At 39.9% G+C, this 72,089-nt stretch overlaps 1 protein-coding gene across 8 annotated transcripts; it reads right to left on the bottom strand.

Annotated features, from left to right (window-relative positions):
• Positions 1–11,964: 11,964 nt before the first annotated feature.
• Positions 11,965–53,275, bottom strand: LOC120538937 (2-hydroxyacylsphingosine 1-beta-galactosyltransferase-like). 8 transcript variants are annotated; one of them, XM_039768597.1, is made up of 7 exons: positions 43,617–44,292; positions 43,343–43,421; positions 25,603–26,426; positions 23,265–23,404; positions 22,908–22,984; positions 21,701–21,920; positions 11,965–13,074 (listed from the first exon to the last, which is right to left on the bottom strand). In XM_039768597.1, exons 3-7 carry the CDS (start codon positions 26,422–26,424, stop codon positions 12,735–12,737), a joined length of 1,599 nt encoding a protein of 532 aa, XP_039624531.1. In that variant the 5' UTR covers positions 26,425–26,426; positions 43,343–43,421; positions 43,617–44,292; the 3' UTR covers positions 11,965–12,734. The 8 variants fall into 8 exon arrangements, with proteins under 8 accessions (XP_039624531.1, XP_039624498.1, XP_039624538.1 ...); XM_039768564.1 differs by lacking the exons at positions 43,343–43,421; positions 43,617–44,292 and adding an exon at positions 52,998–53,275; XM_039768604.1 differs by lacking the exons at positions 43,343–43,421; positions 43,617–44,292 and adding an exon at positions 53,047–53,274.
• Between the last annotated feature and the right edge of the window lie 18,814 nt (positions 53,276–72,089).

Genomic DNA, 72,089 nt, shown 5'->3' with positions numbered 1-72,089 from the left:
GCCTCCTGGCAGTGACCACGGGCCCCTACAAGGTGGAGCTTCCATGCCCTGAACCTGTGGCCCCCAAAGCAACCAGGAAGGCAGCCCCCACGTGATCCCAGATGGGCGCACGCCCACTTCCGGTCTTCCAAGGCGTCCCGGCCGGGTCATCGCCCCTGGCATCCATGACACTGCCCCACAGCCAGCGAAGACCACTCGGGAGGAGCGGCCCGTCCCGCAAAGGCAGCACACCCCCGAAGCAGGTCCTACTCCTGGGTCGCCAAGGTCCGGCCCTGTTCTCCCGACAGGGATAGGGGCGGAGACGCCACCTGGACACCACCAATTGATGTCCCCCTGTGCCTCGCACAGGTTGCACTCCTCCGCGCTCCTTTGGTAGGAGCCACTCGCACCCCTGTGGCCTCCGACAACCATGGCGGCAACCCCTCGCCAGCGGAGAGTCCTTCCTGCAGATGGCCCGTCTCCTGAGGGCAGGTTCCCGATGAAGTGGGTCCTACTGCCAGTCCGGGGTCCGGTCCTACAACAGATTGGAAACAAGGGGCAGAACCGCTGCCTAGACACCCTTTCCGGGCGTCCCCAAGTGCCACGCACTGGTAGCATTCTCCCCTCCATCCGACACCCCGGCACTTGCCTGTTCGGCACACTCTCCGTGGGTTCCGTGTCCCTCCTCTTGCTGGATCCACAGACGGGACCGCCTTCAGTCCGTTCATCCCCGCTGACTTCAGGGTTTCCCTCTGCCCCTGCAGAGGGCGGCCAGCTCTCTGACGGGTGCACCCAGCACCACGTCCCTTCCTATCGGAGGAATCGGCACCCAGCCTCTCATTCCTCCTTTCACTCTGGGACGCCATGACGGTTTGAGACTCCTTATTAAAGAGAAAGAGCCTCTTTCCCATCTGCATCCCTACAGAGCAACGCGAGACCGCGGCCAACTCAGGGCGGAGGGCGCCAGGACCTGGGGCACTTAGCAGCCCTTGTCCATTCAGCGTCCTCCAAACTCCCCCCTCGCCATGCGTACAGCCCGCAGCGCCGCACCTACTGTCGGAGGGCTGCTTACTCGAAGTTGATCTTTGGCATCACAGCCATGTTCAGCAGACCCTCCTGCATGCTGTACGGAGTCGGCTGTACTCACCGTCTCCGCCGTACCGCTCCGGCTGCAGATTCCAGCATCGCGCTGTCTCGTTGTCGTCCCAAACGCCTTTAGCGCCGCGAGCACCTTCCTCTCCAGTACCTGCACGTCAGCCCGGAGGGCACGTAGCATCTGTAATAAACACAGCTCCGCAGGCTGAAGGCACACCTTCGGCTCCGCCACAGCAGCCGGCAAGGACAGACAGTCACCCGGCACGAAGCCTACCTGTTTGTCAATCTCCGACACCGGCAACCTGTGGGCCTCCTTCTCTGGCCCAATCGGGACTCCCCCCTTCCTGTGATGGACGTTCTTTGGGCCTGCCTCTGCACAGTCATTGGCGGGCACACAAGACACACCGTCCAATCGCGTGCCTGTCAGGGAAGGGGCTTCTGGTCCGCGGCCATCTTGCGTCCATTTCTGCGGCTGGGACGTGCTTGTCAGCAGCCGTGTTGTTGCCAGCGCCTCTCGAGCTGCAGCGTCTCCTCCTCCGCAGCCCTTGCGGCTGCCGCCGTGCTGCCGGAGCCCCGCAGACCGGCATGCGCCCGCCACTGACGTGGGTCCAGGAAGTCCCTGCCTGCAAAAGAAAACACACGCCCGGCCCCCATGGGCCGGCTGCCACTAGGCATGAAACTCACCTCCCCGGACTCGTCAAACCAAGGACACCTCCTCTGGGTGGCCTTTCTCGACGCCATGCTGTCCCGGGCGCCTCCAGCAACGGCGCGGTCTTCGGAGCCTGCTGCACTCCTGGTAGGCACGCCGCCCACCCGCATCAGGAAAATATGGCCTTCCTGCGGACTCCTGGCGGTCCGTGGGGTTCCTTTACCCCGCGGGGCTGTGTGCACACAGAACCCGCAGAACGTGGGTGGGATCACCTGCTGCGCTGGGCCATCCACAACAAAGTTCCAGTTTCCAGGTCTCCGCCTTGCACCAGGCGGAGCATCCTGCCGACTACGCCAGATGTGGACTTGACCCGGACACAGACAGGCGGACATATTGTTAATCCTCACCACACGTTTATTTACAATATTTACAATATTAATAATGGTCACTCAGACCCAGTCAGTGCACAAAACCCCAAATACTCAGTCCTGGCCACACAAATGCCTCTCTTCGGGCCGCCTCCACACCTCTCCTGTGCTTTGTCCTTCGGCCTTCCAACTCCAGCCCTGAATGAATGGAGACGGCCCCTTTTATCCAGTTCCTGGATGAGCACCAGGTGTTCCCGGCATTCCTCCCTTGGCCACACCCCAGCGTGGCGGAAGTGCCGGCTGTCCTCCCGGCAGCTCTCCGGGTGTCGTCCTAAATCTTTCCAAGGCATTGGGGCGCCTCCTGACGGTGACCACGGGCCCCTAAAGGGTGGAGCTTCCATGCCCTGAACCCGTGGCCCCCAAAGCAACCAGGAAGGCAGCCCCCACGTGATCCCAGATGGGCGCACGCCCACTTCCGGTCTTCCAAGGCGTCCCGGCCGGGTCATCGCCCCTGGCATCCACGACAATATGTATATATATATGTATATATATGTATATATATGTATATATGTATATATATGTGGATGTATGTGTATATATGTATATATATATGTATGTATATATGTGTGTGTGTATATATATATATGTGTATATGTGTATATGTATATATGTGTATATGTATATATGTATGGATATGTATATATATATATATATATATGAGAGCAACACTCATCACTCACAACAGTGACAAAACAATTACATTGACAATCATGTTACGTTATTTTCAAAATGTTTTCTTTTCTTTTTCATTACTTCTTTAACACACTACTTCTCCGCTGCGAAGCACGGGTATTTTGCTAGTACTTAGATATGGAGATGAATGATTGAGGAGTTAACTGCAAGTCGATGATTATATTTTTATATTATGCACATTAAAGAACCATCAACAACAAATCAAATCAAATGAATAATATATTGAACAATTATTATAAAAGTAAAGAGGAATAACACAGAGTCTGAAGCTGCATGAATAAAAAAGTACCACTTCCGGTTATTGGAAATAACTCAAAAGTTTATAGAAATCTACGTTTTGTACCTAATACTTGTATGCAAAATTTGGTTGACCTAACTGAAAGCGTACTCAAGTTATTATGTTTGCATACACACGCACACACACACACACACACACAGATATACAGTAATTCCAAATCAAATTTTTGGACGATTACAATACTTTCCCCACAAGAAAGTAAATTAGGACTCAGGGAGATCTAATATGTTGAGATTCATCAAAACCTCAAAATCAAATTTTTGGACAATTACAGTACTTTCCTTATGAGAAAGTAAATCGGACTCGGGGAGGTTTAAAACGTCGAGATTCATTAAAATCTCAAGGTAAAATTTTTGGACGATTACGATATTTTCCCTATACTTTGTATACAAGAAAGTAAAAAGAAAACACACAGAATCAATAGCACTGCTTTGATGTTGGGTGCCACCCATTTACAAAACCAAGCAGAAATGTGCGTACTTACAGTCTGAGGCTGTTGTAAAACTGTGCGTAGCATTTTGCCAAGTTTAGTTTTTGCACATCTCGAAGTAAGCATGGAAGCAGGCATATGCAACATTTTTGTGCACACACACCATTTATACATGAGGCCCCATGACATTAAAATAATTGTTTTTAAGCCACTTCCGTGTAGCTTTAATGTTAATGTCTTGCTGGAAAACAAATCTTCTCCCAAGCTGCAGATTTCTGGCAGACTGCATCAGGTTTTCTCTGTATTCTTTTCATTTTGCCCTCTACCCTCATAAGCCTTCCAGGGCCTTCTGTAGTGGAATGTTCCAACAGCATGATGCTGCCACCACAATACTTCATGGTGGGGATGGTGTGTTTTTCATGGTATTTAGTCTGATAGCTAAAAGGCTCAATTTTAATTTTAATCAGACCATAGAACCTTCTTCTAGTTGATTTCAGAGCTTCCATGTGCTTTACGGCAAACTCTAACATGTGTGTTTTCCTATAAAGCTGAACTGAAGCGCCCAGTTCTTGTAGGCACTATCTCCCAAATCTTACCCATTGTAGCTTGCAACTCCTTGAGAGTTATTGTAGTTCACTAGTCAGTCTTCTTCTTACATAATCACTCAGTTTTTGTAGACAGACTGCTCTACACTGATTTACAGATGTGTCATTCTCTTTCCATTTGTTAATGACTGATTGAACTGGACTCCAAGAGATATTCAGTGACTTCAATATTTTCTTGTCTCCATGTCTGACTTGGGCTTTTCAATTACCTTTTCACAGAGTTGCTTGAAATGTTGTTTTGTCTTCATTGTGTCGGTTAGACCACAATTCTGACTCTCCATAAGTTGGGCCTTACAGATAAGCTGCATTTATACTACTTTCAATTGAAACCTCTTGAGTACAGGTAGGTGACCTCCATTGAACTGATTATGTGTGACCACCATTAAGAGTCTGTTTCTGTTGATTGGATTCAAAAAAAGACATATTAAATCCATTGTGATTCAATGTTGCGTAACAATAAAAGTTGAAAACCTCCAAGGGGTGAATATTTTTATAGTCATAGCATGTCACCAATTACATCTAATTGACATGAGTGGAAAGCAAAAGGTATAAAGAGTCTTCAAAAAAATAAACACACACACATATACCTGAACATTGGCAGAACATGCACACTCCACACGGTCCATGGTAGTGCAGAGAATTTAAGTTGTTTGCCTGGATCTCGGAGCCGTGAGCCCTAACTACTAATACTTAGTGTCCAATAATAACATATGGTTATTTCTACTGCTGTATGATTATGATTATTACTAATGTTTTGGTATGATTATTAGTGCACCTATCCAGCTTGATAAATAATAATACAATTTGAAAGTTTAGGCAGTGTTTTCATATTCAGGCATGGTTGCAATCAGATTTCAACACACCCAAAACTGCCCTTCTCTTTGGAAAAGCATTCAGGAATGTGACCAGACCAGAAAGTCGGCTTGAGATGTTACTGTGAGAAAGCAGCTCTTCCCGTCCTTGATTTGGCAAGTGTTGTGAGATGAAGGGCTTCCAACAACCGGTAACTGAAAGAATGGCTATTGTTAGACATGTAATGATTAGGTCTGCTATGCATGTGTGTGTGGGTGTGGGAGTCTGTTTATAATGTCTGAATGAAGCCTTTATCAGTAATCCTATTGAATTGCTGAACTTTCTGCAAGATTCACCTACTTAAACCATTCAGAGCGAGTACATTGCAGAAGCGCAGCCCTAGAGGTGTCACACAGCGGTCAATCTCTGACAGTAAGAACCCATATTATAAAATAATAAAAATTATTTTTGAGAAATAGCTTTGACTTTTCAGTGTGTCCAAGCAAGTCTTGTATCACAAAGACAGGAAGACATCTTTCTTTTAATGTTTTTTATAAGATAACACCTTTGGGCCTGCGGTGGGCTGGCGCCCAGCCTGGAGATTTATTCCTGCCTTGTGCCCTGTGTTGGCTGGGATTGGTGCCAGCAGACCCCCCGTGAACCTGTATTAGGATATAGCAGGTTGGATAATGGATGGATGGAACAGCTTTGGACACTGCAGCATCTATAGACTGGAAGTCTGACATTTTTGTTTTGGTTTCTTTTTACATATTTAAAAGTTTTCTCCAGCAAGGCTGTTGCTTTCAAAACTGCTAATTAACCAGAGCCATCTGCTGGTGTTTTAAAAATAATTTTCACATCTGCTTTTTATTCCTCAGTCAATCTGCCATGCTTAGTTTAGATATTTAACCTATGATATACCTCTCTTGGTCCCTTAATGAAAAACAAATGAAGGCTTTCTGCCAATCATGCTGGGGAATTAAAGTTTTTAGCACCTTTTTAAGAGCTCATTCAGAAATATCAGGCAAGGCAGCAGATACTATGAACTACTTTTCCCATTTATAGCAGTGTGTTTGAGCTTAGCATATCTCAGGTAGCCCTGTGTCTACAGTAGTGTCCCTGCCTTGTGCCTTATGCTTGCAGGGATTGGCTCCTGCACCCTCCATCACCCTGTTCAGGATTAAGCAGGTCAGAGAATGACTGACTGACTTTCCAGGTAAATATGGTCATTTCTTTAGAAACACTTCCACAGATCAAACACAGTATACTATGAAATAAAATGTGTCCAATTTTTAATTGTAAAAAAAAGAAGAAAACAGCTTGATCGAACAATACCATTCAACTCTGAGAAGTAAGTACCGTGCTGGGTATACTCCACATTTGAATGGACATATTTAGATTAATACAACCTCATCTAGCCATTTTTACACCACCTTCTAACCTTGTAGGCATGGCTTTAAGAGAAAAAAAAACAAAGAAAAAACCCACATAAATACCACATGAACATACCAACTCCACACAGACAACCATCAGGCACAGGATTCACTCCCGTTATGCTAGAGCTATGAAGCAGCAGCGTTTACTACTAAGCTCTCCTAAACAAATATTAGAGGCTAGATAGATAGATAGATAGATAGATAGATAGATAGATAGATAGATAGATAGATAGATAGATAATGTACTACAATAGATAATGTAAGCCACCCTAACCCAGGCACACACAGGCAGGACCCAAGTTCAACAAGACACCCGGTTTATTTACAGCATTCACACTGTGCACAAGTCACCAACACAACGGTCCCTTCTTGCCGTCAGTCCTTCTCCCTCCACTCCTCCTCAGGCTTTGTCCTTTTCTCCCGACTCTGGCTAACTCATGGAGTGAGGCAGCTCCTTTTTATGGGGCACTTGGACGGACTCCAGGTGCCTACCGAGCTTCTTCTGGTCACACCTCTGGTTGTGGAGGAAGCGTGACCAAATAAGGTCCTGGAAAAGTCCATGCACTCCCTGGCGGTGGCCACGGGTTCCAACAGGGTTGATCTCCCATGCTCATAACTTGTGGCCCCACTGGAAACCAAGGGGGCTGCCCTCTATCGGCCCGGGGGAGAAATTGTCTTGATAATACTCTCTCATCACAAATATTAACACTCCTTTTATGAATCCAATACCAAATGACATCTAACAGAGACATATGTATTGCATGGTTCACTGCAAACATTAATTATGAGGTCTTTGTGGATTGCTTAGATTTCAATTCATCTTTGACAGGTAGCACAACTAGTATCTCACATAAAATAACACATTACTCCACAGCATATATCTTTACACTTTGTCAAGAATGTGATCATAGCACTATCATTAATGGAAAAAGTTTACAGGAAGTGGTCAATCCTCACAAAGAAAGGATAATTTGATTTGCTGCTCTGTACGAACCTTAAATAAGATAAAGCTTGAATTGACTCTACCTGGAAGAGCAACATTAAATGGAGTCTTCATTGACTACAATCCATCTGATGACCAAGTGGACAGTATGGAGAGACTCCATTAGAGAGAAAGACGTGAAGAAATGACAGAAAAAAAAGAAAGAAGGAGACAGAAAGGTGTATTCATGCAACAACAGACAAGGGACCCTGAGGTGGCTGCTGGCAGTCTACTGAGCACTTATTTGGGCACCTTTACATTTAATATATAGTGTACCATATCTTTCCAGTTATCTCAGTAAAACATTTTTTTAAATAGATTCTTAATGCAACTAAATGTCAAAAATTAAACAGAGAAATACGACTACATTAAGCTAAGGTCGACTAGCAAAGACAAAATGATAAACAAATTTTTATGCTACACAGATTTCAGGAACACATTTCGGATGGGGGTTGAATTTTGGTTTGTTTGTTTAGTTTGACTTGATTGTATGGAATGTTATTTGCTTTTCATTAAAATCAATAAATTAAAAAAAAAAGATTTCAGGAACACACAAATTTTCAACGTACAGAGTGATAAACCGTTTACTGCGCAACCACCATCAAAAAATTATAAGTGTCAGTTTGTCTGTCTGTGTGTCAATCAGGTTGCTATGTCTCCATTGTTCCAAAAACAGACCATTGCAAGTATTTTAAGAATAAAATGCATTGCATTTTGTGTTCAACAGATTACATAACACAAACATTAACATTGCTTTTACAAATCGCATAATGAATTGCATATAACAGACATATGCCTTGCATTTGTCATTCCAACAGATGGTGCAGCAACTGTTTTTACAAATCCCACACCAAATGGCATTGAACAGAGACATATGCATTGCATAGTGAACTGCCAAAGTTAACACTGGGTCTAAATTGATTGTTTAGATTTCAACCAGTCTTAGACAGATAGCACAGTTAGCCTGACAATAATTTCTCATCTCAAGGATGGTAGAGCAGTGGTACCAAGTGGCACATCAACATACTGCAAAAAGGCAGAGCTCTTAAATTTTTGCACAATTGACTAACAAGGATGCAGTATGCACATGCAGCTAATTAGTAGTTATAGTCAGGGTACTCAATAAGGTGTTAATTGGCATCACGTCCACTTCTGAACCAAGCACCTACAGGAAAATCTGAAGAGAAAACATAAGAAACTTCCACAGATCAAAAATATAACATCAAAAAATGGGCAAAGAAGATATAGATGCTATGTGATGGGAAATCCATGTTAAAAACGCAAAGTATAAGTCTTCTCAACTTTGTTTATTGGAGGAGGAGGAGATTGAATGAATACAGCTGTAAGCAGTGATCTTTTTGCCAGTACAGTGCAGTGATGTTAACATCTCATACTAATGGGTGGAACAACAACAACAACATTTATTTACAGTGGTGTGAAAAACTATTTGCCCCCTTCCTGATTTCTTATTCTTTTGCATGTTTGTCACACAAAATGTTTCTGATCATCAAACACATTTAACCATTAGTCAAATATAACGCAAGTGAACACAAAATGCAGTTTTTAAATGATGGTTTTTATTATTTAGGGAGAAAAAAAAATCCAAACCTACATGGCCCTGTGTGAAAAAGTAATTGCCCCCTGAACCTAATATCTGGTTGGGCCACCCTTAGCAGCAATAACTGCAATCAAGCGTTTGCGATAACTTGCAGTGAGTCTTTTACAGCGCTCTGGAGGAATTCTGGCCCACTCATCTTTGCAGAATTGTTGTAATTCAACTTTATTTGAGGGTTTTCTAGCATGAACCGCCTTTTTAAGGTCATGCCATAGCATCTCAATTGGATTCAGATCAGGACTTTGACTAGGCCACTCCAAAGTCTTCATTTTGTTTTTCTTCAGCCATTCAGAGGTGGATTTGCTGGTGTGTTTTGGGTCATTGTCCTGTTGCAGCACCCAAGATCGCTTCAGCTTGAGTTGACGAACAGATGGCCGGACATTCTCCTTCAGGATTTTTGGTAGACAGTAGAATTCATGGTTCCATCTATCACAGCAAGCCTTCCAGGTCCTGAAGCAGCAAAACAACCCCAGACCATCACACTACCACCACCATATTTTACTGTTGGTATGATGTTCTTTTTCTGAAATGCTGTGTTCCTTTTACGCCAGATGTAACGGGACATTTGCCTTCCAAAAAGTTCAACTTTTGTCTCATCAGTCCACAAGGTATTTTCCCAAAAGTCTTGGCAATCATTGAGATGTTTCTTAGCAAAATTGAGACGAGCCCTAATGTTCTTTTGCTTAACAGTGGTTTGCGTCTTGGAAATCTGCCATGCAGGCCGTTTTTGCCCAGTCTCTTTCTTATGGTGGAGTCGTGAACACTGACCTTAATTGAGGCAAGTGAGGCCTGCAGTTCTTTAGATGTTGTCCTGGGGTCTTTTGTGACCTCTCGGATGAGTCGTCTCTGCGCTCTTGGGGTAATTTTGGTCGGCCTGCCACTCCTGGGAAGGTTCACCACTGTTCCATGTTTTTGCCATTTGTGGATAATGGCTCTCACTGTGGTTCGCTGGAGTCCCAAAGCTTTAGAAATGGCTTTATAACCTTTACCAGACTGATAGATCTCAATTACTTCTGTTCTCATTTGTTCCTGAATTTCTTTGGATCTTGGCATGATGTCTAGCTTTTGAGGTGCTTTTGGTCTACTTCTCTGTGTCAGGCAGCTCCTATTTAAGTGATTTCTTGATTGAAACAGGTGTGGCAGTAATCAGGCCTGGGGGTGGCTACGGAAATTGAACTCAGGTGTGATACACCACAGTTAGGTTATTTTTTAACAAGGGGGCAATTAATTTTTCACACAGGGCCATTTTTTTCTCCCTAAATAATAAAAACCATCATTTAAAAACTGCATTTTGTGTTTACTTGTGGTATATTTGACTAATGGTTAAATGTGTTTGATGATCAGAAACATTTTGTGTGACAAACATGCAAAAGAATAAGAAATCAGGAAGGGGGCAAATAGTTTTTCACACCACTGTATATAGCACATTTTCATACAAAAAATGTAGCTCAAAGTGCTTTATATAATGAAGAATAGAAAAATAAAACACACAGTAAGAAAAATAGGTCAACATTAATTAACGAATAAGAGTAAGGTCCAATGGCCAGGGTGGACAGAAAAAACAAAAAAAAAAAAAAACTCCGAACAGCAGGAGAAAAAAATAAAATCTGCAGGGATTCCAGACCATGAGACCGCCCAGTCCCCTCTGGGCATTCTACCTAACATAAATGAAGCAGTCCTCTTTGGATTTAGGGTTCTCACTGAAGGACTTGATGATGATGGTCATGTAGACTTCTGGCTTTTAGTCCATCAATGTAGGAACATCACGATGCTATGAGTAGGTGGTGGTGGCACAGGCCACCACCACAAAGAAACCGGAAAAAGAAACAGAAGAGAGAACTGTGTCTTACTGAATGAAACCATTCATTGGCTGCTGCAATCTCACATGCTTTTTTTTCCTGCAACTTGGCAGCTCGGCACAGATCAGAAGATTCAAATCTGTGGTGGAGATGGCCTATAGTGGCCTTGTACATTTCTTCTACTAGGTGTGTAATAAAGCTTTAGATCTAGTCCACACAAACCGATACATTTGAAAATACATCATTGTTTATTCATTTTAGTCTTCCATCCACACTGCATTGTCAGTCACTAAAAACAAATCATTATAAAAATGCTCTCTAAAGTATATACATTTGAAAGTGAATGATGAAAATTGAACTTTTTGAAAACACCGATGTGTGATTGTCCTGTGATCTGGCAACCATCTTAAGTTTTGTTCCCTGTGATCTCATCTCCACCACTGGGCTAGTCCTTTCCTAACTTATCTGCATCAGCTGACTGGTACTGCCCCTTGAAACCTTCAAATATTTCACTCTATTTATTTTGGCAGGAGTCTCAAACCATGTTTTTCAAGGGTTTGGCAATTGTATATACATTTGTAACCTTTAAAAGAGGCTGTATTTTATCGTCTGCCCACACAACAAAGTCAGTTGGTTTTTCCTCATTCTTTCTGGCATTTCAACGTCTATCAGGATTGTGATAAATAATACTTTTACCCAATAAACCATGTGCATGCAGTAAAAAGATCTGCACATTTTTCATGTTTTAAAGTGGATGATAAATTTCCTGAAAACTATAATGTACATGGGAATGCTATAAAACAAAAACTGTATGATTGAGGGTGCATGAGTGAGCCCATGATGGACTAATGTCTTGTCACTTGATATTACTAGACCCAAAAAACAAATTAAAACTAGTTCAGTAAATGGGAAGATTTTTGATGATAAGGCTCTGCTAGTGGAAAATTTGAGGCCAAAACTAAATAAAAGGCAAACAGAAATTCAAAGGCCCGATTTATTAGTATAGAATGTTCACAGCAAATATTGTCAGCCAATCAAATATCATATGTCACTAAGGCTGGTTCTCAAAGGCACCATCAAATTTGGAACAATGGGGTGCCTATTACCAAACCACATGCCTTTTTTGAAATAGCCTGCTACAGTCAGCAGGTCTTGAAATTGGGGTTTTTACACATTTAATGTTACATACATGAAGAGTAAACAAAAAAGGATGGACTAAGACCCAACAATCAAGTAAGTCTCTAAATCCAATCACATATACATACTTGAAAAGGAAATTCAAGATAAAGTAATCAAAAAAGCTAATTAAACCAGTAACCGAGAGTGAATGCTGAAGCGACACTCAAACTAAGTTGCATGTCTAGGGAGGTGTCTGCAAGCAACCAATGTGGAGGCTGGGATTGGTGATCTTCTTTCGGTCTCTTCACCTTCAGATGGGTATTTATTATCTTCAGCATCCATCCAAGTTGTAGAAGCACAAAGTCACTAGAAAACTTCACGTCATTCCAAGCTCAGTCTACAGTGCTTGACGATTTCATTAGATAAGATTGGTCATTGACCTAAACGTTTATTTACCTAAGATGCTGTATATAAAATGCAGTGTAACAATAAAATAAAGAACAAAAGCATTGTTTAATATTAAGACATTGCTGGCTCTTTCTGTGCCACAGTAGTGCTTTGTCTCTGGTCTAACAATACATGAGGTAGTCTTTGCATGAAAACACATCTTTAGATCTTATACAGTAACACGCCAAACAGTAGGAGAAGCTCTTACAAAAATTAGTTTCCAGCCCCAGGTTACTCTGATGTTGGCCTAGCTCAATTCCAAGAGCACTGCTGCCTGGCTGGACAGCTTTCCGAGAAAACTTCACCCTTGGAAGGTTCAAGTGTTACACTAAATTATACGGCAACATCATATGGAGGGTGGTAAAAGCTATTTTTCCTTCTTGTTCATCATAATATGGCCATTCTTCTGGTGGCCAAAATGCTCGTTTCCGGCATTTGGGCATTCCTGGTACTTGTGATGTCTCTTCCGAGAGATCCTAACTATACATCTCTTCAAGAGGAAGACAAGTAACAGAGTCAAAAGAGCAGTGACACTCAGGACATCAAAGAGATAATATTGATAGTCATAAAGGCTGTAGGCCACAGGGCGCAAGTGTGGCGCATCCCCGTGCCTCAGGAGGTATTCAATCCAGTAGACAGTCTCATTCAAGGGATGCAGAGGACGATCTTGAAGAATCAGTGACATACGCATCGCTGTCTTCTTATAGCTGTTAAAACACAATTAACATATTAAAATACAGATTATGGTGTGTATCATTTTTAACTCTAGATTATATAAATAGTATTTTCCGAAACTGACTAGATTGATTCCATCATTAAGGTTTTGACTAAGTTTTACAGCCAGATGCCCTTCCCGACACACACCTCTTTATTTATCTGAGCTTGGGACCGGCACCAAGTTGGGCTGGTTTGCCATCCTGGTGGCTTGGGATAAAAGACCACTCTCCCCTGGTGCCTGCTTTTTGCTGATGACATTATATTGTCTAGCATCAGAAAAGAAGATCTGCAGAGAGAGTTGAAAGAAAAGCTTTGGATGATAGAGGGTTGAAGACAGAATATATGGAGGTTTAAGGATAATCAAGATTCAGAAGAAAGCTGTTGAAAAGAGTGGACGTAGGGAGAGATATTGAAAACAGTGGATGCATTTAAATATCTAGGATCAGAGGTAGGCAGAGATAACCCAGAGTGCAGTATGGATAGAGCAAAACAGGTGTCAGAAGTATTGTGTGATTGAAGAATTAAGGTGAAGGTTAAAGGTAAGGTTTTTATAAGACAACGGTAAGACCAGCAATGATGTATGGAACTGAGACATGGACAGTAAAGGAAGTGCAGGAGGAGAGGTGGCAAAAATTAGAATGTAGAGATGGATGTGTGGATTTACAAAAAAGGACAGAACAAGAAATGAGACAATCAGAGGTACAACAAAAGTGGGAGAGAGATCTAAGAAAGTACAGGAAAGCAGGTTCAAGTGGTATGGACATGTGATGAGGAAGGACAATGAATATGTAGGCAAAAGAGTGATGGGAATGGAAGTACAGTGGGAAGAGAAATGGATGGATAAAGTAAAAGAAGATCTGAAGGAAATGGGCTTGACTGGGGAGGGGGTGCGAGACCAAGCTGTTTAGAGAAGGTTGATCACTCACCTCAACCCCACACAGAAGTGAAAAAAAGAGGAGGAGGAGGAAGAAAAAAAAAGACAATTATGTAAACAGTATTGTTCCCTGAAGGAAACTTCACTGGCTCCAGCATCCACAAAGAACACAAAAATGGTATAAAGCAAAATTGTTACACTAAGTGTAAAATACAGAACTATATACATTAAGAAATACTGTTTCTGTATTTCTTTTTATTAAGTATAGGCAAGAATATGGTAAGGAATCAAGCAGGATAGAAACATTGGAGGGAGTGTAGTAGAATATCCTGTGGCAAAAGGATAGCTTTCAAGATAGCAGTAATAATATTCAAGACTAGCAAAATACCAAAACAAAATAATTGTTTTGTCACTGTTGTGAGTGATGAGTGTTGCTGTCATATATATATATATATATATATATATATATGTATATATATACACACATATACACACATACACACATATATATACATATACACACATATATATACACACACACACACACATATATATCTACATATATACACATACATACATACAAATACATATATATATATATATATATATATACACACATACATACACACACATATATAAACATATATATATATACATACATATCTACATATATACACACACAGCTATTTCAGATCAGTGCAATACGCTGCTTGTTAAAACGGATAACTCCGCTCTTACGTGCAAGTCTGCGTGGATATTATGAACTATCATATTTGTTCAAGTTCTATTTAAATTTTAAATAGAAGGAATTTTTATTTAGTCGACAGAAATATCTTTGGTAGGAATGGTAAAACAGACAGGAATATTATTCCTGAATAAATCAACTCAAACCTTAAACAACTTATAATATTTTGCTCTCCATAAAAATATATCCTGTCTAAATTATACAAGTTAGAAATAAAGTAAACGTTAAAAGAACAAACATTCAAATTTCTTTACTCTTATGTAATTTTATATAAAAAATAAACTTAGATTTTAAATATCCCAAAAGATTTTGCTCTCCATAAAAATATATCCTGTCAAAATTATACAAATTCAAATATGAACATGCTGCATAACAAAACCTGGAAATATAAATAAAATGTGTTCCTTTCAGCAATAACAAATCAAATCATTCAGTTGTCTTTGCTCATATGTCATTTTAGAGCTGGACGCCTGGCATCTTTTTTTGGCCACAGGTTCGTTTCTGTTTGGTGTGAGGTTCTGTGTTGTGGAGATTCTCAGGATGGATTGCAGGTGCTCATCAGTGAGGCGACTCCTGTGTGCTGTTTTGTTAGTCTTTATCACTGAGAAGAGCTTCTCACACAGATATGTGCTACCAAACATGCACAAGGTTCGAGCCGCATGTAGACGGACTTTTTTTGTTCTTCAAAGTCACCAAAGCGCCGTGCAAACTCAGTGCGCTCAGTTTATCAGCAAAGTGCGTATTTGGGAACACCGTAGTGACGACTTGGTTTAACATTACTTGGCAACAGGGAAAGTGGGGCAAGTTGCATTTGTGTCTCCCATAAAAGCAGCTTCACTTGAAATCACTTTGTGATTGTGCACGGGTAAAACGTCCGCTGAAGTGTCAGATTCTTATTTAATTATTCTGCTTTCTGTATCTTCTGCATTGCATTCAGGTTACCCTGATGTTTTGTCTCATAGTGCCGTCTTAGATTAAATTCTGTAATTACAGCCACATTAGCTCCACAAATGAGACACACGGGTTCAGTAAACATATACTCAGCCTCCCATCGGTTTTAAAGGCTCTATTTTCAGAATCAACTTTTCTCTTCAGCATCGTGTGAGCTAGCTTCGCAATAACTTGCAGCATCATAAGCTAGACTTGATTAACGCGTAAGTGTTGGCAAGGCAGCTGAAGCGCTGCATTATGGGATCTGTAGTTTATTGTGTTACCAGCGCTTCATATACCGGGCCATTAATAACAATAATACAGTATATAAAATGATCTCGGGCGGATATAATTACACGCCGGGCGGATGTGGCCCGAGTTTGACACATATGGACTAAATAGAACTTGAAAAGATATATTTTTCAAATGTGATCGCGCAATTCAGATAGAGTTGACGCACTACAGCCTGCATGCCTCAATAAGTCATCCTCCCTCGCTCTTACTTTTTACCGTTCATCTAATGAATACACTGAGTATGGCTTTACCAAAACAATCATTGATGGCGAATAAAGTATCCATTATTCGAGTATGTAGATCGGGATATATATATACATATATATATACCAGCGTATCGCAGCGGAGAGTAGTGTGTTAAAAAGCTAGAAAAGAAAAGGGAACATTTTAAAAATAACGTAACATGACTGTCAATATACAGTATTTGTTTTGTGAGTGTTACTGAGTGTTGCTGTCATCAAGGATTTGATTATCATTATTTCTTTCAATCAGGTTCGTATTTGTAGGATGTGTTGTGTTCAAGTTACATTCCGTGTTTGTCAATCGTTGTAAAGATGACAGGTTTCATTCATCGATTCGTTTCTTACTGCATCAATAAACAGCTCGTCTTCTTCTTTATCTGAGACCTGACACACTGCATGCACGGGTTTTTTACACTGTCTTCCTTTAGCGGGACATTGACTTTTCCACCGTGTGCTTTGTTTCCACAGTAGCTGGATTTATGAATATGCTTATCAGGCGCTTCATATTTTTGCTGCCTTTTCAATTGTGTAATTCGGTTTTGTTCAGCCTTTTGGAACTGTTGCTTTTATCTGTGCACTGCGTCAGTTCACGTGAGCCGCTCGGTGTACATGCATCGAAGGTTCCCAGCTGTGCTGGTGCCATCTCGTGCTATGTCCATGGCTGTATTTAATGTTACCTTAGTCCTGGCACTTAAAACTTTCTCTCGCAGTTTCGCTGAGTTTGTGTCAAACACCACCCTGACCATCTCATCTTCCTCTCCATAAGCACAGTCCTTCACCCGTGAATATTTAGTGGGAGTTTGCTATTGGATTGCCGCTGACGGACGGCCTTATATGGGCAGGCACTAAATTACAAACGCCAGCGACAGCCTGTCTATGAACTTAATTTAAAGTGTAGGTTTACATCGTGCTTTGTTTCCGAAGTAGCAGAACTCATGAATATGGTTGTATATGTCACTTTCTCGCTTCTTATTGTTTCGCTGCCTTCTCAATTATATAATGCATGTTTTCTTCAGAGCTTTTTTGAGGTCTTCCTGGTTTTCTATGTACTGCGTGATTACGTGGGAGGCATGATGATGTCACACGAAACTCCGCCCCCACGGCGTTCAAGCTCATCTCCATTACAGTAAATGGAGAAAAACTGCTTCCATTTTTGACCATTACACATAGAATTTCGAAATGAAACCTGCCCAACTTTTGTAAGGAAGCTGTAAGGAATGAACCTGCCAAATTTCAGCCTTCCACCCACACGGGAAGTTGGAGAGAGAGAGAGAGAGTGTGTGAGTGTGAGTGTGAGTGTGAGTGAGTGCTTTGCCTTTTATTAGTATAGATGATAGTTAGACCAGCATTGCCATATAGTCCAGAAACCTGAGGAACTAAAAGGGAGACTGAAACAAGGAACATTCAAGACACAAAACTGCTTCAGTTGATGCCTGGGGTGAGCAAAAACAGATTGAACAGTACATTAGGAGAAGCAGAAGAAATTCCAAGGGATATGGTGGGAGATGACAGAGAGAAGGCTAACAGTGGGCTGGACATGTATGGAAACAAGAGGAAAACAGTATGCTAAGGAGAATATTGAATATGGAGTTGCCAGGAGAAAGAAGGAGAGGCAGATGTGGTAAAGAACAATATCAGCAGATTTGGTGTTTGATGGAGATAGGCCAACATAGAAAGCAATGTAAGGAGAGATACAAAATACTTCCATTGTGGAGACCCTGGATAAGGAAAAGTCAGAAAGAAAGAAGAAAATAAAGAAATATTGGTGCTGTGTGTTTATTATAACTGGCTAAGGTGAAAATGGACATAATATGAGTAGACATTAAATATTTTGTTGGCCGAAAAAAAAACTATAGCACCTCTTAGCACATTATGATGGTGGCTGAAGGCGCTCAAGGACAACATCTTATGTCCAGGAAAAGAAAAAAAAAATGCCATGTTGTGATTGCAGACCTTTTGGAAGGTCACAAGGACTGCTTTTTGCTGCAAGTTTGGCTCACATGGGTAATTAAACTCTGGAACTTTCCTCATACTGTAGATGTTTCATACATAACAGCACCATGAGACTTTGTTTTATGTTTATACTTCTATGCATTTGTCCAAGTCTATACACATTTGCTTTTCACTTTTCTCAGTGTATAACTCACAATATTCATGACTCAGGCACATTGGGTAATGTATTTATTTTGAATCTGTTCAATGGAATATTTTTGTTTGTTTGTTTAAGCTTTTCATTAATGGTTACTTCCCAAAAGGTTTTTTGAAACACTGAATCTGATTATTGCACGAGTTTCATCACAGAATTTGTCAACAGCTAGTAATGGCGCACTGCATGAATACACTTGACTTGAGCATTCATAGTTTTCATACTCTCTCTGTACGTTTAGCATTCGTTTGCTCAGAGGTTGATGCACTACCTGTTTCCTGAGCAGCTCTTCTTTTCTCCACCCTAGTGGGCCGTTTCTTCCCAACTTTTGTCGGGATCTATTCACATTAAAACTGATTAGGTCAGTGTTTTTGTTGTCTTCAATCTGCCTCAAGAATGATTTAAGATATAAAGAGGCAGGGGAAGTTACAGCAAAGGTGGTAGGGATGAGAACCCGTACACATGCGAAAGTTGATTTTATAATAAAATAAAATAAAAATTAAAAAAAAAAAGGAATAACCTTGCAGGTCAATCATCACCCCGAAAGTGGATAGTGGATGTCACATAGTATATGTGTACCAAATTTCAAGTCAATAGGTGAAACGGTTTGTGAGCTACAGGTGATTTAAAATCCTGGACAGACAAACAGCCAGCCGCTTTTTCTTACCATTTTTTTTTCGTTGACACTGCCTTGTTGCGTCATCATCGTCATTATGGTTGGCATGGTATGTGGTCTTGGAAGTTACATGGTTCACATCATCAACACTTCTACAATAACCAGTGTGTCAGATATGTCACTCTCAGATTTTTTGGATATCAACAAAAAACCTACCTTTGTGCTTGTGTTACTTATGCCTTTAGGATTTCCTGCTTCTGACTTTTACTTTGATTTCTCTAAGATAATTGGATTTAGATTTGGGTTACATTTGATAGGACCAATCTTTGATTTCAGTTTTCTCTTCATTTACATTTTCTCTCTTGGACCCCTTGAAACATGGCAGCCTTTCATACACTAGACTCACATTATTTATCGCAAAGTAACTGGACACAGTACAGGTAAACAGTCTTGACACGATAAGATTCTTATATGTATCTTTGTGATTAAAGCTTTTGGGACAAGCTGTCCATTAGAGAATTTAGCCTGTTGATAGTAAGCCTGCATAATTGAGGTAAATACAGGATACCTGGTATGGGTAGGTTACTACTTCTTTACCATAAGTTTAGTGGTTGAGGAATGATGCCTCCAATAGTGAGCCGCGTGGTATGAAGGAGCACACTGTTGGGAAGTGACAATATCTAAGGTGTGTCATCCTTCATTGTCTACGGGATACCAAGAAAGATCCATTTGATCTGTTCAAGAAAAAGGTAGGTCCTTAGGAGTGATAGCATGTGCAGGCATCTCTTATAATAAAATGTTTAGTTGTGAGTATGATTGGGAGGGTTCCTGGAAAAAAATCTATGTGGTTAATGGGAAAACAAGCATACTTCAAACTTAGAGCAACCAGCCAGGATCTGAACCCAAGGAGTTGGGTTGATGGAGCAGTAGTTCTAATTACTCCTCCACCCACTAACTAATGTGCTATGCTAACATATCTGTGTACAAAATGGACACACTTTTTTTTGATACACATTGTCACATATGCACACGAGAGGGTCACCTTCTGGGCTCACCTAAGGTATGTGGTACCACCCTAGAACAAGAGGGGGCACGGTCGCTAACAGTTTCAACTCCTTTTTCGCTTCACAGCACTAGGGAGCCACCCCTTGAAGGCAACGGTGTCAGGGAAGCCCCTCCCCTTCCAGTTCAGAAGGTTGCATCTCATTTGGACAGGAGTGTCCAACTGATAGGAACTCCTCCAAGCCTGACCTACCCAGAAATGCCAGTAGATGGCAATAAGAAGCAACTGCCTACTTTTGTTAACGCCATGATGCGCTTGTTACTTTTTTTTTTTTTTGTGTAGATTAAAAGGGGGATTGACCAGCTGGAACTCCAACTATATTGGGACTCGCTCTACCTATAGTAGGCTGCATAAATATACAGATTAGTCGAAATGTTCTGATTATGACTGTATAATCAGCTTTATTCGTGACTAAGTATAGACAATACTCGCCTTGATTTCATTATTGTGTTCTTTCAATTATTTTTTATTTTTCTTCCTTTAGCCATTATAGCTACATCTTTTCCAGGTTCCCAAAGTTCCCAAAATCGATCAGCTACCGAGCTACTGAGTTGGCAAAGTAGGATCCAGCAGGATTAAAACTCGTAATAAAAGAAAATTTCTCAGTCCAAAAAGTTTGTTTTAAAAGTCTTGTGAAAATGTAAAAAGGAACAAATAATGGATATTCAGAAAAAAAGTTATTACACAGGCAGAATAAAAGTCAAAAAGGGAAAAAAGGTTTAATCTCTGTTTTGTTAACTTTCTTAGCTTTCTCCTGTTAAACGTCAATTACTTTCTAAACTTCAAGGTTGTTACTTTTCTATGGTAATCCTACATAGGCTTCACCTTAGTACCTCAGTATGTTCAATGCATTCTGTACAGTTTGAAACTGTGTGCCCTCCATGCCTTACCAACTGCAAGCAAAATGACAAGAAATAATTAGAATATTTCATATTAAATTTAGCTTGGGAGGGTTATAGAAGGACCTCCCATTGACTATGCACTAATATATAAGCAAATATCCATCCATTATCCAACCCGCTATATCCTAACTACAGGGTCACGAGGGTCTGCTGGAGCCAATCCCAGCCAGCACAGGGCACAAGGCAGGAAACAAACCCCGGGCAGGGTGCCAGCCCACCACAGAAACATTTTAACATAACAAAGAAAATTCTTCTATCAATCTAACATAACCTAACAAATGGCTTTTATAGCCATAGTTCCAAAAAAACTGAAAGAACACTTAAGTCTGAAATTTGATAGAACACTAAAATAGTCTGAGGTTATCTACCTATCGTTACATGCCTGTCTATGTTAGGATGCAAGGTTCTGGACATGATTACTCAAACATGAAGCACTCAATCAAAATAAAAGCTGGCATGTCTTTGGGGGAAAAAAAAAAAAAGATGACAATTTTGATTTTTGCACACATTTGTGTTCCAACTGCAACAAAACTGGGGAAACTTTAACAAGATTCCATTTAACTCCACACGAAGAGAGCAATACTATCGGGATTCCTTTTTTATTCCTCTACCAAGGTTAGAAGACCTGCTTTTTAATTTTGTAAAACACCATTGAACAAATAAAGTGCTGTCCATCACTTAAATTACCATATTTTTATGTTAATACAGTGTTATAAATGTAAATAATGCTAATAGTTTAAATAATCATTCCCACCCAAAATATGAAGGTGTCTTATACTGACAGTCAGTCTTAATTTGTTTTACCTGGGATCCTCAATGACTGTACGAATAGCTTGGTAGAAGCTGTTTGCTGTCAGTGTTCTCCAGTCCACCTTAACTCCCATACCCTTGGCTTGGACCCGTGTAACAATGTCATACTGATCGCCATAGAAGGGGATGCCAACAACTGGAACCCCTTGGAAGATAGCCTCATAGACTCCATTTAAGCCACAGTGGCTTACAAATGCTCGTACATTGGGATGTCCTGTGAAGGAGAAAAACAAAATTGGCTGCAAGAGTTTTTAAGATGATATTTCATGTGTATCCTGAACTAAGAATGCTTTATCTCAAACATAAACCTGTCTTCCAAAGAGAGAAAAAAATATGTAGAAAAAGGCTTTTGGCAATGTACCTTATTGTGACACAATGGTTAACACTTCTGTCCCACAGCTCTGAAACCCAGACTGATCAATACCGATATGGTGATTTCATTTCCCCCTCATGTTTGCATCGGCCTTATTTCTAGGATTTACAGGTTAGGTAAATGAGTGACTCTAAACTGGCCCAATATGAGCGTCGGTAGATTTGTCCATGATTATACCCTATGATAGATTGTCACTTCACCCACAACAGATTCTTGTTTTATGCCTGATGCTGCCGAGAAAGGTTTTTGAATCTCTACAGCATTGAACTTGATAAAACAAGTTAGTGTTTTTTTTTTTGAAGCAGAGAAAAGGATATTATACTTTACAAAAACGTACTTCTTGAAATTGTACATTTTTATGGTGGCAGCCCATACATCAATTAGGCTGATTAAACTGTGCAGGTTGTGGAAAATGAAAATAAGCAAATAATATAAATTTGGCACCTTTTGACTTGCTAAATATCATATTTCAAACTACTTTGCACATTCTGTCATATGAAAAAAGAAATCTTTACTAGACCAGGTTCTTATCAGCTCGCTATGCCTTTAAATACCCTAATTTCCCAGTTACCAAACCTGCTAAATCCAGTTCAGAATCCGAGCCGATCCCACGAGGTGGCAGTCAGATTTACACAGTATGAGGTTTGTTAAGAGATGGCTCTGCTGCAGCAGGATATTTAGACCTCCTTTCATTTGCTAGAATAGCTCAGCAAGGAACCACTCGCCTGAACATTTTGAAACGCTGCAGCAGAGCAGGTGCTACAAACATTTACAACACTTGAAAGCCAGGCTATTGTGGCTATTGAAAGGCGATAGAAATGCACTTACCTAGGAGGTCATTCTGAGGCAGCCAGCCCATGATGCGGGTGTTACTGCCCAGACTGTTAGGTATGTCTCCAGAATACCTGCAAGAAAACAGGGGGATGCAATATAAAGACATGCAGTCTACAACCATTACATAGACAGACCTCTCTATGATGTTTATCCAAGGTGTAGCACTAAATGTTTGGCAGAACAGGACCTTCACTACACAGCACTGGGTACAGGAAATAATTTAAAAGCACTGGCAATGAACCTTTAAAGTAAACTTAAAAAAAATCATTACGAAAGACCTTTAATGTGGAATGCATTTATAGTTTTGGCAACTTTTAATGTGTAGACCTGATCAGAAAATGCAGTGCTTACCTCCAGATGACTCTCTGTGGGAGTCGAGAGAAGGCAGCCGCCATAATTTCTGCCAAATTCTTTGGAAGTGTCTGTATGCCAATGCCAAAGGACACCACAACAACACCATCCTTGGCAGCTTCTACCCAGGAGTGGAGCTCCTAGAAGAAAAAGGTAGAGAACTTTTGAAGCCAACACACACACAGCATTCACAACCTCTTCCACACACCATGCTGGGGTAGTGTGGGCAGTTCCTCACACACCTAACATTCAGGAGCACCACATTTTCTTAACATGTCAGAATTGTATTAACTGACCAATCTAACGCTTTTGGAGTTGTCTGTAAAACAGATACCTGTATGAATTCCCCTCAGCTTACATATATAACTGTCCCATTGGCCTCACCATTTCTAAAGAGGGTGTAGAGCCATTATTGTGTCCAGGATTTTTTCCACCAGATCTGCTGGTGTGGCTTTCTATGCAATCAGACTCATTTGTATTATTGTCATTAATATGTTATATGTTATTATACGGAGGCTACCATCCACTTTTATCTTTTCACTCACATAACAGAGTACAGGATACCCACAATGCAATTTCGACCTTCAGCCAAATGTCTTCTCAATGTAATGGAATTCAGAATCACAGCAAGGGGGACACAGCGCTTTATTACTTCCACATCGCACACTTCATAAGACCTCATTGTGTCTTGAACACAATTATGTGGTGAAATGGCTTAACTGCATATTGCAAGATTATCAGAGGGAATCAAGCCAAGGTTTGCCAGATACCCTACTTTGCATTGTACATAAAATGAACAGGAAAAGGAGTTCTCCTCCCTAGACTGCGACCCTGATGTGGTGGAGGAGCTTGCCGAATTCAATGATTCTTTGAAATACATTTTTTTGGAGCTGTGTGCTATCTAAAGTGTTATTCATGACTAGCTTGGAGCCAAAAACCTGCATAAAATTAAATTCAAAGCAAAACTTAAGAATTTCTCTTCTCAAAAATATGGTGTCTCGGCAAACTTTGTGCCATTGCTACCGGAAGAAACGTGTTTAAATTTATATAGAAAATACCTTTTTTATATCACCATGAACCTTCACCTCATCAGCAACATGGACTGGGATTTTTTTTTGGGTTGGTGTTACATACATGATTGGATTAGCAAGGCCCCCAAATTTTTACTGTGCATGTTATCAACCAATTATGCAAACATGGGGCTCTCTCGTTTCATTTGTTTTTTACCCCTGTCACCCCTATACATGTCTGACCCACCTAACACACAAACCAAAACAAAACTGTCTGACAGTGACAGCAAAATTTTCACAAGCGCTATCACCTTTCCAAAAAACAGTCCCCATTCCCCCTCCATTTTAATCTGGACTCTCTTTCTTAGAAATGTACAGGTTGCAATGGATTGCTGGGTATTGCCAAATCCTAAGAAAGCAACACCCCTTGCTTTCCACTTCAAAAAAAACTTTAAAAACCCAGAAAGAAATATTTTTTTCATAGAGTTTTGCTATTGTAAAATTCCACATACAACAAATTTTAAATTCATCTTCAGAGAAAAATAAATAAATGCAAAACTATGGGCATTCAACAAATAAGACTCTTTGGATGATTTGAATTATATATAAGTGTATATACTGAGACCCATAAGTGACTCAAGCCAATAAGGTGATGCAGAGGTGCAGATAGTGAGTCTATATTACAAGGGGAAGAGGGGGTGGGGGTTTGGGGGTCATTTGCAATGCTATTGGAGTATCAGGCATGAGAAAGACACATCTAGACATACTAGACGCTCATCAGAGAATTGCTGCTTCAAGTAATCAAGGGGAGCCAGTAGAGGCAATTTGAAAATAAAATTAGTCACAAGAGATGCATGGGGTGTGGCAGGTATTTCATCTCTCAGGTGGCTTGGAAACCCTGAAAGTTACCTTGAAGGAGCAGACAGGATAGTCTAGATAGATCAATTCAACATATTTCACCAGGAAGAGCGGACAGAAAATGAATGAGTTATAGCTCACAAAACATACTCAAGTGCTATGCTAAAACCATTAAAAAAGTCAAGCACTTCATGAATAATGGAAGACATCTACCATAATTGCATTACTGAGGCCATATGTATTTTAATACAATTGTGCTTATCATCATGCCAGAGACTGGCAACATGTTGCAAGTTGTTTGGACATACAACTAAATACTTCACTGTATTCTGTACATATGACAATACTGCACTATTACTACACCACTATTATTACTGCTTTAGTATTTTCTGGTATATACGGACAGTTTCAGAACTTGTCCTCCTCAAGTCAAAATATACCAACAATGCCCACTGCTTCCAAACACTCACCTCAGGAAGGGGTTTTGCAGGCTCAGTAAGGATACCCCCCACAAACTTGACATTTGGAAGAGAAGGTCGAGAGAAATCCAAGGAATGATCCAAGGTAAGAAGAAAGAGCCCTGTCTGACGAATCAGGTCCATCATGCTCTTTTGAGAGGTGCCGTTCACATCATGCTTCCTCATCACTGCCTCATAGTCAGGAAAGATAAACCAGTGGGTGGCAATTCGGCTCACTACATACACTAGCACGTTCCAGATCCGATCTGTTAAACACATACGATCCGAGTTCTGAGAGTTAAATTCGGGCACGTATGCCAGTGGGGATGGAGCACCAATCTCAGCTGGGAACCAGTGACCTGTAGAAAGGAGCATGTAAGGAACATGAAGAAAATTTGCAACAATATAACCACACATTTCATTGGGGTCCAACACCAGAAGATCAAAGGACTCTGCATTTAGTCGAGAAAGAAGGTCTTGGTTGGCAGCTATCATGCCACAGTTTTCAATGTATCGCTCCAGGATTGTAAACAGTTCTAGAGAGGTCATGTGACCAGCAAAAATATGTTTGAGCTTCTCCTGAAGGAAATCAGACCATTCAGGTCCAGATAAAATGCCATTGTACTTTTGGGTCTTGAATGACATGGAGATCGAGGTCTTGCGTCCCTCATGGAGTAAGAAGACAACTTCATGTTCTCTTGTCGTTAGTGTCTCTGCAATTCGACCAAAAATAAGAAGATGACTTTCAAACAGTGGAGGAGGAATCACCAATATTTTGGCAGGTGAGCAGAAGTTTATTGTGAAGACCAAAACAAACAAGATTTGAACTTTCATGTCTGAAATAGAAAAAAACAAAACAGTGTAGTCAGTTATGAACCAATTTGCTTTTTGAATCAAAAGGATTTCACCCACAAGGTGATCATGTGTAATAAACACTATAATATTCGTTTTAAATCTTAAAAGAAGTTAAATGGAACAAGTGAGTGTATAGCAATGTGTTATTTGGGGGCAAGATTAAAAAAAACAGACTGCTTCATTCTTCAGTGAATGAAGTTGAAATTATGATTAATCATGACCTGGATGTTTATTACCTTTTCTGAATCTGACCAACTGTACGGTGTTCCTGGCATCATATATTATATATTTCATACCAAGCAAGCATTGTTAACTCCTAGAAACGTATATTTACAATTGAAGTACACTGTTTAATTCAAGAGAAAAAATATATACAGACTACAGTCTTTCATGACTCAGTATTAATAAGTCTGGTTTAGCATGGGTTAAAACATTCCACCTAAGTAGCTTTCTCTGGATAGGAACATCAACTCTAACATACTTTCAAAAATTCACTTCTTCCATTATTGGGTCACAGGCACTCAGAATCTAGTCTGGAAGCCCATCAGAGGTCTCAAATATGCTGGCCAATTTTAGCCAACAAGAACATAACAGACTTTTACCTATCCATCAGAATGATGGAAACAATCCATGTTTTAGAGTCTTGGTGACAGCATAGGGCACAGGGCAGGAACCAGACCCGCTGAGGCACCAATCATGTGTTCACACTCCTTCTTTCTTATACAATACTCATTTAGAGTCAGGAGTTAACATAGTGTCCACTTACTTTAGACATGGGGTGAATTATAATATTTAGATTCAGAGAAAACCATTGTGGATATAGGGAAAACATGTAAACCTCACTCTGCGCTTATGGCCAAAGTCTCAAGGCGCTCCAACCACTGTAAGACAGAACCACCATTTCAAAACCCTGGTCAATAAATGTACCCCATAACTGTTCCTGAACTAAGAAGACCAGTTGATGCTAATAAAAAGGGACTGTCATTATGGATAATCAAAGACATATAAAGGTGGCATTATATTAAAGCCTGGCTACTTCTACCTTATGCATAATTGTTCAAGATTTGTAATTTTATTAGAAATATTTTGCATCTCTTTTCAAAACCTATCCTTTAAAGTTTATAATGCTCACAGTCAATAACTTGATAATCACCAAAAACCAAGAAATCAATTAGGAAAGTCACAAACCATAAAGCCTGAAAAACATTACTGGAAGATGTTCACTACATTACAGCCACCATGATATTACTATATTAAAAAAAAAAAAAAAGTATAGAAATGTTTTTTATTTTACGCCTGGTAACAACAATGCCCTAAACCTAGGATATGTGCCATACTCTTCTGGTCAATTATGGATGCATTCCAGAATGCTCCATACAACAAATCGGTATACAGTATGTTCTACAATAAATTAGTGGAGAAGTTTAAAAAAAAAAAAAAAAACACTGGAGTGGTGCCGGATTGAGTAGCAGAGTAACAATATAGTCAGACAGTTCGGTCTGAATGGATAATCTTGAAAGAAAGCATTACCAAGCATCATGAAATTAAGACAAATACTGGGATAGATGTCTGGTCTTTAGATGCACCATTGTGACCTTCATCACTTCACATATCAAATTCAAATATATGTGTGTGTGAGAGAGATTTATTTTATATATATATATATATATATATATATATATATATATATATATATATATATACATATACATACACACACACACACACACACACACACACACACACACACAGTAATCCCTCGCTATATCGCGCTTCCACTTTCGCGGCTTCACTCTATCGGGGATTTTAAATGTAAGCTTATCTAAATATATATCACGGATTTTTCGCTGGTTCGTGGATTTCTGCAGACACTGGGTCTTTTAGTTTATGGTACATGCTTCCTCAGTTTGTTTGCCCTGTTGATTTCATACAAGGGACGCTATTGGCGGATGGCTTAGAAGCTACCCAATCAGAGCATGTATTACATATTAACTAAAACTCCTCAATGCTATAAGATATGTTTGCCGTGCGGCGCTTGATTGTTTGCTTGTCTCTGCCTCTATCTCACCTTCTCTGACATTCTCTGCGCCTGACGGAGGGGGTGTGAGCAGAGGTGCTGTTTGCACAGAAGCTGTTTGCCTAGTGGATACGAACGCACTTCTAAGAAATGCCGGCCGCTTTATCGCTGTGCTTCCAAAAGCACACTTATTGATTTTTTGATTGTTTGCTTTAATCTCGCTCTCTCTCTCTCTCTGACATTCTCTGCGCCTGAAGGAGGGGGTGTGAGCAGAGGGGCTGTTTGCACAGAGGCTGTTTGCTTAGAAGATACTGACGCTCCTCTAAAAAATGCCGCGGCAAACTTAAAAGCACAGTATTGATTATTTGATTGTTTGCTTTTCTTTGCGAGCGCTCTCTCTCTCTCTCTCTCTCAGAAATTCTCTGCTCCTGAGAGAAGAAGATATATTTGCATTCTTTTAATTGTGAGAAAGAACTGTCATCTCTGTCTTGTCATGGAGCACAGTTTAAACTTTTGACTAAAGGGTGTTATTTCATGTCTAGAGGGCTCTAATAATGTTAACAGTGTGGGAGAGTTTATAAGGGCTTAAAATATATAAAAATAGCTATACAAACATATGGTTTCTACTCCGTGGATTTTCATCTATCGCGGGGGTTTTGGAACTCAAACCCCACAATCGAGGAGGGATTACTGTATGTATATATATATATATATATTGATACTATCTGTATGTATGGTGTTTGCAGCAATACCTTGAGCAGCCACAAGAGCAGCGACTGTGGGAAATATGCGTCTCAAGTCACATGACTGACGCGGAACGTAGACTTGCTAATGCGACCACACGTACAAATGCTACTAACGCTGAAAGAAATCATGCAAATCGGACACAAAGGACAGATGAAGAACATGAGCTACAGAATGCTACTAAACGCTGGCAGACATTGTGCCAGCCATGCACAAGCGACTGAAGAAGCTCGAGCAGCCGCAAATGCAGCATGGGTTGAAAGAAATCGAGCAGCCCGTGCCTTGCGGTAGCCGAAAAGGTCTATTTTAACCACAAATCAGTGCCATGATAACAAAATCATTTCAAGGAATTAACAAAACAAATAATTTTTTGAAAAAGTATGGATTTCACAAACGTTGAATTTGTTGCCCGATTTGATCGGGCTCCCAGTCACTAATAATAATAATAATAAATATATACACAAAGCAGAGTCGATGTATGTTTGTGTGTCTGCCATACAAGTCTGCACCGGCGTCCGATCGCCACCAAACTGGGCATGGAGTTCCTTTGTGAGCAGGAGGTGGTCATGGGGTAGGTTTGGTTGGGAAAAATGTTTGTGGTCAAGCGCAGGGCACCTTTTCACTGACCCAACGTTCTGCATACGTCCCCGTACTTAAGATGGCCACACGTTGCAACAGACGGTCACCGTAGCACCATCTAGCGGCGACTTTGGTCTCTGTGCGTGAAGAGGAACTGCCGTATACAGTGGTGTGAAAAACTATTTGCCCCCTTCCCGATTTCTTATTCTTTTGCATGTTTGTCACACAAAATGTTTCTGATCATCAAACACATTTAACCATTAGTCAAATATAACACAAGTAAACACAAAATGCAGTTTTTAAAGGATGGTTTTTATTATTTAGGGAGAAAAAATCCAAACCTACATGGCCCTGTGTGAAAAAGTAATTGCCCCCTTGTTAAAAAATAACCTAACTGTGGTGTATCACACCTGAGTTCAATTTCCGTAGCCACCCCAGGCCTGATTACTGCCACACCTGTTTCAATCAAGAAATCACTTAAATAGGAGCTGCCTGACACAGAGAAGTAGACCAAAAGCACCTCAAAAGCTAGACATCATGCCAAGATCCAAAGAAATTCAGGAACAAATGAGAAGAGAAGTAATTGAGATCTATCAGTCTGGTAAAGGTTATAAAGCCATTTCTAAAGCTTTGGGACTACAGTAATCCCTCCTCGATCGCGGGGGTTGCGTTCCAGACCCCCCCACGATAGGTGAAAATCCGCGAAGTAGAAACCATATGTTTCTATGGTTATTTTATATATTTTAATCCCTTATAAACTCTCCCACACTGTTTATAAATATTCCCCGCAGAGTTATACAGCATAATCCCTTTGTATTCTCTTAGATATTAGGTAAGATTCATTGAAATTATGTATATAAACACACTGTTTATATACAGTAAAACCTAAATATTATTTTAAAGATATTGAGTGTCTCTGATATCACGTTACAGCCATTATTATAGACATGCCACCAGCAATAAATACGTACAATGCAACAAAAATAGTATACAGTAAATGTGTGTGTACAGTGACACTAAACGTACGTACATGTACTAAGTACTGTAAGTAGAAAATTAATTATGGTTACTCACCAACAATGACACGATGACTTGTCCGATAACAATGAGTTTTATTTTACTGCACAACAAAGGAGAGCGTTACAGCCCTTAAAGGAACCACTTCAGGCGATTGTGTAGCACTGCTGTTGTTCTTCTCCTGGCAGTCTTCAATCCAAATCCCTAAAGCAGATTCCATCCAGACTACTGCCTTATTACATCCACTTACAACTTGTTTTGCACCCTGGTTAAAAGGACACTGCGGCCGTAGATCTTATATTCCTTTCCTACTTTTTAAATAAAAAGAATCGTAGCCTTCAACAAATCCAAAACGTTTACCTTTTCGGCAATCGTTAACATCTTCCGTTTGCGCTTGGGCACGGCCCCTGAAGCAGTAGCAGATCGTTTTGGAGCCATAATGAAGGGCTTGACTATGCACAAAGATAAACACAAAAGAGCACAAAAGTTAACTCTTTACACATTGAAACACGTTGATGCTGAAGGAGCGAGACAAGACTTCCTGGTTAACACTGCATTCAGCAAGCAGGAACTTAACTGCGTGCTCTGATTGGTTAGCTTCTCAGTCATCTGCCAATAGCGTCCCTTGTATGAAATCAACTGGGCAAACCAACTGAGGAAGCATGTACAGGAAGTAAAAAGACACATTGTCCGCAGAACCCGCGAAGCAGCGAAAAATCCGCGTTATATATTTAGTTATGCTTTCATATAAAATCCGCGATAGAGCGAAACCGCGAAAGTCAAAGCGCGATATAGCGAGGGATTACTGTACAGCGAACCACAGTGAGAGCCATTATCCACAAATGGCAAAAACATGGAACAGTGGTGAATCTTCCCAGGAGTGGCCGGCCGACCAAAATTACCCCAAGAGCGCAGAGACGACTCATCCGAGAGGTCACAAAAGACCCCAGGACAACGTCTACAGAACTGCAGGCCTCACTTGCCTCAATTAAGGTCAGTGTTCACGACTCCACCATAAGAAAGAGACTGGGCAAAAACGGCCTGCATGGCAGATTTCCAAGACGCAAAACCACTGTTAAGCAAAAAGAACATTAGGGCTTGTCTCAATTTTGCTAAGAAACATCTCAATGATTGCCAAGACTTTTGGGAAAATACCTTGTGGACTGATGAGACAAAAGTTGAACTTTTTGGAAGGCAAATGTCCCGTTACATCTGGCGTAAAAGGAACACAGCATTTCAGAAAAGATCATCATACCAACAGTAAAATATGGTGGTGGTAGTGTGATGGTCTGGGGTTGTTTTGCTGCTTCAGGACCTGGAAGGCTTGCTGTGATAGATGGAACCATGAATTCTACTGTCTACCAAAAAATCCTGAAGGAGAATGACCGGCCATCTGTTCGTCAACTCAAGCTGAAGCGATCTTGGGTGCTGCAACAGGACAATGACCCAAAACACACCAGCAAATCCACCTCTGAATGGCTGAAGAAAAACAAAATGAAGACTTTGGAGTGGCCTAGTCAAAGTCCTGACCTGAATCCAATTGAGATGCTATGGCATGACCTTAAAAGGCGGTTCATGCTAGAAAACCCTCAAAGCTGAATTACAACAATTCTGCAAAGATGAGTGGGCCAAAATTCCTCCAGAGCGCTGTAAAAAATCTTAGCAAGTTATCATAAGCGCTTGATTGCAGTTATTACTGCTAAGGGTGGCCCAACCAGTTATTAGGTTCGGGGGCAATTACTTTTTCACACAGGGCCATGTAGGTTTGGATTTTTTTTCTCCCTAAATAATAAAAACCATCATTTAAAAACTGCATTTTGTGTTTACTTCTGTTATATTTGACTAATGGTTAAATGTGTTTGATGATCAGAAACATTTTGTGTGACAAACATGCAAAAGAAGAAGAAATCAGGAAGGGGGCAAATACTTTTTCACACCACTGTAGATGTAAAACGTGAACGCCCCTGTACACGTGACCGGCTGACACACTCGCGTTTCAGCACGTCACACTCCCACACGCACTGATAGTGCTGTACGAATATGAGAGGGAAGAGAAGTCCCGAGTTGACGAGCAGTATGAGAGACGCTCTAGCTCCCATAGCACACAGTTTGACGTGTGGTACAGAAACTCAAGCTGCTTTAAATGTTAAGAGCAGTATTTTGTATTGTAATCTGTAGTTAACAGGGAGCCAGTGAAGTTGATAGACAATAGGTGGGATATGTTCAGGGGATTTAGAACAGCAGGTTATTATCCTGGCAGCAGAATTTTGAAGAAGTTGTAAGCAATGGATAAGTTTTTGTGGGATGCCAGATAGAATAGCATTACAGTAATCTATACGTGAGACGACTCGGGCATTAACCAATACTTAAGTACTGTGTTGCGGAAGAACAGGACGTCTAGAAATGTTTTGGAGATGGAAGAAGGCAGTCTGAGAAATGTTACTTATATGGGAGGAATTATTTAATAATAACTATTATTATTATTATTTAATGATTGCCATTATTATTGCATTTAAACGATTCTCCAAAGTCTGTTGTATGTAAACGATACTGTTTTAAACGTTATTGCTTTTTCATCTGAAAACACGGTTTCCACATTTACTTGTATTAGTTTAAAATGGCACTTTTGCCACTCGCAATATGGCGGACGCACCGACGTATTGTATCAACTAGGCAACACAGTGAATGTGGCGTCTATCTACAGTGATCCCTCGCTATATATCGCACTTCAACTTTCGCGGCTTCACTCCATCGCGGATTTTAAATGTAAGCATATCTAAATATATATCACGGAATTTTTGCTGGTTCGCGGATTTCTGCGGACAATGGGTCTTTTAATTTATGCTACATTCTTCCTCAGTTTGTTTGCCCAGTTGATTTCATACAAGGGACGCTATTGGAAGATGGCTGAGAAGCTACCCAATCAGAGCACGTATTATGTATTAATTAAAACTCCTCAATGATATATGATATGCTTCCTGCACGGTGCTTCTCACACTTCAAAGCTCTAACAGCCCGTATTGATTTTTGATTGTTTGCTTTTCTCTGCCTCTCTCACGCTCTCTGACGGAGGGGGTGTGAGCAGAGGGGCTGTTTGCAAAGAGGCGGTTTGCTTAGAAGATACAGATGCTCCTCTAAAAAATGCTGAAAGACTACCTTCACATTGATCCCTTCCTTGCGGCCACGTTATCACAGTGCTTCCACTTAAAAGTCCAACAGTCCTATTGATTTTTGATCGTTTACTTTTCTCCCTCTCTCTGACATTCTCTGCTCCTGACGCGCATTTCTTTGAAGAGGAAGATATGTTTGCATTCTTTTAAATTGTGAGAAAGTACTGCCATCTGTGTCTTGTCATGGAGCACAGTTTAAACTTTTGACTAAAGGGTGTTATTTCATGTCTAGAAGGCTCTAAATAATGTTAAAAAAAATTTATTTAGAAGGTTGTAAACAGGTTTTCTATGATCTAACTGCAAAAATATTTATAAATAAAGAAACCTACTTCACGGAAATTCATTTATCGCGGTAGAGTCTGGAACGGATTAACCATGATAAACGAGGGTTTACTGTATATATGTCTTAAAAAGGCAGCATCCTTTCACCACTGTGGGTCGCTCTTTATCCATGTTTCTTTAAATTGTCAAGACATGGTGGTATGTAGAAGGCCAACTGCTTTGATCGTGTGAAGGGGAACTGCCTTATGAATGTAAAACGTGAACGACCCAGTGTGCGTGACCGGCTGACACACCCGCGTTTCCACTGGTCACACTCCCACACGACATGCAATGATAGTGTGTGAGATATATAACTGTGTGCACAATTATTGGGCAAGTTGTATTCTTGGGATTAATTTTAGTATGAAACAAATACAGTGTCATCAGTCAATCCAAAATGTTAATAAACCTGAATGTTATGCAAAGGAAATGCGAGTGTGAACATTTTCAGGGGAATACACGTGTGTGCATAATTATTAGGCAGCTATTAGTTATTATGCAACTAAATCAAAAACTTACATTTTCCCGATCTCCCTTGTTTATTTTCATCTGTTAAAGTGAGAATGAGCAAAACACATAATTTCTAAATTAACATTTCTGACACACAAAAAAAAAAAAAAGTGACCAATATAGCCACCCTTTTCAATAACAGCAATAAGCCTTCCATTCAAGGAATCTGTTAGCTGCAACCACGGCCTCCCAGACACTGTTCAGAGAGGTGTACTGTTTTCCTTCCCTGTAAATATCCTGTTTAAGAAGGGCCCAAAAGTTGTCGATAGGGTTTAGGTCAGGTGAGGAAGGGGCCCATGTCATTATTCTGTCATTTTAAGGCCTTTACTGGCTAGCCATGCAGTGAAGTACTTTGATGCATGTGAAAGAGCATTGTCCTGCATAAAAATCATGGTCCTCTTGAAAGATGCTGACTTTTTCCTGTACCACTGCTTGAATAAAGTGTCTTCTAAAAACTGGCAGTAGGTTTGGGAGTTGTATTTGAGTCCTTCTTCAACCCGAAAAGGTCCAACTAGCTCATCTTTAATACCACCAGCCCATACCAGTATCCTACCTCCACCTTGCTGGCGTCTCAGTCGAAGTGGAGCTCTGTGACCGTTACTGATCCAGCCACGGGCCCATCCACCTGGTCCATCAATTTAGAGTCACCAATTGACCGAACGTACATAACTTTAGGAATGTGGAAGTAAAACCAAGCTTCCATAAATCCTCAAAACCCTGCACTGACAATGACACAGAGTTCAAACCCAAGATGATGGAAAAGCAGAACTAAACATTGTGTCACCAGCTAACTAATGGTGATGGTCTTCTCCTGAAAAAGGGTGGCTTGTCCTCTGAAGTGGGTATTAGACTTAAGTGTAGGTAACCATTCAGAATGACCCTTTTTAATAAAGTGATAGGTACATCTGTTTTTTCTATGAAAATGTTACTCTCTACTCCTAGAGTGATCTGTAGCTACAACCTTTCATGAAATACGTTTTGGCAAAATCTTAGTTGAGAATATTTTTGGTAAGCATTCTTAAGTTGCATTTAAGACATTCCTATCATTATGTCAGGATACAACAGTTAATATAACACTTATTAATCTACCAGTTGAGGCTGACTGTAGGGGCTTACCAGGGCAGTTATCCTGGAGAGTTTTGACGTTGTTTTGGTGTCCATGGATTTGCTTGGATGAAGTTGGTAACCAAAATAAGCATACCGGCAGAAATACCTTCCCAGTGAATATGGCTTAACCTACAAGAATGGTAGCAAAGCCAACCTGGCAGCAAAGAGTCAGAAAAGGGCTGAGCGGCTCTGGAGATATCTTCAAGATGTTAGTTCTGTCAAACCCTTCTGAGAAGTTTACGCGCTAATCTGCAAAATTCCAGTGAAGAAGGGTGGCCATTTGAAAATTCTAGGAGGCCAGACAGTCATTGCAGACCTGAGGAAAGAGACTGTTGTAAAAAATGGAGGCGTGATTGCAATGCAAGTCATCTCACAGAATGTACAGCACACAAAGTCTTGTTAGATGACTCGATTGTAATTATCTCATCATGTTATAGACATTATGGACCTTTCAACTCCTAGTTTCAGCGACTTATCCTCTGGTTAAAGCTCCGAGTATGCAGTGCATTACATATTTTGAAAGTCATATTTAGGTACAACATTGCTGGATATTATTTATTTTGTATATTTATTCACATATTGGATCTATATACTGTATACCCATTTTCTGTATTATGATTTGTTGAGCTGCACCCGTCTTAATTTTTCATTTTACTATCAGCACTTTGCTCTAAGGAAGCGACAAATTAGTCTTGAAACACATGGGTATTTGGAAATTCTTCTCCATCTACGTAGTTGGAAGACCTCAAGTGATCTTCTCAGATTATTTTGGTGCTGTATCCATTTGAGTGTTTCCTCTGTTTTTAGACAATCACTCTTATTGCTGAAATTTTTCAAGACTGCTTTATTTTTATTTTTTGGATACCTTGGTTATAAACATAGTGTAATACAAATTTGTCACTTGAGCTAATTCCTTGTGTGATTTTTTTTGTTTAAAATACATCTTCATTATTTTTTCTTACATTGTATTTGTTTTTATACACATTCTAGATATGGCAAGTATAAATGTGTGTGAGGAAGCCTCCTTTATGACAGACTGCCACATCATCAAGGGCTGATTCCTTTAAGGCTCCGAATGCTGTTAGGATAGGATAGGCTTCAGATTCCACTGGCCCTTTGAATCACCTCTTTACAAATGATGTGAGACTTTGAAATATTGTCACTAATGGTAAATGTGACGAGTAATACTGGATTCCTCACAGCAAATGTCATTAGAGAAGTACTGTAACTGCTCATTTCCAAATGTGACTTCTGACAGCAGAATATTTTTACAGTTGTACTTGGCCATAAGGTCATAATTGGTCACGTATGCACACCAGAGGGTCACCTTCCTGGTTCACCTAAACTAAGTAGTACCACCCCAGGACAAGAGGAGGTGCTGCCGCTGACAGTCTTCCCTCCTTCCTCCCTCACTTGACAAAATGCCCCTTGAGGAAGGCCCACCTCTTTCAGTCCACACAGTATAAAAGGTGAATGCTCCTGGAGGATAGCATCTCATCTATATGTTGATGTGGCTTCTGTGCTAACTCAAGCCAGAAACAACTTTTGCAATTTCCTATAGAGAGGACTATCTTACACATGGAAGTACATAACTTCCATTTTATTTTCTCATTTTGTTCAAATTAGACTGGATTTTTTGCCCATTTGGCAACCCAAGCAACCCACTTTGCCCTGCGCCATCATTCTTCCCCACTACAAGGAACAGTATGCCATCATGCAGATAAACCAATTAACTGTTCATGTTTTCCTCAAGATAGCAGGATTAGCAGCCTTGAAATATGTCATTGTTATGTAAACTGTATGCCTACCCAAAGTATTTAGACCACATCAAATTTTCAAAGGTTGCTTGATAACTAAGGTTACTAATATACAATACTTTAGTCTACATTTAACTACAGACTCGCATTCTGAAGAACAACAGTTTCAATGGCAAATTAAAGAATAAAATATTCCGCTTGTCTAAGTATTTGATCCTCAAAAATTATTATATACTATAGTTTATCCCTTTTTGTCACCTTCGCCTGCCGACTCCTCTTGGCCCAACTTACTCAAATTTCAATGATTGGGACTGCAGGCTATCACTGTCAAATCAAACAGATACTTGGTGGTGTTCAAGTTTGATAGAGTCCTTTGAGAATATTTACTTTTTTACTTGTGAGCCACATGTAGGGATTTGCCTCTAGATTTGGGCTCATTGGCCTGTTGAATTATGGGTACAGTCTAAAATGAACTCCCTTGAAAAGATTTCCACAATTAGGTTCCAGCATCTTTACACAGATGGACCCATAACTGTGGATGACAATCATCCCTACACTAAGAGCTCACCACCATAAACTTTATTGCAGTGACAGGGTTTGCACCAAACATACTGCTTTCAATATTTTGCAAAAAGCTCCATTGTGCTTGTGTTTTTTGGCAAACTCCAGACATACCATAAGATTCTTTAAGTAATGGGTTCTTTCCTGACACCTTCAACCTTCTCATTATGTAAAGCACTCTGAGCTACATTTTTTTTGTATGAAAATGTGCTATATAAATAAATGTTGTTGTTGTTATAAAGTTATTTAGAGCTCTTGGTCTGGTTGGCTAATGCACAGCTACACTCCAAGTCAGCAGACTGTGTAGGAAGTTTAAGGCACTTACTTGCCTATCAGTGGCTACCCTTTCATGTCTCCTTTCTTTGTGGTAATATGGCAGTTCTTGCTCAACCAGACAGGTATGAATTTCATGGTATCCTATACATGTCACAAACTAAAATGCAGCATTCGGACACACAGGAGGGACTATTTCTCCCGGCTGGCGTGGGAATGCCTCGGGATTCCCCCGGAAGAACTAGAAGTGGTGGCCGGGGAGAGGGAAGTCTGGGCATCTCTGCTCAAGCTGCTGCCCCTGCAACCCGACCTTGGATAAGCGGAAGAGGATGGATGGCAGCATTCTAAGAAATGTCCTTTTCTAGGCAGTATGAGGGTGCGATTATGTGGCTGTCATTTCTTGATTATTATGCCAACTGTGCTCGGAAGGAGATCCAAACAGTGATATATTGGTGTACCTTTTGTCTCTGTACAATATCTGTGACTTCTGTAGAATGTCCTCTAAGCGAAATGCAAGAAAATTGTCCTTCAAATTCGCTGTATGACCAATCACTCCCAGATAGACTGAAGGTTTCATGCCGAAAGTATGACCTTAATTTCAAAAGGTGTGAAAGCAGGGGGGACAATAGTAAGGAATTTATACCCTTTCAGTATTAAGAATTTTTTTTTCACATTAAAAACTGCCAGAGTTTAGTCACCTGAACAGTTGCACAAACAGCCAATTTCACATTTATACTAACAAATGTTATCTACTGGTAAACTTTCTTAAAGAGCATTTCAGTTTGAAATACAAAAAGAGAAGTTAACAAGAGGAGTAAATATGACTTGTAATGAGCAACACTTTGAAGAACCTAAATATTTTTACAATTCACTGTATTAAAGATGCAAGAATGCATTACATAATACGAACATGTGAAAAGATTTAGGGTACTACAGTATGAATGTAGCTAGATTTAAAAATTCTTACCTATTGGAGAGTACCATCACACTGGATTTATAAGTGTTTATCACTATATGGACTTAGAGGATGAAGAAAAAAAAAAGTGTAATTGTACATACAAACGGTCTTATCCACATGTCCATTCTTAAATCTACTTAAGAGCAGATGCTACTGCTTTTACCAGGATAGGCTGTATAAGGTGGCGACCGACCCTAGATGGGACACTGGTTTTTCACAGGGCACATTTATAGTATACACACTCCCAAACTGGGCCTATTTAGAGTCACCAGTTGCCTTAATCAGTGCATTTTGGGATGTGGAAACAACACCTGGATACCCAAAAATAAAAGGATTAGGAGAGCAAAAGAAGAACATGCTCAATCATTATAAAGACTAGAGAAGGAGCTGAATTGTGACTTCTGTAACAGAACTAATCTTTCTGCATTTCTCCTGTGATTAGCTTGTCTTTTCCACAGTGTAAACAAAAACAAGAAAATTACTAAGAAAGTATATCTTTTCTTATCATTAGTAAGACAATTTTATTTCTAAAACTTAAGCAAGTGAGCAGCACAAATATACAAAAAGAAGCGAGACCATGATTGGTAGTCTTCTCTTAAGTGACTGTTTCTACATAAAATGTCTGTCCATCTGTCACAAGAGTACTTACTGGGGCTAGAATCACGATCTTAGTCTTTTTGAACTGAAAGCTTATGACCCAATACATCCTGGAATTACAAAAAAATTGAGGTGGCAGCAGCCTTGGCAAAGTGGCTGGTGGTCATGTGTTTCTTACAATAAAGTATTTGGGGGAAAAAAAAATCCAATGGCAGAAAGTAGAACAGCAGCTACACCTGTTCAGCATCAAGAAAATTACAGAACCTGATAAGTGTCCAGCGCGTCACAGAAGACGATTAACTGACGACTTTACTGGACGTTATTATAAATTAAAACATGGTCCCCACAAGATCATCTATTGATAATCCCCCAGGACCCAGTACATACATGTTCAGAATTCATTATCAAGTGAAAATATTGTGTGTATCGATCATCGAATGTGTCAAAAAGCTCTGTAATAGGAAGTAGGGAAAACGAAGAGCAGCCACATCAGCTGAGCGTCAAGCACATCACAGAAAATGCTTAAGATAGGGCAACTGAGCAGCAGACAGACACAAAGACTCATAGGCATGCATGATAAAACCCAGGATACAAATTGCCTCAATGAGAAAAAGAGAGACGTACATGCTGACAGATGAGCAATACTTAGGAAAGTTACAGTTTCACAGTGATCACGTGGACGATGCATTTTGTCATGGTGAAAACAAAAGAATGCATAGTTAAAATGCAAAATGTTCAGCTTGCTCTGTATGAACCAACTTATATTATAGGGCCATGGGTCTGCTGATAAGTTAATAATACTTTAAAGTGTCGATTCTGTAAATAATAATTCAGCATTATTCTAAAACCACATGACATTGTGTCACACTGGATGGTACTTCACCCTTATTGGTATAGCATCCTTGGTTCAAATGCCACTGCTTTGCTGTTGGGTGCATGAAATTTGCTTGTACATCCCTTAACTATAGGGATCTTCACCGGGGCCCCGTTTCTAAAATTTTTTGTGGATTTTAGCAAGAAAATGTGTATATCAAAAAAAAAAAAAAAATTATAAAACCTTGCATTCACATGTCCACCTTTATTAATCACAATTTACTGTAAATGTGCATATATGGACTTTGCTAATCAACCTCATACATATGCAGTCGTGATGCTGCAGAACTTCACTGGCTGATACAGCAGCTTCCCTCTTGAAGCATCAAGTTCTGCACTGCGTTTCACAACTGAGTGCACAAGATCATGCGCAGCATTGTAGTGCCATTTGTGTGTTCTGGGGGGTCAGTGAAAGGCACAAGGTACCAGCGACTGAGTAGATTCTCACTTTCACCTGGCACACGTAATGACATAATTGCCGTTACAATGAATAGTACGGGTTGAATGAACATCTGAGAGTTCAGCCAGTTACATTACCAACAAGCCAGCCACCATGTACAGCATCCATCACATCCACTAAAGTGACTTAAATAAATAAATGAATCATGGGGTTGACCCAGGCCACAGTGCCTCAACATTTGTTAGTCTTGTCATCACAGATGACCTGCGTGTTAATTGAATGTCACAATTTATGGTTGCCAAAAGCAGCTTCATTCTGACTAGGTGCCCTTATTGCAATAAGGCTGCAGTCTATTAGTCTGATTATGTTTGGAAAACCAGACAGTGCTACAAATTTGCAACCATGAAAAGGGAAAACACTATTTTACGTAGGTTTGCCCACATCATACGAAAAATGAATGCGACGCCTCATCAGAAGGGTTAATAATTTCCAACCAAGTGGGCATGATGGAGTGAAGATTGGCCGAAATCCTCCTGACCTGTCAACCAGTTCCCTAACAAGTGACAACAGTAGCTGATAAAAACTGATGAAAAGAAAACACAAAAAGTTCTTCGGTACAAGTATTTGGAATTTACCCTCTTATAAATAAAAAAAATTAAAAAAAAGGAGCAAAAATACAGGCTTGTACACCATATTCATCATGTAAAATGTTAAACATGTTTGTCACGTCAATACACATTACATTAACAGCTCATTTTCTTTTATAAATCTTGACCTATGTATTGAAAGTTGCAAACACACATTACGGGCCTCTTTTTGTGTGTACACTGGTTTTATAAATGTGACCCAAAGAAATCCAGTTTTCCTCCGTCATCCACAGACACGTGCTACTTTGGCCAACTGTAGATTCAAAATTGGTCCTTCATAGGTCCTGTGATGGTCCTCACTGCCTTGAATGAAGTGATCTGTAATGTTAGGAGGTCATTACTGCCACAATGTTGCTATTCTAAAACATTTATACTGTATCATGATTATAAGTTCAAAAGTAAATACTTGTGCTATATGTTCTTTGTTTCTTGTTTCATACTTGGCATCATTGAATTTCTAAGTGTACATCAATGGGCCAAAATGAAAACAGAGAAGTTATTAGTGCTTAACAGTCTAAATTTCAGTTAATTTCTTACAAAAAATTAGGAAGTATACAGTTTACTTTTCCCATCAAAATTTCCCAATAAAAAAAAAAATATATCTTACTTTCTTGCATGTGCAAACATATAATATAGGTTACAAGACAGACCTGCAGCAGTGAATTCATGAGCCTGGTATCTCTGTGGCTCAGAAGCTTCACGCTGGAGTTGACTTAGTGGACAGTCGTCATTATCTGAGTCAAGTAACACTCCCATAATCTCATTATCTTAAGCATAGTGTAACCAGGCGGAACTCTGGAGCTCTACAGCAAGACTCTGTTAGCGCCCACTTGAATCAACTCCACCTAGGAGCTCCAGGGAGGAGGCTGAGGGCGGCAGGCATATATTTAAAATTATTGCACTTGATGCATGTGGCCACTAGAGGTCATGGTATAATAAAAATCCCTGTCACGATTACCTTGAATGCCTTTGATCCAACAAAGCAGGATCTGAACCCACGTTTTTTTTAAAAGGCACCCTTTAAGAATTTTAACGCCCGCGTTTTTACTTTTAGTATTGGCATTTTCAAGGACACGGCAGGGTAGCTTGCTCGAGCTGGCGCACGACTCCATCCCCGTTAAACTGCTTCTGTAGGTTGTCCTGTAGTGTCCTCCAAAGTCAAAACACCTGCGATTACGTCGATTGGCAAATTAGGCGAGACATCGGACGAGTGCGCTCACTACTCAAATGATGATGGATTTAGATTGGGTCTCTCTCTTGTAATGCACATATTCGGCATTAGCTCGAAATCTGCTTCTGATCAACCTATTACGTGATAAAGTGCGATCAGAAAATATGAGGAATGTATAAACAAACTTCAACAAACCTTGAAGTAGATAACGTTCCTTCACCCGTTCCCGTGTGTCCAATTGGAAGGCGCACCGCGTTCAAGCGCATCGCGGTCTCTTGATTAGAAAAAATAAATAAAAGTTGCCAACGTGATAGTTAGTGACCTCGTTAAGTTACATTGATCGTTTTTAATTAACAGTAGTTAAATGCTCACTCTGTAAAAGGGTTTGTATTATATTACACCGAGCTGCGCTAGTGACTGTTATTAAAATACATTTTAAAAAATCTCCATGGAGCTCGCGAGAACTCACCTGTGCCGAGTACTTTCCCACAGTTCCCAACTCAGACCGAAGCAACATCCTATTTGAGAACCCCTCCAAATACTTGTCCTCACAAGTTTCCAAGAGAATTGAAACTACTGAAAAAATTACCAAAGGTATTCCTTTCTTAAAATAAAATGGGGGGAAAAAAATCACTTTGAGGAAACAACTTTGCATTGCCAACATAAAAAAGACATGACTAGTTTCCCCTATCTTGCTTGTTAACATTGTTCTCTTATTTATACGGAGGCGCATGGCAACCTGCTTATTAATCGGCGAAGTAGCCTTTGGTGTCCACTTTCGTTCATTCCACTCTTTGTTAATTGGCATTATATTTGTGTACACCTTCAATAGAAAATAACTTATTTATAAGAGATTAAATGAAAGAAGAAATCCTTCATTTGTTCTATTTCTCAAAATAGCAACCAGTAACCAGCATCCTTCAGTAGAATAAGCACACAAACGGGCCAATTACCTAACTAGGAGTTTAATTAAAGCAGAAAGAAGACACGGAATTCGTGGTCTTCAAAATTTGGTGTTTGGAGGAAGAGACTTGAACAATTGTATATAGCGCCTTTCCAGAGTGATCGCTATCCCAAATCGCACTGCAGGTACAGTGCTATTTTATGCATGTTTTTCCACGAGTGAAGTGCGTAGCGGCAAAGTAAAAAATGAGACAATGTTACGGGCTGATCGACAAACTTACTGCCCAGTGGTGCACACCACATTACCCGTCATAATGTCATGAAAAATGAATATTAGAAACTACACGTATGGGACTCATAAGTGTCATTTTAATTTACGCGCAGGTTTGACCGGAAAAAAGACACACATTCGTTCAACCACACATATTACCCATTTTCTGAAACATTTTTTGTAATCTCGGATTTAAAAAAGACATCTCAATAGTGGCTGTCATTTTTGAAATCCAGACGGAACGGGTGGATTATCTCCCTAACTCATAGTCGCCCAATTTCATTTAGAAATTAAAATTAGCCTCACGCACACTTGGGACAGGGAAGTGCAGAGATTTAGGCTGGGATAATGGAACTGTGAAGTTGCAGAGCAAACTACTACTTCCACCAAAAGGCTTTCTCTTCTCCCGTAAATTCGAAATCGTAAAAGCTGGCGAAAACTTTTTTTTTTGGTCGTAGTGTTATTGGCGACTTACCTTTCGATCTGGCAGCTACCACTACTAAACTGCACCTGCAGAATCTGAAGCACGAGACGTTCCGCACCGGTGTCCCGTGTGCATAGATGAGGCTCCGCTCACTTCGCAACTCCGAGGCTTGTGTCCGAGGCGATGAGCCCGTCGGAGTAGAAGGCAGTTTTTCTTATGGAATGCAAGCAGGCAGGTTTGTCTGCTTCTTCCCACTCCACCAGTGAAGACGCCACATTTTTTTATTCATAAAAATACAAAACACGGATAACTGATTTTCTCGTAGACATAATTGAAACCTGGCCACAACTGCGGACAGAAGAACACAGAATAAAGCATTGACGGTGGGTTCCTGGGTGCTCTTCCCTCTTTGATATGACATGTAAAAGAAAAGAGAATCCCATACAGATCTCACGAAATATATAACTGATAGCCCTTTTCAATGATCACAGTTTCGGGGTAATTTCAAAAACGTATTTTCCCCTTTAATAACACAGGTGAGTTTAACAATGTTATGTTGCTTTAATTTTCTTTTATCCATTCAATACTTAAATCAGGGATTCTCAATTTGGGGTGCCCGCACCGATGGTATTTCAGTAGATGCGTCACGATTCGCCAAAACTGAGTGAAGTGCTGTGTCTGACTTTACCGTGCTGTAATTGGTGTCTTACAGTGTGGCGTCATTTATTAGTTAGTGCTCCCTGTTCTACCAGATCATGAAAAGAATCCAGCATCTCGTGCAATAAGTGAATGAGTCGAAGAAATACGAACTCCTTGCTGCATGCAGAGCGTTCGTAAATACGAGAAAGTTTGTTTTTTTTAAAATATAGAATTTGTACCGTGCAATGAATGATCCATAGAGAAGGGTGAAATCTGGTGCTGATTTCTGTTCAAACCTTGGTCGTGAAACAACACTGATTTCGAGGTTTGATTGACAAATGTGCCCCTGGGGGGACTGAATTGGAGTCAGCACCTGCTGCTTACACTCATCTCTTCTCTCCTGCTGGCAGTCCTAGCAGTAGCGCAGAAATTTTAACAGTGCTGCGCTTCTGTTTTGGAACCGCAGTTCAGGTGTTATTGTGGGACAAAGCTCATGAAATGTGTTGAATTGCTTAGCGATGCCTCAGCACCCATTTCTTCACGGGGTCTGCAATTCCTTAGAACCCTCGGTCGTTGATCATATGTCATTTTTTCCACGCCACTTGATGCGTACTGGGATACCCCAACATCTGGATCATTGACTGTTACACCATGGCCACATTTACGAGATTATTAAGATTTATACTGGTAAATTGCTCAATTTATATTTAAATTTTATGCACTGAGTTAAAATCTTTTTTTAGTTCAATTTGTTTTCCCATAGTACTGTATGTGGTATAGGTTGTGGTTCAAAAATTATAAATTCATCTTTAAATGTGATATTACTTCTATAGGGGATGCAAACATAAATCAAACATTTTCTAGGCATGCAGGGCATAAAAAAGGTTGACAACCACTGGCCTAAATGATTGTCCATTCTTTGAGTCACAGGGAGGCGGAGCCTGTTCTGGAGGCACCATGCACAACTTTGCCCAAGTAGATACTGTAATGCTAAATGGTGGATGGAGGATCCTTCTTTGGAGAAGTGGTCTTATTGAAAGAAGGACCTGTAGGCCAATGGGGACCTGTAGTCTGACGGCTTACATGTCTAGGTGGCTACTTATTCTGAAGTAATGGAGCTTAACCCACACAAAGCATAAATGATTTAAAGTCAAAATGCCAGCCTTGGAAACAGATTCATTAAGAAGAGATGGCTAGAAGCAAAAATAAAAACACTAAAGGAATTATGGTTTGCTATGGGCCTGTGGTGATTATGTACAAGTTTACAATAGAAAAGTTCTGAATGCAACTTTCTGCCATAACCTGTTACTTTGTATTGCGTTTTGAGTGGTTATACTACACTTATAAAAAATGAATCCTGAAGACAATATTCTGGACAGGAGAGAAAAATAATTAATGATATCAAACATGAATGATTTTGATTTTGAACATCACTTAATCAACAGCCCTCCATTGGTTGCACGGTACTGGCAGTGCAAACTGAACATCAAGTAAGCTGATTTGTTTTTCATGGCGCTGGAGAGTGGCAGAATGTTGTATGTTGCTCAGGTATGGAAGGACGAATTTTACTCTACTTTGTCCATGTATTGATACTACTACTTTCATTTGGGAAGGGTGGATCATAAAAGTATAGAACAAGATATATATACAACAAGGGATGCATGGCTAAAGAGTTGCGGAAAGAAGATGAAGAAGCCATACATTTTGGGCATGAGGAATTTAAAAACCAGACAAGGGGAGAATGTGCAGGTATACACAGTGACAGTGCAGATTTTCTCTACACTCTTAACAATAATGGTTCTAAAATGGCACTTTACTGGGTTGTGTGGTTCCTCATAGAACCACTGTGGGACAAAGAACCACTTTATTCTGTGAAGGGTTATTTGTATTTGAAATTGGTTGGTAGAAGGCTATCAAAAGGATACTGAATGATCAAGAGAACCTTAGCCTGTGTGATTATATGCAGCAAGAGTCCTTTTAAAATCAGGAACCCACTGGTATTTCCTAAACGTATTCATAGCTATTTTTGAAACCTGTTTTGGATGCAAATAAATAAAGGTTCCTCCTGGACCTTTCATGCAACTGTTTCTTTTGTGGCTCTGAAGAACAACCTTGGCACCTTTTATTTTTTTTAGAGTGTACCCACTGGACTGTTGACCCATTCAGAGAAGATTCCTGCCTTCAGTCTGAGTGCTTCTGTGACCTTAAATTTGATAAATCAGGATTAAAACAGAATGGATGAATAATTAATAAATTGGTTGCTTTGCCATCCAGCATCAACATGGGATACTCAAGTGTGTGTTCCATTGTTCTACCTGTTCCACTGCATGATGGTTTATGTTTTTTTGAATGCCATTTACCACTTTGTTATCTAGGAATTTATAAGAGTGCAGATTCTAAGAGCTTGTTAATGAGAAAATAAATGATTATAATTCAGCAGCTGAATGAGCAGAAGTGTTTGGATATCAAAACACCAACATTTTGGAAGCAGACAGAGAGATAAGGTAAGGCTGAGTTGGCCAAAGGGGTGATTTTTATACCAAGCTGAATGATCATAATATGTTAAATCATCCAAGCAGATTGGATAGCTCCAACAGGGAAAAGAAGTCAGCTGGGCAAAAACTTTAAGGAACATTACAGGACAGCAAAATTATGGAATTTCTTAGGATAACATTACAAGCGAGAAAGGCTGCAAGGTCTTGCCTCTCTCTGTGTGGCAGGTAGATAGACAGTCAACAAAACATTAAACAAGTTTCTACTTTTGTTCTCTTCAATTTAATGAAATTTGCCATTTAAGTGTCTTCAACAACAATCTTCTGTTTCTTAACAAACCAAAAAACTGTATATCCCTCCCTACAGGATATGACACTTCTGAGATCTTCAAGGAAAGTTGACTGTGTGGTTCAAGCTCTAAGGTCACATTTGAGAGCTGCAGAGTACATTCAGTACAACATAATTTAACATGGCGAATATTATGGCCTTCACTGCAGAGAATCAATGAGGTCAAGGTGAACACGCAGACAGGGTGGTCCAGCAGTCGATTACAGAGTATACATTTTTAAAACTATGTGTAGTATTCTGTTTTTACCTGATCGGATGCAAGTGAGTGGTGATCTGGAAGGAAATGTGTAATAGGATACAAGAACACAGGTGATCCAGTATTTAGTAGAGCTGCCTAATCTTCTGCTTAGGAATGAGAGAGAAGACATGGAGATTCCACAAGAGAATAGAAGATCTCATGGTGTCTAGGTGGTGGCATGGTCCTTAACCATGGAGCCTGGAGCCATGTCATCTATTTAGTGGCAAAGTCAGAGAAGAATATCATAAATCAAGTTCTTTCCACCCAGAGTCATAGCGCGCAGCACATGGCTTCTGAATGTGAGGATTATGACTGGTATCCCTTTAAAATATTCAACTGGTAAGCTACCAGATACCACAGCAGTTAGTGCTGCCATTCCACCAGTCCAAAGTCTTGAGGTCAAATCCTGGGCTGAGCCCTGCCTGTGTGGAGTTTTTCCATTCTCCCTGTGTGGGTATCGGGTTTTTCTCAGCTAAAGCTGGTTTCCCAAAGATGTGCATGTTCGATTAGTCCAAGAGTGTTCATTAACCCAGTGTTGGTGCTTGTGCCCTGTGATGGACTGATACTCTATACAGGTTTAGTCCCTGCCTTCTGCCCAGTCCTGCTGAAATAGGCCCTGGCTTATCATCAACCTGAAAAATTACTTAAAAAAACAGGTGAATGCTTCCCTTTTCTATTCCTTCTCTCTGCCTCAGGGCTCACCATGTCTGTTATGCATTTATCCTCCATCTATACGGGCATCCTAAATGTTTAAATCTTTAATGGACACATTTCACTAGGCAGTTTTTTGGTGTAATAGGTTGGGAATGGACACCATGAAGGGGTTGTGGCTCCTTTTCTAACATTGATATCTGTTTAGGATCATTTTATGACTGTTGTTCTTTTTTATTGAACTACAATAAAATTTTGATTAAAAATGGACATATGGAAAGCTGCCCATAAGTCTTTAACAGCTCAAGGAAGTTGTAATGGGATGCCTCTAAAGCCAGCCTCAGAAGTTACCCCAGGATTGAATTTAAAGCTGCTTCCAGTGAGAGCTAAGCTGACTCTGGAGTTGTGAGATGCAAAGCTGAAGGACATAATAAGGAGAGGGCTGTGGTGGTGCTTTAGAAATGGAGGAGCCATACAAATAGACCAAAGGGATTAACCTTCTATAAGAAGACAGTGAGTGTTTCATATTTTACCTGATTCTTTTAATATCTTGCATTCTCCCTTGTGTATCCTTTTATTCACTGTCAACACACCTTTTTTATTACTTTTATTTGGCTTTTTTGGAACTGGAGAGATGCCAGTATAGCACTCTGAATCCAAAATGCATTTTTCAAGTTTTTAAGTTGACACCTGGTATATCATCACAACTGAGTGAATGGGGTTGTATTCAGTGTACTGGCATGCACGCGAGCAAGAGAAGCATCAAGATCTTGACAATCAATACTGGTAACAGAGACTGCCTGAAATTTCTCTGGCAGGACCTAAGATACTGTACCTTAAATTAAAACTGGGATTTACATGTACTTTGGCTCTCAGAATCTACTAGTCTAACTTTCATTCCCTCACTTTATTTTTCTTTTTATTACATCATACAGACAGTCACACTTTTTATCACACTGAGTCAATCTGCAATGATTTATTCATTGTCAGCCCTGATTAACATTCTGGAGCTAGTTCTCCATTTATGCAGTGACTTTTGTAGAAAAGTAGAGTTCATCCATCCAACAATTCATTTTCCCCTTTTTGGTTTTAATAAGAATTACTTCTGAATGCTTTGAAATCCCTTCCATTTTTTTTTTTGTTCGGCACCTCAAGACTGCCCTGTATGGGAAAACCTCACATTTGTGTTATTGTCGTCTCAATATCTGCTTATGCAAGACATCAAATCTTTTGGGATTCCTCCCTATTTTTGGTCCTGTAGACCCCACAAACTCTTTATTTTCAGGTAATTGTTTGCAGGAAGGGCGGCACAGTGGCGCAGTGGTAGCGCTGCTGCCTCGCAGTAAGGAGACCCGGGTTCGCTTCCTGTCCGGTTCGCATGTTCTCCCTGTGTCTGCGTGGGTTTCCTCCAGGCACTCCGGTTTCCTCCCACAGTCCAAAGACATGCATGTTAGGTGGATTGGCGATTCTAAATTGGCCCTAGTGTGTGCTTGACGTGTGGGTGTGTTTGTGTGTGTCCTGCGGTGGGTTGGCACCCTGCCCGGGATTGGTTCCTGCCTTGTGCCCTGTGTTGGCTGGGATTGGCTCCAGCAGACCCCCGTGACCCTGTGTTCGGATTCAGCCGGTTGGAAAATGGATGGATGGATGTTTGCAGGAAATGACACCTATATGATAATGGCAAAAACAATCAGGGGCATTGCCAGCCTCCCTGTAAGCATAAGTTTAATATGTCACTGTGCTCTGTGCAAATCTACCTTATAAAAACCTCTTTTTGTTACTCACATGTGGTACAGCAGACACATAGCCAGATTAACCACTGCCAAGCAAAGCAATATGACAAAAACACAGACTAGGACAAATGGACACCGTGCGCAGTCAGACTGTGGGAAGTTGTAAGCATGTACTATTTTTATCTGTTAAGTCAGCACAAAGTTGGAGAGAATGGTTGCCTTGTTCAGAATTGCATGATCATCTGAAGGGGGCCCTGCACGTGAAGAAAGAGTATAAAGCCTTGGAACATTGCCTGGCACACCTTTGAAGCCAATGAATGGATGGAAGATGTCGCCACCTGTTCCTGAGAATGCTTTCCGCATCTGCAATGATGACACCGACAGACTTCACTCCTTCGGCCCCCACTACCAGACAGGGTCTTGTCACTGGCTTCATTCGTCTTTGTACTATCTTCAGTGTAAGCAGACATTAAACAACGTTATTTCTCCTATGTGATTTCTTTCTGCCCATATCAGTAGGGAGGGGTATGGTCTTTTATGTTATATCTCTATAGGTTCAGGTTAAGTAACATGCTGCAATCACAAAAGAACTCACTCCCAGGGATTGAGTGCCCCCTGAAGGATACACCCCTGGTGGGGATTGGTCATATTACAAAAAAATTGGACCTTTTGCTTTGCACCCTTCCCCACCATAACCTGTCGTCTATGGGGATCGAAAGCTTTAGATTCATCAAAAATTTCCATCTCCAGTTTTCAATGGATCTCATCATTTTAGGGCCCCCTGATACTGAAAACATTGATATGTCAATGATGGGTGTGTGTCTGTGTGTCATAGTTTCTTGAGAAACTGGACAGAGAAATACCAAACTCAAAACTTAAGCCTGTTATGAGATGATGATGCACTGATTAGTTTTTGAGCCAAATTGTGCAAAAGAAAAAGGCACTCTAGAGGAACCCTCAAATTACTTTTTGATAATTATGGCAAATACTATAATTATGTAATTAATTATGAATTCTTCCAATTGCTATTGTAATGACCTATTTTATAATCAGAAAGATCAGCATTAAGGCAGTAAGTAATTACTGGAATGTTATAGCATAGTTTGGATAACTTGGATCCTAGGTAGCTCATGTCCAAATTTTTAAAATTATCTTTACCCTTTTGTTAATTTTCAATATATCTTATATGTTTCCCTGACCATTGGGCTTCTAGTGAAAAAGGTTAAAATAAAACAGATACTAGGTAGACCTATTGAAACTGTGACATTCATTATTCATTATTCTCATTCTACCTCGTAATTTTAAAAATAGTATCAAATTAGTTTGAATTTTAAAGCAAAATGCAGCCAATGCTTTTGTTTATAACAGAACTACATAAATAAATCTTGTAAAATAACATAGAACATAATATTTGATAATACTTAATACCAATACTGGTATTTATCATTAAATGCTGCATCAGTATTTTATTTCAATAATATGAACCTCTGAAAGGGTGAAAAAGGACAATTTTCTGTTACAGTTCTGAATTTTAGCCTTTAAACATTTACATGGTGGTGCATTGGTAATGTTGCTCTTTCACAGTAAGGAGGTCTGGTTTTACACCCCGGGTCCTCCATGCACTAAGTTTGAATGCTCTCCCCATGTCTGTGTGGGTTTCTTCTGGGTCCTCCTGTTTCCTCCAAAAGACAAGCAGGTTAGGTGAGTTTATGACACTAAATTGACCCGTGTGTGTATTCATCTTGTGATAGATTGGCACCCTGTTAAGGGTTTGCTCCTGCCTTGCCCCCTATGCTAGCTGAGATAGGCTTCAACCCCACCATGATCCTATTCAGGACTAAGTGGGTTAGTAAATGACTGACTTTTACATTGGAAAATCATTTTAATATTTCAAACATTTGATACAACTCTTCTTCCTTATTATGTACTTTTGCACTGCAAAAAAAGTAATTTAACAGTTAAATGTCTAGCAGCTGAGCTACCAATCATTTAACCATCAAAAACATTCAGGAGCATAGAGTAGTGTACTCAGTAAAATGAATGCAGTCAACAGTTATAATTCCGTCATCATTAATATTATATAGAACTGTTTTATTATGTAAAATCAAACCAATTCGAGCTAAATACTTCAGGTAATGTAACGTTTAACTTACAATATCCTCTAACGACCCGGAGATGTGCGAGACACATGAACGGAATTACCATCTTAACGCCGATTGCTGGCGAGTGGCCCTAAAAATACCACTGGGATATTCGCCGAAGTTTCCGCCCGCCCCTCAGGTCTTCAGCAGCACCACGCATTCCCAGCTGTTTGTCATGTACGCCAACCAGCTCCGCATCACCTGGAAACAGAGGCAACCCGGATACCACATCCCTCGGCTCACTATGAGCCGACCCAAGGCCAGGATCAAATGCGAAGCTCGCTGACGGCTACACATCCGAGCCAATGGGAGCAGCCGGGAGACGTGTGTGACCGAAGTGCTCTTCCAAGTGTTGTGTCCACGCCCTCTTATAGGCTGCACACGGGCTGCTTTATAGTCGACTTTCCCGGTATTCCCGCCCCCTCAGACAATACACTGCGACCTGAGGATCACGACCCCCCCGAGGTCCGGACCCTGAGAGCGTCACAATGCACGTTTTATATAGCTGCATGATATTAACAATACAATTTACCAGCATTAAAAGAAAAAAAAAAATCATAATTAGCTAACTCATTGGATGCGGTGCGGCGTTTAGTAAAAGAAAAAAGTAAAAAAAAAAAATGTTGGCTTTTCTGATATAGGATATGCTACAGCTTCGCCAGTATAGTGAAACGAACTCTGCATAAATCACCTTCCACAAACAACATTCTGAACAAACTGAAAAATTACTTGCTAACCATATCATTAAATGTTTGTTTCTTAAAGTGCAAAAAATATGGGGGTTATAAGGAAGAATTTGCAGCGTTCCTTTATGCAAATAAATTAACTTTATGCTAATTTAGAATTCTGCACCAACATCAGTTTATGGTAACGCAACAATTATTTATAAAATAGTCTTTCACGTTGAAACAATTTTTGATATTGACAGATAAGACACTACTTAAAGGCATATTTACACGTATCTATCTGTATAAATCTGTTGATTTTGCCTGTTTATTGTATTATACTTTAATAGTTATAGTTTACAGTATTATAGATTATTTTGCTGTGAAAATATACGGTTAATGTTGTTTATTATTACTGTATTTTTTACATTTATTATATTTTACATTTTTTAGAAACACCCCGAATGAGTGCGCCTAACCCTAATTCAGATTTTTTTATATTCTAAAAAACAAGCAGCAAACATTTCTTTATACATTTTGATTAATTTCGGGGCCCCTGTAGCCCGCCCAGCTTTGCGCTGCAGCACAGATTAGCCCAAGGCAGAAATCTGGCTGTGGGTCGACTAATCTGATTATGAAGCACTTCTGGGAACAAGGTTGGAAATTGATGGATGTCGCTCTCTGTTAATCTGCAATGCAAATTAATTTTTATGTGCATTGAAGCAATACAACACGTATCTGCTTATTTTTTATTTTTTGTAAGAAAGACTGCATTCCACCTCTTTGTCTGTATGTCCTCCAAGTTCTAATGCAGCTCAGCAGTTCGCTCTCCAGCACACATTTTATTCCTTACTTCACCTTTTCCTTTAAACACTGCCTTGTCGATGTGTGTGACCCTGCAGGCTGACGTTTAGGAGCTACAGTTGGGGACAATATCTGACGGTGTGTCAGGTCATTCTGTGCCAGATCTCCACAGTGGCAGCTTGTTGGCTGTCACCAGAGCTGTATTGAGAGATGCAGCTAATGACTCTGGCAGCTGTCTTGGCGGCAAGTTGCGAAGGTGAATAAATAAATAGGGCATTGACTGGGCTTTGCTCGGGGTGAATCTGCGCAGAGAAATCGCTAAGAGAGGGGACAAGCGACTTGTATGTGTGCTGTTTCCGGCTGGCCGAGGAGCCGATGAGTCACCTTGCCTTGTGAAAGTACTGCGGCGCGCCGCCTCGTGATCTGCCATCTGTCGGCGTGTGACGGGACTGAGATCTGTCGAAATGCTGTTCGGTAAGCTCCGCGTCTCTTCTATACGTCTCGATCTATGACGTGTCTGCTTATTTTTGTGCCTGCCTCCATCAAGTGCAGCCGGAAGATCGGGTGTCATATGACTGGAGAGGAGCTAAATATACAGTGAAAGTGCTCTTCTTGTAACTGGGGGTAGACCGTCTGCTGCCTGAGTTCTGTTTATTGCATTGCGTTGTTCACTAAGCGCTTTCAGCATAATATTTATAGATACAATATGAACGCATTTATTTAATAGATATAGGCGTTTTGTTTAGGATTCAATGCCAAATCCATTATCGAATATAGCTAATTGTAACATCAACATCACCTGCAAGGGTTGCAGTCAGCAGGAGTTATGAGCGAACTGAATTTGCATGCCTTGTGAAATATGTGACAGTTTCGGGAATTTCGTCGAAATGCATTGAAGTCTTTGGGGAAGGAGAAACTGAACTAGTTTTGAGTGGAATATAATGGTGGAATTGTCTTATAAGTGTCCTGAGGGCTAAGGAAGAGTCTGTCAACTGTATGGACTGATTATCGTGTCCAAAAATGTGACCTGAGCTGTGAGGGAGCAGTGCTAACCACTAGGACACTGGGCCTCCCTGAGATAAAATTAATAGAGTTAAAGGAATATTCCACCCCAAAATGTTTTTTTTTAATATGTCACTTACCCCATGTTGTCTGTAGTGATGGGTGAGAAAGAAATGGTTATTTTAAAATTTTAATTTACAATGGAGAGAAAAAGTTCATGATATAATAGAACCCAATAGTAACCAAGGCTGTACAATGGTGAATAATGTGAAAAAAGTCATAGAAAAAAGAAAACAAAACCACTCACGTTACTAGTGTCACGCAATCCACACGTCAGTTATCGAATCATGGTCTCAAAAAGTGCAAAACACATGCATTTTTTGCTAAAACATTGTTAAAGTGATACTCCCGGAAAAATCAGCATACTTCATAAACTGGAAATGTCTTCCTATAATACTGCACTTTCAAATTCAAGATACAAGACTCCATGATTTGCCTCTCCTCCCAATTCATGGCTTGAGAATGTGCTGTTTATGATGCATTTTGTTTCCCAAAGTACCTATTTAACAATATTTTAGTAAAAATACATGAGTTTTGGGGTGACACAGTGGTTATGTTGCACCACTGAATTTGCATATTTTCCCCTGTTATAATGTGTGTTTCTTTCAGATGCTCTAGTTTCCTCTCACAACCCAATGACATGCAGGATAGGTGAAAAGGCATTGCTAAATTGGCATGTTTACCCTCTGATGGACTGGCATCCCCAGCACAGAATGTTCCTACCTTATGCCTAAGCTTCTCCAAAATCCTGCTCAGGATAAATAAGTTTGAATATTGATGGATGGATGAATGCATTTTGTGTCTTCTAAGTATATGACTGGATAACTGACAGGTGGTGGAGTGGGTAGGTATTTACCAGTTTGCTGGTAAGGGTGGCACCTGCAACACTGGCTGCTACAGCTCTGTGATGTCACACTGGCCTTGCAAAACATCATGAGGAGCTTGGAAAAAAAAAAGTTTGACTAAGCCAGCCACACTATGAATTTCTAGGGAAAAGTTAGCAAACAAGGTCACCAGCTAACCCAGCAAATTCCATGCATGAAATGCTTTGGTGAATTTTGCCCATCGATACTAGTTAGGAGTATACAGTCATTCTGCAGATCAATTCAGTTTCTCTTTGTATTGCACTCTCTGCTGAGTGCAGGTCCAGAGCACTGTAACAAGTTCACAGGAGAGGTACAATTATATCCACCTTAATAAAAGGATACGTGCGTCTGACTGTGTCCATATGGTTGCTATGTCTCTGCCATTCCAGCAGATGGTACATCACAGACATTGACACTGCTTTTACAAATCCCATACAAAATGGCTTAAAACAGAGACATGAAGTGCATGGTGTACTGCAAACTTTAATGCTAAGGTCTATTTTGATTATTTAGATTTAAACCTATCTTAGATGGGTAGCAACGCTAGTAAACATAATCAATTACTAAGTACATAATTCAGATACACAAAGTTATCAATATCAGCTATACATGAAGCACAAGACATTATGCTGACCAGAATGTGGCTAAGTGGCATTTTGGTCTTCACCCATCACTGAGTAGGACCACCAGAAGATGCTAATTTTGAAAAAGAAACCAAGAGAGATTTACCTTTTCTACTTCCAGCAGTATAATGATCTCATTTCAAAGAAAGGCAGAGTCCTGGTGTGCAGCGAGCAAGTACATAAAAAATACATTTTTCATTATCTGCTGGCCTCATGCTGTCCTGCAAACATCTAACTGCACAGTGGTTAGCAGTGTTCCTGGACTCCCCAGGGCCCTGTGTTTCAGTCTGGCGACCTGCTTAGTCCGCATGTTCTTTCTGCATTATTGTGACTTCTTCTTGTTCACTTCAAAGCCATTCAATTCTAAACTTGTGGTGTAGCAGTTTCAATTTAGGCATTTCATGGCCAATACATTTTCCTGAGCAGATGGTGGTTGTGAGGCTCTCATTTTGCATTTACCGTATATACTCATGTATAAGTCGGGTCTTGAAACCCGAAAAATGGATCATAAAATCAGACCCCGACTTATACGCCCGTTCAAAAATACGACACTTACATTTTGTGACATCTTCTTGCTTCCTCCAATCTTGCACCAGTTTCTCAGACACATTCAATTTTGTTATTAGAGCAGTTACCAATTACTTTCGCTATTTCAACGACTTTTAATTTAAAACCAGCTTCATATTTTCTTCTGATCGAACACTCCATTGTAGATAAGGGATGCTTTTACGATAATGGTGTATGAAGGAGTGATATACAAAATAGTGCAAACAGTACTACCGTGTGGTCACGTATGGAACAATACATAAAAAAATGCAGTGTGCTCTGTGGTTACTCTCTCAGTGGGGAGTTAGCATATCATAATCTCTTGGACCAATAGTGTGAGTTTTCCGCATTCGACGTATATGACCGACATTGTAAAATACCGGAAATTATATGGTAAAATCAAGCCCGAACTTATCTACGGGAGAACTTAAATGCGAGTGTATGCGGTAAGTCTTTATGACTTTATTTTGCCAGATGATGATGATGTCCAAGAATATTCCAATGATATGAGGCCAACTGAGACAATCCAGGCACCATGCCATTGTTTAATTAATTTATTGTGACACAAATGGGGCATGAACTTATAATTCTCAATACAATTTAGCATAAAAGGACAAATTATTAGTTAGCTAAGGTAATGTTTATGTTAGAGGTGTCTGTATACATAATTCTGGTATGGCTCCAGCAGAATTTTCATGCCAAAAATCTAACTGCTAGGAATCACAGGGGATGATGGATTACATGACACTCTTGCGACTTCTCATCACAGTTTCAAATATCCCAATACAGGCTGGCTGACATATTTTGGCAGCCCATTACCATGGAGCATCCTTTTCTGATCTGTCATATTACAACAAACTCACAACATCAAATAAACTTTTGTCCAGACTCCAAAATTTCATGAGTCTCCCTTTTGCTTGTGCAGAGCAGGACGCCTGTTTTCCTTCATGCCCTGAGGCCACCATTTCTTTTCTCTGTTTTTCTTCTTCTTGTAGAATTTATTGGGCTCTTTCCTGTTTTATGGGATTTGTATGCCTATCAAATCCATTCGATTTTGTCCTGGCTATACGCAGAACATTATTACTGAGTCACTGGGGATGTCCCATTACAAAATAGACAGTCATGAGTATATGCTGTGACTGTCCACAACTCTTTAACATAGCATAAATGAAAGCTATTGCTGAAACTTACCAATTAAAGTTATGTAGTGTGATAGGGGCTTTTAAAGGTTAAGCCATCAGTGCATAACATCTACATGGACCAATTTCTTAGAGATTTGGTTATAATGTGATGCTTCAGGGCATGATGTCTCCTTTATCATAAGTGACCAACTCCTGTTTATACTCTATTGAACATTTGGGGTGAAATTTTAAGAAATGATAAGCGGCTGTATAAAATGCAAGCAATACACACATTTAAATTTACACTCATTATTCTGTAAAATGAACTAAAGCCAATGCCAGCAATTTAATCATCTGCACAGTTTCTGATGACTTTAGATTGTTCCCCACTAAATAAGAGAAATGTTGCATGGTAAGTTCACACCATTATTTTTTGTGAGGCTGAAATTAGCTTCTCATTTGCAGCTGCTTGTTCAAGATGGTTCTTTATTCACACGTAGCATCGGTGACTGCAGCAAAAGACAGTGGTGTGAACTGCATTCCATTACCTTTTCTATGTGGCAGGAAAGCAAAGCCTTCTAAACTTATACATCCATCTGGTCCAAGTGTCAAGTTTAAATTAGGTGGTGGCAAATCACAATATCTGACAGGAAGAGAATTTGTGGTGTTGGTCCACATTAGCCTTCATACTTGGAATTTTAAACAACAGCCCCTTCAATGACAAGTCTTGAAGAAAGTGGGTATAGTAAAGGTGCCTAACAAGCATCCAACTTAATAAAAGAATCAGTGTCTGAGTGTCTGTGTATAGTATATGTGCATTATGTTGCTATGTCTCTGTCATTCCAACAGATGGTGCACGAAAAACATTTGTAGTAATACAATGCATTTGCATTTGTCATCCCAACAGATGTTTTATCACAAAACACTTGCATTAATGCATTTTATTACTACAAATGTTTATGATGTGCCATCCTTTGGAATGATTCCAATACATTCCAATACAGTATATGGTGCACTTCAAATTTTAACGCTGAGGTCTACATTGATTGGTTAGATTTCAACACATCTTAGACTGATAGCACAGCTAGCAGCCAATAATTGGACAGTGCCTGCAGTAAAGCTTGCAGTGACAAACCTAAATGTTAACATGTGACTTTAAGGAACTGATGTTTTAAGACATTTCTCACATTATTTCAAGAGCAGATGCCCCATCATTAAACCACATGTGAGATTTGGGTATGAAAAGGACACAAATGTGGCACCCACACATTGTGGCTGTATAGAATGGGGCAAACCTTGGCAGCAAATAGGAACGGTAAAGTATAAAATCAAGTTGCACCATTTTTCTGGTCAATTTTTTAAAAAACGTTTTAAATCTGAAAGATTTTTAGGATGCCAACCGAGTCGCCCCTTTTATTTGTCACCAGACAGAATGAATTGAACAAATATATGAAAAAAAATGTGCATCTTTGCACTGCTCCTCAATCCTTTATGGCAGTCAGACTGGAAGGGGCGGAGCTAAGTGCCCTTATTGGGTGGCTTTACAGCACTGTGAGGGAAGAAAACAAAGAGGACAAAGTTAGTTAAAGCCACACCCCACCCCACCCGCACCCCTGTCATCTCGCCGGATTATTGCATACCTTTACCAAGCCCGTGGAGGAGTCCTCGGACATGCAAGTGTGACACTGTCCAATATAATTGTCACCTTGTGTTTGACACACAGTCCCTACTCTTTGAACCTGCAGCCTTAAAAATAAAGACTACACTGGCAGTTTGGAGAAAATTTAAGCAAAGATGTCAGAAATAACCTTCTAGATAGTATTTAAAGTTTCTAACCATTGCTTTTCCCACAAGCTTCTTCTTGTCTTGATGTGTTTGTTAGTTTGTTGGTGAAATAATCTCTCACATGTATAGTATTTCAGTGTGTTAATGGTGCCTAAGGCTAAATCCACACTACTATGTATTCATTTAAAAAAATATTTTTTTTATGATCTCTGTCCAATCTAGCCTTTTCACTTTATTTATGAACATAATTTCATCCATATTAAAAAGACAGAAAAAGCATACGACGTAATCATCCACTTACACTGGCCATGCATGCAGCATCGATGTCTAAACTGGCGTACGCTGTGTAATTTTGGCACTATTTTAAGGCATGATTTGCAGTTGTCGACTAATTTTCTGTGTCTGCTTGAATTTCAGCTTCATTGCCTGTCATTCCACATGTTGTATGAAAGTGGTTGCAGTGCCCAATTACATTTCACAACTGAACTGCACACAAATCAAAGAATTTCTGACATGTCAGAAATTTCAGTCCACTGTCTTGTAGTGTGAGTAGTCGCAAGAGACGAATTTCTGATATTGCCATCAAATATACCAAAATGCATTGTGCAGTGACCACAGTGAGCCCACATTGTACACGTGTGGTCTCAGCACCCACATTGCGGTATCTCAATCGGATTGAATGTATTTGCTTGTGCAGTTTGGGCACATATACAACTGGCAACTCTATCGTGCAGTGTGACTAGTCACTTGATGAAAGGAAAGTAAATATCATCATAAGAAACAAGGAAGTGTGAAAGCTAGAATAAACCAAAAACTTGAGTGAGTGGAAATGTGTATTTGAGTGACTGTCAGAATGTTAAAGAGATCTCTGTGAATGAAATACAATTTTAAAGGAAGTTGAAGTGAGCCTGATAATATGCTTTGTTAAAAACAATGGGTGAAAATATGAGGTGTCGTGTGAATGGATGAAGCAGTTGATAAGTGTGCCAGTTGAGAGGCCACTGTCACAGAGGGACAGTGGAGGCTGCTGTTTTTTGAAAAGCTATTTTTCTGCAGTATGTTGAATGTTGCCCTATTTTGTGAAATAAAGTACCCAGTCAAGCTACGTAGGAATGGAGTGGGATAGAATCTATTTAGAGATGAAGGAAGAGTATTTTTGTTGACTGATAAAGGGGTCTGAAGAAGATTAAAGGATCTTGTTCAGGTCTGGGGTGGCAGATGACCCCTATATGTAATTATTATAGTAATTGAGGATCATTTCCAAATTTTAGGCCAGGGGGAAAAGAGTGCCTCATGCTGGATACACTTGACCAGAACTGTTTCATTGCGACATTGTTCCCAACAGTAATCAAATCATCTAGTAAATATAGTTAACTGGTTATCTTTTATGACCATTTCCAAAATAATAACTGGATTCATCAGTTTAGTGTGGTCATACCAAACTCCCTAATCTGAAGGCCACTCACCATAATGTTTCCATAACATGGAATACTAATGGAGGCCTGCTGTTTATCAAAAGGTTTAACATCAAGGACCTTAGTCATTCTACTTGACTCTTCAAAGCCTTTAATTCTTTAACAAACTATATACAGTAGTAGCATCAGAACACAAATCAATCGATTCAAAAATATTTTAATCCTGAATATTAATTAAACTATCCCATTAATGACACTGACATTTTGTCTTCAGCCAGCTATTTATTGCATTGTATTTTGTTTTACGTGCTGCTGAAATGACTGATTTAAAAACACAATTAATAATATAATATAATCCATCCATTGTCTAACCCGCTGAATCCGAACACAGGGTCACGGGGGTCTTCTGGAGCCAATCCCAGTCAACACAGGGCACTAGGCAGGAACCAATCCCGGGCAGGGTGCCAACCCACCGCACATAATCTAATCTAATCTAATCTAATCTAATCTAATCTAATCTAATCTAATCTAATCTAATATAATATAATATAATATAATATAATATAATATAATAAAGGCAGCATGGTGCTGCAGTGGGTAGCGCTGCTGCCTCGCAGTTAGGAGACCCAGGTTCACTTCCCGGTCTTCCCTGCTTGGAGTTTGCATGTTCTCCCCGTGTCTGCGTGGGTTCCTCCGGGTACTCTGGTTTCCTCCCACAGTCCAAAGACATGCAGGTTAGGTGCATTGGCGATCCAAAATTGTCCCTAGTATGTGCTTGGTGTGTATGTGTGTGCGCCCCGTGGTGGGCTGGCACCCTGCCCGGGGTTTGTTTCCTGCCTTGTGTCCTGTGTTGGCTGGGGTTGCTGTGATTGGCTCCAGCAGACCCCCCATGACTCTGTAGTAAGGATATAGTGGGTTGGATAATGGATGGATGGGTAATATAATATAATATAATACTAATGTCTACATGTCCAGTCTGTGGTGATGTGATGGAAGAAGAATTGTTAGTGTGAGATGCACGAAAATAGGTAGAGTTGTATGTGCCACCCAGAGAGTTTAAAACCAGACACAAAGCAAGAAAGGTACTCACAAAAAATGAAAGAGTATGAGACGCAGGCTTTACAGGAACATGCTCTAAAGAGGGAGCACTGGTGACGAGATGTTCATACACACGCAAATACGGAGGAAAGGCACTGAAGTTACACATTGGGCAACAACAACATTTATTTATGTAGCACATTTTCATACAAATAATGTAGCTCAAAGTGCTTTACACGATGAAGAAAGAGAAAAAAGACAAAATAAATAAGAAAAATGAAGACAAAACTCATTAACATAAAATAAAATTAAGGTCTGATGTCCAGGGAGGACAGAAAAAACAAAAAAAAAAACTCCAGGCGGCTGGAGAGAAAATAAAAGTTGCAGGAGTTCCAGACCAAGAGACCGCCCAGTCCCCTCTGGGCATTCTACCTAACATAAATGAAACAGTCCTCTTTGGATTTAGGGTTCTCATGGAAGGACTTGATGATAATGGTCATGTTGATTTCTGGCCTTTAATCCATCAATGTAAGGACATCACAGTGCTTTGATTAGGTGGTGGTGGGACAGGTCGCACCACAGAAAACTGGGAAAAGAACAGAAAAGAGAGTAGGGGTTTGTACTGATTTTGGAGCCACCATGAAGAGTAATGATAATTAATTGAATATACAGAGCATCAGGATTAAACTAAAATGAAGTTATGAGAAGGCCATGTTAAAGTAATGTGTTTTCAGCAGTTTTTTAAAGTGCTCCACTGTATTAGCCTTGCGAAATTACTATTGGCAGACTATTCCAGACTTTAGGTGCATAACAGCAGAAGGCTGCCTCACCGCTTCTTTTAATTTTAGCTCTTGGAAATCTAAGCAGACACTCATTTGAAGATCTAAGGTTACGATTTGGAATATAAGGTGTCAGACATTCCGAAATATAAGATGGAGCAAAATTATTTAAGGCTTTATAAACCATAAACAGAATTTTAAAGTCAATTCTGAATAAAACAGGTAACCAGTGTAGTGACATCAAAACTGGAGAAATTTGCTTGGATTTTCTTTTCCCAATTAGGATTCTAGCAGCTGCATTCTGCACTAGTGGCAAACAATTTATGTCTTTTTGGTGTAGTCCTGAGAGGAGTGCGTTACAGTAATCTAGTCAACTGAAAACAAAAGCGTGAATTAATTTCTCAGCATCTTTCAATGATATAAGAGGACTAACCTTTGCTGTATTTATTAAGTGAAAAAATGCTGTCCTAGTGGTCTGATTAATATGCAATTTAAAATTCAGGTCACAGTCAACAGTTACCCCTAAATGTTTTACTTGCATCTTGACTTTTAATCCTAATGCATCAAGTTTATTTCTAATAACCTCATTAGATCCATTATTGTCAATCACAAAAATTTCTTTTCTCTTTATTTAGCTTGAGAAAATTACTATTCATCCATTTAGAAACACAAGTAGGACATTGTGTTCATGAAACAACACAGCCTGGGTCATCAGGTGCTATTGATAAATACAGTGATAATCTGACCTAAAGGAAGCATGTAAATTGAAAAGAGCAGCGGCCCCAGGATAGAGCCTTGTGGAACACCATATAGAATATCATGTGTCTTTGAGTTATAATTATCACAACTAACAAAGAATTTTCTAACTGCCAGGTAGAATTCAAAACAATTTAGTACACTGCCAGAGAGGCCCACCCATTGTCTAAGGCGATTTCTAAGAATAATTTCAATGGTATCAAATGCGGCACTCAGATCTACGAGGATGAGAACAGATAAATGGCCTCTGTCTGCATTTACCCGCAAGTCATTTACTACTTAAACGAGTGCAGCTTCTGTGCTGTGACCTGACTGAAATTTATCAAGAATAACATGTGTATTGAGATGGTTATTTAACTGCATAATGACTGCCTTCTCTAAAATTTTACTTAAGAAAGGCAGGTTAGAGATGGGTCTAAAATTTTCAAAAGCAGAGGGGTCAAGATTATTTTTCTTGAGTAGGGGTTGAGCAAGAGATAGCAAGTCTTTTTTAGCATTGGGCAGGAGATAGCAAGTCTTTTTTAATTATTCTATTACCTGTCTGTAACAGGTACCATGGATAATATAATATAATATAATATAATATAATATAATATAATATAATATAATATAATATAATATAATATAATATAATATAATATAATATACTATCTAATGCTCTCATTATTTCCATTTTTACCAAAGACTAAGATTTCAGGTTTTTTTATTATTTAGCTTGAGAAAATTACTACCTACCAGTTCAAAAATGTAAGTAAGACATTGGATCAGAGAGCTCAGAGCGTCAGGGTCAGCAGGTGCAATACAGATAAGCAAAGCTTATAACTGTGGTAGCTCACCTTGTGCTTTGTGTTTGGGAACATATAGATTGAAAGTAACAGTGGATTCAAAATCAGTGGCAGTCCCACAATTTTGGGACCCTGAAGCTTGAACTGTTATGAGGGTCCCAATGTAAACCAGCAATGAAATCTGGGTAATCACTTTTATCTTCTTCAATGGGATTGATCCATTATTCTTAGATTTTGATTAAAATTGTGGTAGTAGTAAATTACACTATATTATTAATATTATTATTATTATTAATATTATTTTAAAAAAACCTTCTCATACAGTACACACCCAAATGTTTAGGCAATGTGGAGTAAAGTTCCTTTAGTGCCCCCTCCTAGATTAGAGACCTTGAAGTTTGAGCTATATAAGTTTTTATAAGTTTCGTAGTAGATCTGCCCCTGTCCAGAATAGATCCTTGTGGTATGCCACATACAATATCATAGACATCCATGCTATAATCACCACACCAGTCTTCAACTGTATTCATGTTTTGCTCAGTGGGGAGAACTGCAGGAAAGTTATGATACCTGCAGCACATTAAGTATATGCGCATTATATTCACGGTGACTTATTTCTGTGGATCGAATTTTATAGAATACAATTTTAGAATAATATCCAGTGTTAAAAACTGGACACGCTCATAGTGGGGAACTGGAAAGTGCTTTAATTTGACACATGGACATCATTCTAGCTGAAAAAACATTACTTTATCTCAGCCTAAAGGGCAGTGAACCAAGTTCCACTGGGTATGCCCGCTCTTGTAAATGTGATCACATGTATAATAGTACGTTGGCATTCTAACAGAAAGAAATGCAGCTTCTTGGAATTTGCCTGTCAGTGCATCACTGAGAAAGTGCTAACTTACAGTATTTTTCAAGCAATGTTATGTACTGGAGTGCTGACCTAACAACCGTTACTGCAATTAAAAGGCAAGATGTCAAGTCATTATTGGTTACATGGCTGGCAGCCATACCCTGATAATTTAACTTACTGCTGTGTGATTCTACAATCCATTCTTTGTTAAGAAAGCTATTATTTAAAGGATAATGCTGAGGATGGGGTCAAGCCGAGTCTCTCTCTAATTTATTCGTGCTGTCTCACCTTGAGCACCAGGCCAATTTTTTGTGCTTTGTTATTAGGGAGCATAACACTGCAAGGTCTTTTTCTCCTGAGGTATTATATCCTTTTTTACTATCATTTACATTTTGATAAGTGACTTAATATCCTATGGTTATCTCACATGGAAAACCATACAGGAAATGTGTGCTGGTTGCTCAGGGGGCAACAGCTGACATCTTAGTATTTATAAAATAGTGCCAGTTTTTATATCCTACTTTGTCTTTATGCCTTTCATCATTAAATCTCTGATTATGTGACAACCAAAGAATTTTATGAAAATATTTTTGAAAGGTTTATTCCAAGTTAAACCCCCTACCTGCTGTAGACATTAGTGGCTATACCAGCTGAAGCATTATGTGTGCTGTGCCCAACTGTGTAGGACCCCTAAGTTCTTCAGTCTATTCCCAAGCCACCATAATTAAATTAACTCCTGGTTAAAAAAGTAAGCAAAAGAAACACAGTTTGTGACACACAATACTTACTTGTGTATGACGTACATCACAATCAGTTGTTTGGCTTTAAAAGAAATACGCCAAGCATGCCATTTTCATGTAAGTTATGTCTATACAGATCACTTAGTGTGGCATCTATCTCCATGCAAAATGTTCTTTTTCATCTAGTTTTCATTTATTAATATTTTGTTCCAATATTCAGTCTAATGGCTTATTTAGAGTTGTAATATCTTCATTAGAGCATTACCACAGGCCCTTCAACCCAACAAAGCCTGCCTATCCAACTATTTAAACACCAGAAATTGGCACAGAGCAGAGCTGGTCAATCCCTTAGGTGACATAGGCGTCCTTCATTTATGACAGTTAAGAGGCACGTTTTCTGACACTGAGGGGGACACCCAGTTGTCAAACTCTGATGGTACTGAGTGGGCGCTGTTACCTACTGGGTGCTGTTTAAGAAAGTAAAAGTGTGCCCGCTCTATACACCAAGTGCCGTGTGCTTCTTAAATTTCACAGTTTATATACAAAGGGACGTACTCTGGACACTGAGGTGGAACCCTCCATCCCCTCACAGGACATCAAAATCTAATAATACAGACTACCCGCTATGGACAACGAGGGGTGACGTTTGTACACCATGTCTAGGGCTCCAAATGGGCTTCGACTGGCACTGGCTCAGAGTAATCAAGTTGAGGCTGACCCATAAAGCTCAGCTGAAACTAATGGGGTGGTTTACGTCTTTCTGTATGGTGAATATTAGCTAACACACAATAGTTTGTCTCTGATTACTTGTATATTGGAAAGGTTGATTTCTTAAAGTGCACATCCATTCAAATAGCTTACAGATGGCTTACATTTATTTACAGAATCCTTGGATCCATCATTGGCTGGCTGTGCAAAGACCATGTTCCTCATCCATTAATCTGTGATTTCAAAGCTTCTTCAAACCACTTCATAATCTCCCATAGCTAAATAAGCAGTCAAAATGCCATTTTGGCTATGCCCTTGTGGATGCCCACATGATTAGCCATAAGATGATACTCTGCCCATCTTCTAAGCTTACAAGAGGTTAGTAATGTGCACCATGAAAGAGCAGCACAGATGCTTTTGAATTTGAGCTCTTTCGTGGCCGAATATTTTTGTTTTACCATGTATCCTCTCCTCTTGGGGGATTCAATGAATCTGAAATGTCCAACAAGTACTTTCAAAGCAACGTAACTGAAAAAGTACTTGATGAAAAATTTTAACGTAACTCTAATTTAAGTTACGGCTACAAAAATGTCTTGAGGGAATATCTAACAGAAAGACTACCCTGAGAAAATAAACAGTAGCTTTCAAAAAAGCTCATGGACTTGAAATTACTGTGTGCTTTGTTCATCAATTTTCTGATGTACTTTGTCCATTACTACATAGGGGCACAATCCTACCCTGGCAACATTGGCAGGAAGACAGCAATCTCAAAATAATTTAATTTATGAATGCTTTTGAGATGTGTGAGGAAACCAAAAAAAAAAAAGGTCCACAGGGAGAATGTGCAAACTTCACTACATAGTTAATGGACTGTGATTTGAACTCCTGGTGACTCGAGGTGCAGCAGCAACACTAACCATTGTGTCAGTATAAATTTTTAAAATTATTTTTTAGATATGACATTCCAACCATTATTTAAAAGAAGACATTCTAACCATTATTTATAAGAAGTTATTTTGTTATACAGTTATAAAATAGCAGTTATCTAGAGTACTTTGTATTTCCATTGTTAAGGACAATTGAATTGAATTGATAGAAACATGTTTATCTTTTATTTTCAATTTTTACTTTAAATAGCAAATCTAATTTGAGGCTTTTTCAGACTAATCAGTCCATCCATCTACTGTATATAGTTATGGTCCTGATTCAGCCAGCTTTTGGTAGGAGGAGCCAGCAGCATTGGTTGTATGGCTGGAGCCAATCCTGGTCAAGGTGCTCATCCCTCATTTGGCACACTCAGGCACACACGCCCACTTGCTCATCAATCCAGTTTACAGTCTCCAGGTAAGAAAGCAGGAGGAAACCAGAGCACACAAAGTAAAACAAATGGGGGAGAATTTTCAAACCCTTCACAGCATCCTTGCCAGGTCCCTAGAGGGACGCTAATTAGTTTACTAAGATGCGTTGTAAAAAAAGAGAGGCAAACAAATATAAAAGGGCTGGGGAACCACAAGGTAGCCCCATTTAATAGTTGTTATCTAGGTTGAAAGGAAGTCAAACAAACCTTCAGGCAGGGTTCCTCTCTGTTCAAATTCCTTTTTATGCCTTTTTGTTCATGTTTGGTTCCTTTGTTTATGTTAATATTACTATTTATGTTAATTATCTGCATTATTTTGTGATTTGTTTTGTTAATTTTGTGTATTATTTACTTTCTGTGTGCTCTACCATGTTCTACATGTTCTTTGCACTTTATGGGTGGTTCTCAAAGAGACAGCAAGTGACCACTGTCAGTCCTTTTAAGGATGAGAAAACAAGGAGTCCTTTGTGGTACATTGTATGCACTGAGTGTTGGTGAGTTCTTTTACAGTAGGTTATTCCTTTTGGTTTTGTTGATTTGATGGTTTTTGATGTCATTGCTTTTTTGTTCTGGATTTGTGCATTGGAATTTGTTTGCCACTGGGTTGCTTATTTTTTACATCTGTCCTTATTGTGCTCCTCAGAGTTTATTGGGTTACAGAGCATTTTTTGTAAAATAGACCTTTTTGTTGTAATATAGATTCTTCATTTGCCCTTTTTGTTATGCAAGCTGAAGGTTGATAGTGACCCTTCCTTTTGTGAGGCTTTTTGCAACAGTTTTTAAATCTTTAAAGTATATTTGCCAATTATCCCTTTTGAGGGCCTGTGCCCCAGCTACTTTGGAGGCCTCTAATTTGGAATTGAGTTTGGAGGAACTACTCAGATCACAAGATCACGGGGTGCATTTCAGTATGGATGGTCCATAAATGAAGGGTGTCTTCCTGTTTGGCCATAGATTTATGGTGGCAAACTAGAAGGGGAGGAGTCTAATACAAGGGTTATCTTCTTCTTCTTCTTTAGGGGGGAAAGGAAAATGTGAAAGCACCTAAATCAGTGGTTCTCAACATGTGGGACGGGCACCCCTAGGGGGGCGCGAAGATGTGAAAAAAAGAAAACAAGAATCAAAAATATGAAAAAAAATCTGTTGAAGCCAAAACAAATTAACTTAAACTACATTTTGATACTAGAACAATAAATATAGAGTTAGATAAATGTCGATAAATGTTAAGTATGTATAATAAAATATGCATCTACATTTCAAAAAAATGTTAGGGGGGACGGAATTAAAACTGTTATGAAAAATCTGGTCACAAATACTGAAAGGTTGAGAAACACTGACCTAAATCCTTCCCTGTATACCCTTCAAATCAGTTCCCATTAAAATCAACTAAGCCTATGAATATCAAAATGTATTTTCAGAATGAAATATTTTACCATGCTTTTTGAAATGTATTCCAATAATTCTATGTGTTATATAGTCTAAAAAGTCTCATTCCATACCCTATTCTCCTGGCCCTGTGAGACTACTAGCTGTTCCCTAATCTGAAGAGCTACTTCCATGGGATTTGCTATACCATTGATTAAGATGTAAAGTCACCTAGAGAAGACCAGCAGCACAATTAAAGCAAAATGTTTAATTTGATTGGCACAAAAAAGGCTTTGTGATTGTTTTAAATAGTTTATTAGTATTCTTTAGAATTCTACTAGTGTTTTGTCAATAGGCCTATCTCAAAATCTTTTGATCAAACCTCATATCTATACAAATGTTTTTAGTAGAATTAAATTAAACTTGACATTCAATACAATAGCTTAGAACACTTTCTATAGTTTATGCAAGGACTGAATGTTTCATAATATTTCTAACGGTCCAGGGTGTCTTGATAATTATTTTTATTAAAATCCAAAGCTGTTTTTTTACTTTGAAGATGGCATATTCTCTTTACGAATATTTATAAATATGACTGGTGTCTGCTCACTGTGATTAGCCGTTCGTAGCAGTTTGACACCGGTAAACAGAAATGAAGAAGGCAATAAAGCTTTATCTAATGACTAGCTGTGCTACTTGCCTGAGGCAGATTGAAGCCTAAATAAATCAACATAGACCTCAGCGTTAACATTTGCAGTGTACCATCTGTTGGAATGTATTTTTAAAGCATGTGCTAAAATAAAACATTGCACCTGTTATTCCAACAGATGGCACATTATAAACATCCGTAGTAATAAAATGCATTACTACAAATGTTTGTGATGCACCATCTGTTGGAATGACAAATGCAAACCATATGTCTCTGTTACATGCCATTTGGCATGTGATTTGTAAAAGCAGTGTTGGTGTTTATGATGCACCTTCTGTTGAAATGACAAATGCAATACATGTTAATACTACAAATTGTTTTTGAAACACTATAGATATAGCAACTGGACAGATGCACAGGCACTTATCCTTTTTTGAAGGTGGATTAGTATGTAGATATACATTAGTGCTTTTTCAGCATAGATATATTTCCAAGTGAATATATTTGTCTAGAGTATCTGAATCTGTGCTGCTCATATCTGTACCTGGTTTGGCATCGAACATGGTCTGAACTCTTCACTTTGCTGATGGTACACCTCTGTGCTTGCGCCACTCAGATTACTTGGGTGACGGATGGCCGGGTCCCATGCCCCTTCAACACTGGATCCGGGGGAGAAGCCATGGGATGCACTCTACGTCCCCCGGAATGTGTGGTGGCAGCCCTCCTGGGTTATATTGGGGCCACAGGTGTGGGACTTCAGGACTCAGACCTGCTGGGCTCCTGGGCCACCAACCCGGAGGAGCTGCAAGGCTTAACGAGCCTCTGTGGGCTGGAATGCAGCCACACCCAGAAGTGCAGCCTAATTAGGCCAACTACCACCTGGAGCACTTCCGGGAGGGCTACAAAAAGAGCCTGCAGCCACTACTCAAGGGCCAGAGATGACGACAAGGTTGCATGGGAGGAGGAGGAGGAGGAGGAGGAGGAGGAGGAGTGGTGGTGCCGCCGCCGCCGCCGCCAAGGAGAGAAAAGTGCTTGTTGTACTGGTGTGATTAGTGTTGGGACTGTGTATTACCTGTGGGTCCTGGGGAAGACGTGTGCCCACAGGGGAAGAAAATAAATAGTTTATTTTATTGTATACATGCCTCCGCATCAATCTGTGTTGGGTCAGGCACTATATAGCGTCA

This window comes from Polypterus senegalus, chromosome 1 (assembly GCF_016835505.1).
Source record: "Polypterus senegalus isolate Bchr_013 chromosome 1, ASM1683550v1, whole genome shotgun sequence".
Lineage (NCBI taxonomy): Eukaryota > Metazoa > Chordata > Cladistia > Polypteriformes > Polypteridae > Polypterus > Polypterus senegalus.
Note: the sequence above shows the minus strand (reverse complement) of the source record. Positions and strands in the feature narration are given on the sequence as shown.

Bases quoted from the DNA above. Each gene is read 5' to 3' on its own strand.
- LOC120538937 (XM_039768564.1), bottom strand. From the start codon at position 53,049: ATGGTAATTCCGTTCATGTGTCTCGCACATCTCCGGGTCGTTAGAGGA. The intron at 21,921-22,907 runs GTAAGTGCATTT...TCTCCTTCACAG, and splicing joins GCCTCAGAATGACCTCCTAG to GACATCCCAATGTACGAGCA. The intron at 13,075-21,700 runs GTAAAACAAATT...GTGTTTTAACAG, and splicing joins ACAGTCATTGAGGATCCCAG to CTATAAGAAGACAGCGATGC.